Source organism: Arachis stenosperma, chromosome 7, assembly GCF_014773155.1.
Source record: "Arachis stenosperma cultivar V10309 chromosome 7, arast.V10309.gnm1.PFL2, whole genome shotgun sequence".
In the NCBI taxonomy this organism is placed as follows: domain Eukaryota; kingdom Viridiplantae; phylum Streptophyta; class Magnoliopsida; order Fabales; family Fabaceae; genus Arachis; species Arachis stenosperma.
This window is the reverse complement of record NC_080383.1, coordinates 11,142,271-11,214,359: the sequence shown is the minus strand read 5'-3', so window position 1 is coordinate 11,214,359 and position 72,089 is coordinate 11,142,271. Positions and strand designations below refer to the sequence as shown.

The following is a 72,089-nucleotide window of genomic DNA, read 5'->3' as shown; positions in this document are numbered from 1 at the left end:
CAAAAAAAAAAAAAAAGAGTTCAAAGCCCACAAGCCGGGCTATTTACACAAATACTTAAAGGAAATCAACCAAGATCAGGAGCCTTCCCGGCAGCATCAGTACAGGGAGAAGGAGGGCAAGTCTGAATAGGCATAGCATCTACAGTTCCATCATCCCGGTTCAGAATTTGGCAATCTGGATCAGACGTAACGGGAGGAACTGAGGAGGTCGACACTTTAAGAGAAGGCACTGGGGGAGGGTCAGCCTCATCATCATCCTGGTCATCAGGGACAATCTTACCCTCCCTCACAACATTGTCCAGGCTGATGAGAGTCAAGTCGGCATCAGGAGCGACAATCCGGAATTGCTCCATCAGGTTCTCGGAGGCGGCAGTTACGCTGCCCACAAGGTGACCCTGAAGCTCACCATAATTGATCCGAGCAGTTTCCAAATCATCCCGGAGACGCATCAATTCCCTATAAGCTGAGACATAGCTATCCTTATGCTTCAGTGCCATATCCTCAGCCAACTTCAAAGAAGCAGCCAAGGCAATAGAGCTGGCCTTCTCACCCTCCAACTCCTTCTCCACCTTTGCCAACTTCACCTCCAACTCATCCTTCAGACCCTTGATCCGATCAAATTCTGACTTGGCCTCCTCCATGAAGGATTTTATAGCATGAATCGGGATCCCCTGAACTGTTCAGAAAATAGCCGCACCCATATGAGCCATCTTCACACTGCTTTTGGTAATAAAATCCAGATGCTGAAGAAGAGACACGTGGTCCATAGAGAGCCCAACATAGCGGGCAATTTGTTGGTCAACAAACTCGATAGCATCAAAGTCCGGGGCATCCAGGTTAAAGGGCTCAGATGTCTTTTGCTTTTTTAAGGGAGGGACACCAGAAGCAACGACAGAAGTCTGAGGAGGATCGACCTGATAAAACCGAGGAGTAGGAATTACTTTCTTCGGCCCGAGAGAACTCGGCACAGGAGGCTTCACTGAGACCTGAGAAGATCCCTCGTCGGTCACTTTGGCCGAGATGTTCAGAGCAGCAGTTGCCTTCTTTGCCCTTTTAAAGGCCTTCATGGAGTCGTTGTTCTTAGACATCTCTGCAAATATAGAAATAGCCACAGCAAAGAGTTATGGTCACAACAAAGGAAAGAAAAAATTAAGAAACAAGTATAAGAGACAAGTCAGACAAGTACCCAAAACAGTCCGAACCAATGATGGGTTATTTAAAAACCTTTTTGTATCAAGATGGGGTGGTTTCCCCCACAGATCCTCAAGGACAACAACGAAAGCACGCTCAACATCATCAAGCATCTCCCAGGTATAGCGAGACACTCTCACATCCCTCTGCCACTCTAGAGGGAAAGAAGGCTCATCATTTTCATCAAGAAAAAAGGGGCGGGCCCCCTCAACAGCACGAACCTTAAAGAAGTAATTCTTGAAATCCTTGAAGGATTCATCATACATAGCAAAAACTTTGTGGCCCTGGGCGGACCTGAAGGAAACCCAAGAAGCTTTCTTTTTTGAAGAACCGCCAGGCTTGGCGGAAACAAACAAATAAAGGAAAAGAGTCTGGGAAGGTGTTACATCTAATTCACGGCAGAGAAGTTGAAAAATTTTAATAAAACCCCAGGAATTGGGGTGAAGCTGGGATGGAGCAATATTACACGACCACAACAGGTTGGTCTCAAAAGCAGTAAAAGGAAAGGTAACATTCAACTGGATGAAGAAGTATTCATAGGCATAGAAAAAGGGACGCTCCCTCTCAATGGAAGTCGGAAAACAAACTCTCTCATCAGAATCAGGAGCAATATGCTCGTAATCCTCTTCACGGGCATTGATACCACAAATCCTATGGCGCTTCCTCAGCTCTGTGCAAAACTCAGCATCCACAACAGAAATACACAACAAAATAAGGGAGTCCAGCCAATCAGACATCCGCTCGAGAACTCTGGAAGACATCTCTACAATGTTATTGTGAGAAGACATGAGGCCAACTAATCCTACAAGTAAGAAAAGAAGATGGGGTTACTAAAAACATCTTGGACAAGGAAAAAAACAACTCAATACGATACAGGCAAAAAAAAATAGAAAAGAAAAACCCCAAGACTCAAACCAAAAGCCTTGGGGCATCCTTTGGAGGCAATAATCAAGCAAGGTTTCTAGGAAAATCTACAGCTCCCACCCCAGGATTTCTCAAACAAGAAAAAGACTTCAAACAAGCAAGCATTTTCAGAAGCATAAGTCATCACAGTTTACCAAGCAAAAAGCATTCCCAAAATGTCAAAACACGCCAAGTAGAAATCGCTAAAGGTACGAACTTTCTCAAAATCAGAAACAAAAAGCAATCAAGCAAAGCGAGGAACAGATGCAGATTCTCTATCTGAAGAAACAACAAAACCCTAGAAAGCCTCGACGGAAATGCCAAAAGAGCACACAAAAAAGCCAAGGAAAACACATTTACAGCGACAAACAAACGCAAGATCACGAAAAGGTTCAAACTTTCAAACATGCAAAATCAAAGCTTCACAAAAAAACTAAAAGTGAAGCCGCGAAAGAAGCAAGAAAGTTAGTACCAACCTGAAAAAAGCAGCAGGCTTCAAAGAAGTTGAAGAGGGAAGGCGAAATCTGGAATTGCTCTCTCAAAAGTAAAAGAGAAGACACGAGCAAAAGCAACGTCGCTGGGCTGAAACGCGGAACTTGTTTAACTCCAGGCAGAGGCTTCAGAAAAATCAAACAACGCCGCAACGCAAAGAAAAGTTGAAAGCGAGAGAATGAAGGAAGAAATGCGAAGAAGTTACGAAAAGGGCGAAGGAGAGAAACCATTTCTGGGTTTTCAAAATCAAAATAAAAGAGCCAAAGGGAAACGGGGCAATTAATGTTAAAATTAATGTAGGCATTAAACCCTCGCACGTTTCCAAAGCGCCGATATAAAAGCGAGCGCTTTTAGAGGAAAAACGTTCTACATTCAAAAGCTTCTACAAAAGAATCGACAAAATGCTTGAGTTCGGCTTCACTAAAGAAGGACCGAAGTCAAAGAACACGGCCTCAAAAAGAAGAACGAGCTCAAGCAGGGGCACTGTTCATACCCTGGGTCGAGGTGTCCGACCCGGGATGTTCGACAGACAAAGCGACCGACCTCTTCAGGTCAGGACAACCCGACCTCTTCCCAAAGAGCTCGGTCAAGTCCCCAGGAAAGCCTAGAGAAGGGCCCAAATAGAGGAACATGCCCCAAATCCTAAGCCGGCCCAAGCCTACAGAGAGAAGGGCGGTTCCCTTGAAGATAAGATGACCTCACTTAAAGATAAGATAAGATAAGATAACTAACTTATCTTATCCACAGAAGGCCACATCTCACCATTATAAATACGCTGGAGCACCCAGGTATAACTCATACTCTGATTCTACTCAATACCTGTTTAATACCCTTGCTAACTTAAACATCGGAGTCCCTTGCAGGTACCCCCCACCCTTCGGGGATAAAGGATCAACTGCACTCTCAGTTCCACAAGTCGGACACACCAGCTCCGGCCGCTATACACCCGTCGGACACGTCGGCTCCGACCAGTACAGAAGATCTCGACCGAGATCGACCTACAATTTCAGGTAACCCTCGGAACAAATGCAATTTTTAAAAATTTATAAATTAATCATGTTTTTTTATTATTCTATTAATAATTTTCATCAACAATTAATAATATAGAATATTAGCTGACAGTATATATAACACTTAATATATTTAATTGAACATTAATCTAATATGTTTACGAAAAATTTATCTAGTCACTATATTATATTGGGATTAGAATTTATGTAAATAAAAAAGATATTAAATTAATAGATTTTCATAAACACATCTAAGTAACATCTAATTAAATATATAAGATATTATGTATACTATCAATTAACGTTCTATAATATTAATCATTAATAAAAACCGAACAAACATGATTAATTTGTAATGTTTGAAAGACCAATTTAATTAATAAAAATTTTTAAAAATAAATTTAAAAAATAATTTATTTTTTATGACTAATTTAACTATTAACTCCAATTAAACTAAACACAAGCAACATCAATTTTTAAAAAAATTAAATTAATTAATTAATTAATTAATATCAGTATAGTATTTATTATTAGTTAACTTGTATATGGTTAACGTAAATTCAATTAGTTTAAAACTATATTTTTATGTGAATAATTTCTTTTTTATAAGATCATAGTTAAAATATTAATATTTTTAAATAACTTAATTACATAATGAAATTATTTAATAATTTTTACATATTAGTTTTAGAGTAAATCTCATAAATAATTTCTTTGGTCTCAGTTTTGTTTTATTCTTCATCTTAGGAGGCCATTGAGCACGTTTTAGGGGGCTGGCCATTCGGCTATGCCTGAACCTTTCACTTATGTATTTTCAACGGTGGAGTTTCTGCACACCATAGATTAAGGGTGTGGAGCTCTGCTGTACCTCAAGTTTCAATACAATTACCATTACCTTATATTCAATTCTCTTTTATTCTTATTCCAAGATATACGTTGCACCTCAAATTGATGAATGTGATGATCCGTGACACTCATCATCATTCTCACCTATGAACGCGCGTGACTGACAACCACTTCCGTTCTACTTTAGGCCGAGCGCATATCTTTTAGATTCCCCAACAGAATCTTCGTGGTATAAGCTAGATAGATGGCAGCATTCATGGGGATCCGGAAAGTCTAACCTTGTCTGTGGTATTCCGAGTAGGATTCCGGGAATTCGGAAAGTCTAACCTTGTCTGTGGTATTCCGAGTAGGATTCCGGTATTGAATGACTGTGACGAGCTTCAAACTCCTGAAGGCTGGGCGTTAGTGACAGATGCAAAAGAATCAAGGGATTCTACTCCAGCCTGATTGAGAACCAATAGATGATTAGCCGTGCTGTGACAGAGCATTTGGACCGTTTTCACTGAGAGGATGGGATGTAGCCATCGGCAAGGGTGATGCCTCCAGACGATTAGCCATGCAGTGACAGCGCATAGGACCATTTTCCCGAGAGGATGAAAAGTAGCCATTGACGACGGTGATGCCTTACATACAGCTTGCCATGGAAAGGAGTAAGAAGGATTGGATGAATGTAATAAGAAAGTAGAAATACAAGAGGAGCACAGCATCTCCATACGCCTATCTGAAATTCCCACTATTGATTTACATAAGTATTTCTATTCTATTTTATTTTCTGCTTATTACTAATTTTTGAACTCATCATAAACCATTTAATCTGCCTAACTGAGATTTACAAGGTGACCATAGCTTGCTTCATACCAACAATCTCTGTGGGATCGACCCTTACTCACGTAAGGTATTACTTGGATGACCCAGTACACTTGCTGGTTAAGTTGAACGGAGTTATGATCACACCAGGGATTATTAAGATCCCAATTCATCACACCATGATCTCTTTGGGGTATTTTTGATTTCATACAAATACAAAGAGACCAACTTTGAGGATCACAATTTCGTCCACCAAGTTTTTGGCGCCGTTGCTGGGGATTGTTCGAGTATGGACAACTGACGGTTCATCTTGTTGCTCAGATTAGTTAATTTTCTTTTCAAAAATCTTTTTCAAAATTTTTCTTTTATTTTTCATTTTTCCAAAGTTTATTTTCGAAAAAATTAATAAAAATACAAAAAAAATTCATAAAATCATAAAAATAAAAAATATTTTGTGTTTCTTGTTTGAGTTTTGAGTCAATTTTTAAGTTTGGTGTCAATTGCATGCTTTAAAATTTTTTCTTGCATTTTTCGAAAATTCCATGCATTCATAGTGTTCTTCATGATCTTCAAGTTGTTCTTGACAAGTCTTCTTGTTTGATCTTGATGTTTTCTTATTTTGTGTTGTTTGTTGTTTTTCATATGCATTTTTTGTTTGTTAGAGTCCATGCATTAAAGATTTCTAAGTTTGGTGTCTTGCATGTTTTCTTTGCATCAAAAATTTTTGAAAATTATGTTCTTGATGTTCATCATGATCTTCAAAGTGTTCTTGGTGTTCATCTTGACATTCATAGTGTTCTTGCATGCATCTTATGTTTTGATCCAAAATTTTCATGTTTAGGGTCATTTTTATGTTTTTCTCTCTCATCATTAAAAATTTAAAAATAAAAAAATATCTTTTCCTTATTTCCCTCCAAATTTTCGAAACTTTGGGTTGACTTGGTCAAAAATTTTCAAAATTAGTTGTTTCTTACAAGTCAAGTCAAATTTTCAAAAATTTAAAAATCTTATCTTTTCAAAATCTTTTTCAAAAATCATATCTTTTCCAATTTTTCCTCTTTTTCGAAAATTTCAAAAAAATCTTTTTCAAAATCTTTTTTTTATCTTTATATCATATTTTCGAAAATTCACTAATAATTAATGTGATTGATTCAAAAATTTGAAGTTTGTTACTTTCTTGTTAAGAAAGGTTCAATCTTTAAGTTCTAGAATCTTATCTTGTGGTTTCTTGTTAGTGAAGTAAGTAATTTCAAATTTTTAAATTAAATCTTTTTATCTCTTATCTTATCTTTTTCAAAAATTTGATCTTTTTCAAAATTTGATTTCAAAATATCTTATCTAGCTTCTTATCTTCTTATCTTTTCAAATTTGATTTTAACATCTTTTTCAACTAACTATTTGACTCTTTGTTTGTTTCTTATCTTTTTCAAAACCACCTAACTACTTTTCCCTCTCTAATTTTCGAAAATATCTCACCTCTTTTTCAAAAATTCTTTTTGTTCTAAATTTTAATTTTAATTATATCTTATATTTAATTTTCGAAAATTACTAACCCCTTTTTCAAAATTATTTTCGAAATTCTCCTTCTGTTTTCTTATTCTATTTAATTATTTATTTACTAACACTTCTCTTCACCTCTCGTCATCTAAAAATCCGAACCATTCTTCTTCACTCTTCCCCCCTTTCTTTTTCTACTAACATAAAGGAATCTCTGTACTGTGACATAGAGGATTCCTCTTTCTTTTCTTGTTTTCTTCCCTTTCATATGAGCAGGAACAAGGAAAAAGGCACTCTTGTTGAAATTGATCCTGAACCTGAAAGGACTTTGAAGAGAAAACTAAGAGAAGCTAAATTACAACAATCCAGAAGTAACCTTTCAGAAATTTTTGAACAAGAGAAGGAGATGGCAGCCGAACTCAATAATGATAATGCAAGGAGAATGCTTGGTGACTTCACAAAACCAACGTCCAAATTTGATGGAAGAAGCATCTCCATTCCTGCCATTGGAGCCAATAATTTTGAGCTTAAGCCTCAACTAGTTGCTTTAATGCAACAGAACTGCAAGTTTTATGGACTTCCATCTGAAGATCCTTACCAGTTTTTAACTGAGTTCTTGCAGATTTGTGAGACTGTTAAGACGAATGGAGTTGATCCTGAAGTCTACAGACTCATGCTTTTCCCTTTTGCTATAAGAGACAGAGCTAGAATATGGTTGGATTCACAACCTAAGGATAGTCTGGACTCTTGGAATAAGCTGGTCACTGCCTTCTTGGATAAATTCTTTCCTCCTCAAAAGCTGAGCAAGCTTAGAGTGGATGTTCAGACCTTCAAACAAAAAGATGGTGAATCCCTCTATGAAGCTTGGGAAAGATACAAGCAGCTGACCAAAAGGTGTCCATCTGACATGTTTTCAGAATGGACCATATTAGATATATTCTATTATGGTCTATCTGAATTTTCGAAAATGTCATTGGACCATTCTGCAGGTGGATCCATTCACCTAAAGAAAACACCTGCAGAAGCTCAAGAACTCATTGACATGGTTGCAAATAACCAATTCATGTACACCTCTGAGAGGAATACCGTGAATAATGGGACGCCTCAGAGGAAGGGAGTTCTTGAAATTGATGCTCTGAATGCCATATTGGCTCAAAACAAAGTGTTGACTCAGCAAGTCAACATGATCTCTCAAAGTCTGAATGGATGGCAAAATGCATCCAACAGTACTAAAGAGGCAGCTTCTGAAGAAGCTTATGATCCTGAGAACCCTGCAATGGCAGAGGTTAATTACATGGGTGAACCCTATGGAAACACCTATAATTCATCATGGAGAAATCATCCAAATTTCTTATGGAAGGATCAACAAAAACAAGGCTTTAACAATGGTGGACGCAATAGGCTGAGCAATAGCAAGCCTTTTCCATCATCTTCTCAGCAACAGACAGAGAATTCTGAACAAAACACTTCTAATTTATCCAACTTAGTCTCTGATCTGTCAAAGGCCACTTTCAGTTTCATGAGTGAAACAAGAACCTCCATCAGAAATCTGGAGGCCCAAGTAGGCCAGCTGAGTAAGAAAGTCATTGAAACTCCTCCCAGTATTCTTCCAAGCAATACAGAAGAGAATCCTAGTGAGGAAGACCTCCTGGGACGTCCCTCAAGCAAGAAGGAGTTTTCTAGTAAGGATCCAAAGGAATCTAAGGCTCATATAGAGACCATAGAGATTCTCTTAAATCTCCTTCTGCCATTCATGAGCTCTGAAGACTATTCTTCCTCTGAAGAGGATGAAGATGTGACTGGAGAGCAAGTTGCTCAATATTTAGGAGCTATCATGAAGCTAAATGCCAAGTTGTTTGGTAATGAGACTTGGGAAAGTGAACCTCCCTTGCTCATTAATGAACTAGATACCTGGATTCAGTAAATTTTACCTCAAAAGAGACAAGATCCTAGCAAGTTCTTAATACCTTGTACCATAGGTACCATGACCTTTGAAAAAGCTCTATGTGATCTGGGGTCAGGGATAAATCTTATGCCACTCTCTGTAATGGAGAAGATGGGGATCATTGAGGTACAACCTGCCTTGTTCTCATTACAATTGGCAGACAAGTCATTAAGACAAGCTTATGGAATAGTAGAGGACGTGTTAGTAAAGGTTGAAGGCCTTTACATCCCTGCTGATTTCATAATCTTAGACACTAGGAAGGAAGAGGATGAATGCATCATCCTTGGAAGACCTTTCCTAGCCACAGCAGGAGCTGTGATAGATGTCAACAGAGGTGAATTAGTCCTTCAATTGAATGGGGACTACCTTGTGTTTAAGGCACATGGCCATCCCTCTGTGACAAAAGAGAGTAAGCATGAAGAGCTTATCTCAGTTCAGAGTCAAGAAGAGCCCCCACAGTCAAACTCTAAGTTTGGTGTTGGGAGGCCACAACCAAACTCTAAGTGTGGTGTTAAGACCCCATATCCAAACTCTAAGTTTGGTGTTGGGACTATACAACATTGACCTGATCACCTTGTGGCTCCATGAGAGCCCACTGTCAAGCTATTGACATTAAAGAAGTGCTTGTTGGGAGGCAACCCAATTTTATTTATCTAATTTTTATTTTATTCTATTGTTATTTTGTGTTTCATTAGGCACATGATCATGTGGAGTCACGAAAAAAATATAAAAATAAAAAACAGCAGAAGAAAAATCACACCCTGGAGGAAGGACAGACTGGCGTTCAACGCCAGTAAGGAGCATCTGGCTGGCGTTGAACGCCAGAACAGAGCATGAATCTGGCGCTGAACGCCAGAAACAAGAAACATTCTGGCGTTTGAATGCCAGGAATGTGCCTTGAGAAAAGCTGGCGCTGAACGCCAGTAACAAGCATGGAACTGGCATTCAACGCCAGAAACATGCAACATATGGGCGTTGAACGCCCAGAACATGCTTACATGGGCGTTGAACGCCCAGAACATGCTTTACATGGGCGTTGAACGCCCAGAACGTGCATCACCTCGGCGTTTAAATGCCAGAATGGTATGCAAAGGCATTTTACATGCCTATTTGGTGCAGGGATGGAATTCCTTGACACCTCAGGATTTGTGGACCCCACAGGATCACCTCAGGATCTGTGGACCCCACAGGATCCCCATCACCTATTCACCACTCACATCCATCCACTCTTCCCCATAAACCCCACCCACCTTCAAAATTCAAAAACACTTTCCCACCCAAACCCACCCTAAAATGGCCGAACCTACCCTCTCCCCTTTCCCTATATAAACCCCTCCATTCCACTTCATTTTCACACAACACAACCCCCTCTTCTTTACCTTGGCCAAAACCCACACTCCTATTCTCCTCAATATTTTCTTCTTCTTCTTCTTCTTCTCTTCTTTCTTCTCTTGCTCGAGGGCGAGCAATATTTTAAGTTTGGTGTGGTAAAAGCATAAGCTTTTTGTTTTTCCATTACCATCAATGGCACCTAAGGCCGGAGAATCCTCTAGAAAAGGAAAAGGGAAGACAAAAGCTTCCACCTCCGAGTCATGGGAGATGGAAAGATTCATCTCCAAAAGCCACCAAGACCACTTCTATGATGTTGTGGCAAAGAAGAAGGTGATCCCTGAGGTCCCTTTCAAGCTCAAGAAAAATGAGTATCCAGAGATCCGACATGAGATCCAAAGAAGAGGTTGGGAAGTCCTAACCAACCCCATGTAACAAGTCAGAATCTTAATGGTTCAAGAGTTCTATGCCAATGCATGGATCACTAGGAACCATGATCAAAGTATGAACCCGAGTCCAAAGAATTATCTCACAATGGTTCGGGGGAAATACTTAGATTTTAGTCCAGAAAATGTGAGGTTGGCATTCCACTTGCCCATGATGCAAGAAGATGTACGCCTCTACACTAGAAGGGTCAACTTCAATCAAAGGTTGGACCAAGTCCTTATGGACATATGTGTGGAAGGGGCTCAATGGAAGAGAGACTCCAAAGGCAAGCCAGTCCAACTAAGAAGACTGGACCTCAAGCCTGTGGCTAGAGGATGGTTGGAGTTCATTCAACGCTCCATCATTCCCACTAGCAACCGATCTGAAGTTACTGTGGATCGGGCCATCATGATTCATAGCATCATGATTGGAGAGGAAGTAGAAGTTCATGAAGTCATCTCCAATGAATTCTACAAAATAGCCGAAAATCCCTCCACCATGGCAAGGCTAGCTTTTCCTCACCTTATTTGCCATCTATGTTACTCAGCTGGAGTTATCATAGAAGGAGACATCTCCATTGAAGAGGATAAGCCCATCACCAAGAAGAGGATGGAGCAAGCAAGAGAGACCCTCCACGATTTTCAAGAGATGCATGAGGAAGCTCATCATCAAGAAATCCCTGAGATGCCTCAAGGGATGCACTTTCCTCCCAACAACTATTGGAAACAACTCAACACTTCCTTAGAAGATTTGAGCCACAATGTGGAACAATTAAGGGTGGAACATCATGAGCACTCCATCATCCTCCATGAAATAAGAGAAGACCAAAGAGCAATGAGGGAGGAGCAACAAAGGCAAGGAAGGGACATAGAAGAGCTTAAGGACATTGTTGGTCCTTCAAGAAGAAGACGCCACTAAGGTGGATTCATTCCTTGTTCTTATTTCTTTCTGCTTTTCGGTTTTTATGTTGTGTTCATTTATGTTTTGTGTCTCTACTTCATGATCATTAGTGTTTAGTAACTATATCTTAAAGCTATGAATAAAATCCATTAATCCTTCACCTCTATTAAAAGAAAAATGTTTTTAATTCAAAAGAATAAGAAGTACATGAATTTCAAATTTATCCTTGAATTTAGTTTAATTATATTGATGTGGTGACAATACTTTTTGTTTTCTGAATGAATGCTTGAACAGTGCATAATTTTGATCTTGCTGTTTATGAATGTTAAAACTGTTGGCTCTTGAAAGAATGATGAACAAAGAGAAATGTTATTGATAATCTGAAAAATCATGAAATTGATTCTTGAAGCAAGAAAAAGCAGTGAAAAACAAAAGCTTGCGAAAAAAAATAGAAAAAAAATAGCGAAAAAAAAATTAGAAAGAAAAAGAAAAAGCAAGCAGAAAAAGCCAATAGCCCTTAAAACCAAAAGGCAAGGGTAAAAAGGATCCAAGGCTTTGAGCATCAATGGATAGGAGGGCCCAAGGAAATAAAATCCAGGCCTAAGCGGCTAAATCAAGCTGTCCCTAACCATGTGCTTGTGTCATGAAGGTCCAAGTGAAAAGCTTGAGACTGAGTGGTTAAAGTCGTGATCCAAAGCAAAAAGAGTGTGCTTAAGAGCTCTGGACACCTCTAACTGAGGACTTTAGCAAAGCTAAGTCACAATCTGAAAAGGTTCACCCAGTTATGTGTCTGTGGCATTTATGTATCTGGTGGTAATACTGGAAAACAAAATGCTTAGGGCCACAGCCAAGACTCATAAGTAGATGTGTTCAAGAATCAACATGCTTAACTAGGAAAGTCAGTAACACTATCCAAAATTCTAAGTTCCTAGAGAAGCCAATCATTCTGAACTTCAAAGGAAAAAGTGAGATGCCAAAACTGTTCAGAAGCAAAAAGCTACAAGTCCCGCTCATCTAATTAGAATTAATATTCATTGATATTTTGGAATTTACAGTATATTCTCTTCTTTTTATCCTAATTGATTTTCAGTTGCTTGGGGACAAGCAACAATTTAAGTTTGGTGTTGTGATGAGCGGATAATTTATACGCTTTTTGGCATTGTTTTTAGGTAGTTTTTAGTAAGTTCAAGCTACTTTTAGGGATGTTTTCATTAGTTTTTATGTTAAATTCACATTTCTGGACTTTACTATGAGTTTGTGTGTTTTTCTGTGATTTCAAGTAAATTATGGCTGAAATTGAGGGACTTGAGCAAAACTCTGAAAAAGGCTGACAAAAGGACTGCTGATGCTGTTGGATTCTGACCTCCCTGCACTCAAAATAGATTTTCTGGAGCTACAGAACTCCAACATCTTAGTCTAGTCTAGTATATATAGGACATTTGGAGTTCTGTAGCTCCAGAAAATTTATTTCGAGTGCAGGGAGGTCAGAATCCAACAGCATCAGCAGTCCTTTTGTCAGCCTTTTTCAGAGTTTTGCTCAAGTCCCTCAATTTCAGCCAGAAATTACCTGAAATTACAGAAAAACACACAAACTCATAGTAAAGTCCAGAAATGTGAATTTAACATAAAAACTAATGAAAATATCCCTAAAAGTAGCTTGAACTTACTAAAAACTACCTAAAAATAATGCCAAAAAGCGTATAAATTTTCCGCTCATCACAACACCAAACTTAAATTGTTGCTTGTCCCCAAGCAACTAAAAATCAAATAGGATAAAAAGAAGAGAATATACTATAAATTCCAAAATATCAATGAATATTAATTCTAATTAGATGAGCGGGACTTGTAGCTTTTTGCTTCTGAACAGTTTTGGCATCTTACTTTTTCCTTTGAAGTTTAGAATGATTGGCCTCTCTAGGAACTTAGAATTTTAGATAGTGTTATTGACTTTCCTAGTTAAGCATGTTGATTCTTGAACACAGCTACTTATGAGTCTTGGCCGTGGCCCTAAGCACTTTGTTTTCCAGTATTACCACCAGATACATAAATGCCACAGACACATAACTGGGTGAACCTTTTCAGATTGTGACTTAGCTTTGCTAAAGTCCCAAGTTAGAGGTGTCCAGAGCTCTTAAGCACACTCTTTTTGCTTTGGATCACGACTTTAACCACTCAGTCTCAAGCTTTTCACTTGGACCTTCATGACACAAGCACATGGTTAGGGACAGCTTGATTTAGCCGCTTAGGCCTGGATTTTATTTCCTTGGGCCCTCCTATCCATTGATGCTCAAAGCCTTGGATCCTTTTTACCCTTGCCTTTTGGCTTTAAGGGCTATTGGCTTTTTCTGCTTGCTTTTTCTTTCTTTCTTTCTATTTTTTTTCGCCAATTATTTTTTTCTTTTTTTTTCGCAAGCTTTTGTTTTTCACTGCTTTTTCTTGCTTCAAGAATCAATTCCATGATTTTTCAGATTATCAATAACATTTCTCTTTGTTCATCATTCTTCCAAGAGCCAACAATTTTAACATTCATAAACAACAAGATAAAAAATATGCACTGTTCAAGCATTCATTCAGAAAACAAAAAGTATTGTCACCACATCAATATAATTAAATTAAATTCAAGGATAAATTCGAAATTCATGTACTTCTTGTTCTTTTGAATTAAAACATTTTTCATTTAAGAGAGGTGAAGGATTCATGGAATTTATTCATAACTTTAAGACATAGTTACTACATACTAATGATCATGAAGTAGAGACAAAAAATATAGATAAACATAACATAGAAACCGAAAAACAGAAAGAAATAAGAACAAGGAATGAATCCACCTTAGTGGCGTCTTCTTCTTGAAGGACCAACAATGTCCTCTTCTATGTCCCTTCCTTGCCTTTGTTGCTCCTCCCTCATTGCTCTTTGATCTTCTCTTATTTCATGGAGAATGATGGAGTGCTCATGATGTTCCACCCTTAGTTGTTCCACATTGTGGCTCAAATCTTCTAAGGAAGTGTTGAGTTGTTCCCAATAGTTGTTGGGGGGAAAGTGCATCCCTTGAGGCATCTCAGGGATTTCTTGATGATGAGCTTCCTCATGCATCTCTTGAGATCCGTGGAGGGTTTCTCTTGCTTGCTCCATCCTCTTCTTGGTGATGGGCTTATCCTCTTCAATGGAGATGTCTCCTTCTATGATAACTCCAGCTGAGTAACATAGATGGCAAATAAGGTGAGGAAAAGCTAGCCTTGCCATGGTGGAGGGCTTTTCGGCTATTTTGTAGAATTCATTGGAGATGACTTCATGAACTTCTACTTCCTCTCCAATCATGATGCTATGAATCATGATGGCCCGATCCACAGTAACTTCAGATCGGTTGCTAGTGGGAATGATGGAGCGTTGAATGAACTCCAACCATCCTCTAGCCACAGGCTTGAGGTCCAGTCTTCTTAGTTGGACTGGCTTGCCTTTGGAGTCTCTTTTCCATTGAGCTCCTTCCACACATATGTCCATGAGGACTTGGTCCAACCTTTGATTAAAGTTGACCCTTTTAGTGTAGGGGCGTACATCTCCTTGCATCATGGGCAAGTGGAACGCCAACCTCACATTATCCGGACTAAAATCTAAGTATTTCCCCCGAACCATTGTGAGATAATTCTTTGGACTCGGGTTCATACTTTGATCATGGTTCCTAGTGATCCATGCATTGGTATAGAACTCTTGAACCATTAAGATTCCGACTTGTTGCATGGGGTTGGTTAAGACTTCCCAACCTCTTCTTCAGATCTCATGTCGGATCTCCGGATACTCATTTTTCTTGCGCTTGAAAGGGACCTCAGGGATCACCTTCTTCTTTGCCACAACATCATAGAAGTGGTCTTGATGGCTTTTGGAGATGAATCTTTTCATCTCCCATGACTCGGAGGTGGAAGCTTTTGTCTTCCCTTTTCCTTTTCTAGAGGATTCTCTGGCCTTAGGTGCCATTGATGGTAATGGAAAAATAAAAAGCTTATGCTTTTACCACACCAAACTTAGAATATTGCTCGTCCTCGAGCAAGAGAAGAAAGAAGAGAAGAAGAAGAAGAAGAAAATATTGAGGAGAAGGGGGAGTGTGGGTTTCGGCCAAGGTATAGAAGAGGGGGTTGTGTTGTGTGAAAATGAAGTGGAATGGAGGGGTTTATATAAGAAAAGGGGAGAGGGTAGGTTCGGCCATTTTAGGGTGGGTTTGGGTGGGAAAATGTTTTGAATTTTGAAGGTAGGTGGGGTTTATGGGGGAGAGTGGTTGGATGTGAGTGGTGAAGAGGTGATGGGAAAGAAAGGTTGAGGTGATTGGTGAAGGGTTTTAGGAAAGAGTGTTTATTGGGAGGAGAGATTCAGAGATTGAAGTTGTTGGGAAGTGTGACATGGGGAAGAGTGTTATAGGATTAGGAGGTAAGGTGGGAATATGTTAGGTGGGGATCCTGTGGGGTCCACAGATCCTGAGGTGATCCTGTGGGGTCCACAGATCCTGAGGTGTCAAGGAATTACATCCCTGCACCAAATAGGCATGTAAAATGCCTTTGCAAACCATTTTGGCGTTTAAACGCTGAGGTGATGCACGTTCTGGGCGTTCAACGCCCATGTGAAGCATGTTCTGGGCGTTCAACGCCCATGTGTAGCATGTTTCTGGCGTTGAACGCCAGTTCCATGCTTGTTACTGGCGTTCAGCGCCAGCTTTTCTCAAGGCACATTCCTGGCGTTCAAACGCCAGAATGTTGCCCGTTTCTGGCGTTTAGCGCCAGATTCATGCTCTGTTCTGGCGTTGAACGCCAGCCAGATGCTCCTTACTGGCGTTGAACGCCAGTCTGTCCTTCCTCCAAGGTGTGATTTTTCTTCTGCTGTTTTTTATTCTGTTTTTAATTTTTATATTTTTTCGTGACTCCACATGATCATGTACCTAATAAAACACAAAATAACAATAAAATAAAATAAAATAAAAATTAGATAAATAAAATTGGGTTGTCTCCCAACAAGCGCTCTTTTAATGTCATTAGCTTGACAGTGGGCTCTCATGGAGCCTCACAGGTGATCAGGTCAATGTTGTATAGTCCCAACACCAAACTTAGAGTTTGGATATGGGGTCTTAACACCAAACTTAGAGTTTGGTTGTGGCCTCCCAACACTAAACTTAGAGTTTGACTGTGGGGGCTCTTCTTGACTCTGAACTGAGAGAAGCTCTTCATGCTTACTCTCTTTTGTCACAGAGGGATGGCCATGTGCCTTAAACACAAGGTAGTCCCCATTCAATTGAAGGACTAATTCACCTCTGTTGACGTCTATCACAGCTCCTGCTGTAGCTAGGAAAGGTCTTCCAAGGATGATGCATTCATCATCTTCTTTCCTAGTGTCTAAGATTATGAAATCAGCAGGGATGTAAAGGCCTTCAACCTTTACTAACACGTCCTCTACTATTCCATAAGCTTGTCTCAATGACTTATCTGCCAATTGTAATGAGAACAAGGCAGGTTGTACCTCAATGATCCCCAGCTTCTCTATTACAGAGAGTGGCATAAGATTTATCCCTGACCCTAGATCACATAGAGCTTTTTCAAAGGTCATGGTGCCTATGGTACAAGGTATTAAGAACTTGCCAGGATCTTGTCACTTTTGAGGTAAAATTTGCTGAATCCAGGTATCTAGTTCATTAATGAGCAAGGGAGGTTCACTTTCCCAAGTCTCATTACCAAACAACTTGGCATTCAGCTTCATGATAGCTCCTAAATATTGAGCAACTTGCTCTCCAGTCACATCTTCATCCTCTTCAGAGGAAGAATAGTCTTTAGAGCTCATGAATGGCAGAAGAAGATTTAATGGAATCTCTATGGTCTCTATATGAGCCTCAGATTCCTTTGGATCCTTAATAGGAAACTCCCTCTTGCTTGAGAGACGTCCCAGGAGGTCTTCCTCACTAGGATTTCCGTCCTCCTCCTTCCTTGTGCATTTGGCCATATTGATTACATCAATGGCCTTGCATTCTCCTTTCGGATTCGCTTCTGTATTGCTTGGGAGAATACTGGGAGGAGTTTCAATGACTTTCTTACTCAGCTGGCCCACTTGTGCCTCCAGATTTCTGATGGAGGATCTTGTTTCACTCATGAAACTGAAAGTGGCTTTTGACAGATCAGAGACTAGATTGGCTGAATTGGAAGTACTTTGTTCAGAATTCTCTGTCTGTTGCTGAGAAGATGATGGAAAAGGCTTGCTATTGCTCAGCCTATTGTGTCCATCATTGTTAAAGCCTTGTTGAGGCTTTTGTTGATCCTTCCATGAGAAATTTGGATGATTTCTCCATGATGAATTTTAGGTGTTTCCATAAGGTTTACCCATGTAATTTACCTCTGCTATTGCAGGGTTCTCAGGATCATAAGCTTCTTCAGAAGCTGTCTCTTTAGTACTGTTGGATGCGTTTTGCCATCCATTCAGACTTTGAGAGATCATGTTGACTTGCTGAGTCAACACTTTGTTCTGAGCCAATATGACATTCAGAGCATCAATTTCAAGGACTCCCTTCCTCTGAGGTGTCCCATTATTCACGGAATTCCTCTCAGAAGTGTACATGAATTGGTTATTTGCAACCATGTCAATGAGTTCTTGAGCTTCTGCAGGTGTTTTCTTTAAGTGGATGGATCCACCTGCAGAATGGTCCAATGACATTTTCGAAAACTCAGATAGACCATAATAGAATATATCTAATATGGTCCATTCTGAAAACATGTCAGATGGACACCTTTTGGTTAATTGCTTGTATCTTTCCCAAGCTTCATAGAGGGATTCACCATCTTTCTGTTTGAAGGTCTGAACATCCACTCTAAGCTTGCTCAGCTTTTGAGGAGGAAAGAATTTATCCAAGAAAGACGTGACCAGCTTATCCCAGGAGTCCAGGCTATCTTTAGGTTGTGAGACCAACCATATTCTAGCTCTGTCTCTTACAGCAAAAGGGAAAAGTATGAGCCTGTAGACTTCAGGATCTACTCCATTTGTCTTAACAGTCTCACAGATCTGCAAGAACTCAGTTAAAAACTGATAAGGATCTTCAGATGGAAGTCCATAGAACTTGCAGTTTTTTTGCATTAAGGCAACTAGCTGAGGTTTCAGCTCAAAATTGTTTGCTCCAATGGCAGGAATGGAGATGCTTCTTCCATCAAATTTGGACGTGGGTTTGGTAAAATCACCAAGCATCCTTCTTGCATTATCATTATTGGGTTCGGCTGCCATCTCCTTCTCTTGTTCGAAAATTTCTGAAAGGTTACTTCTGGATTGTTGTAATTTAGCTTCTCTTAGTTTCCTCTTCAAAGTCCTTTCAGGTTCAGGATCAGCTTCAACAAGAGTGCTTTTGTCCTTGTTCCTGCTCATATGAAAGAGAAGAAAACAAGAAAAGAAGAGGAATCATCTATGTCACAGTATATAGATTCCTTTATGTTAGTAGTAGAAGAAAAGGGGGGAAGAGTGAAAAAGAATGGGTTCGGATTTTTAGATGAAGAGAGGTGAAGAGAAGTGTTAGTAAATAAATAATTAAATAGAATAAGAGAGAAGAGATAGAAAATTCGAAAATAATTTTAAAAAGGGGTTAGTAATTTTCGAAAATTAGAGATAAGATAAGATTAAAATTAAAATTTAAGACAGAAAAAAGAATTTTTGAAAAAGAGATGAGATATTTTCGAAAATTAGAGAGGGAAAAGTAGTTAGGTGGTTTTGAAAAAGATAAGAAACAAACCAAAGTTAATTAGTTAGTTGAAAAAGATATTAAAATCAAATTTGAAAAGATTAGAAGATAAGAAGTTAGATAAGATATTTTGAAATCAAATTTTGAAAAAGATAAAATTTTGAAAAAGATAAGATATAAAGATAAGATAAATTTTTAAGAAAAAGATATTTTGAAAAAGATTTAATTAATTAATTAACTAACAAGAAACTAAAAGATAAGATTCTAGATTTTAAAGATTGAACCTTTCTTAACAAGAAAGTAACAATCTTCAAATTTTTGAATCAATCACATAAATTGTTAGCCAATTTTCGAAAATTAGATATAAAGATAAGAAAAATATTTTGAAAATATTTTGAAATTTTCGAAAAAAAATAAAAAAGATATGATTTTTGAAAAAGATTTTAGAAAGATAAGATTTTTTTTAAAAAAATTGAAATTTTGACTTGACTTGTTAGAAACAACTAATTTTAAAAATTTTTGACCAAGTCAACCCAAAATTTCGAAAATTTGGAAAGATATAAGGAAAAGATATTTTTTGATTTTTGAATTTTTGATGGTGAGAGAGAAAAACACAAATATGACCCAAAACATGAAAATTTTGGATCAAGACACTTAATGCATGCAAGAACACTATGAATGTCAAGATGAACACCAAGAACACTTTGAAGATCATGATGAACATCAAGAACATATTTTTGAAAAATTTTTGATGCAAAGAAAACATGCAAGACACCAAACTTAGAAATTTTTAATGCTTGGAAAATATGAATGCAAAGATGCACATGAAAAACAACAAAAGACACAAAACAAGAAATCATCAAGATCAAACAAGAAGACTTACCAAGAACAACTTGAAGATCATGAAGAACACCATGAATGCATGAATTTCGAAAAATGCAACAAAAAAAATTTTAAAAGCATGCAATTGACACCAAACTTAAAAATTGACTCAAGACTCAAATCAGAAACACAAAATATTTTTTTGATTTTTATGATTTTATGAATTTTTTTTTTGGATTTTTATTAATTTTTTTCGAAAATATTTTTGGAAAAACGAAAAAAAATATTTTGAAAAAGTTTTTGAAAAGAAAATTACCTAATCTGAGCAACAAGATGAACCGTCAGTTGTCCATACTCAAACAATCCCCGGCAACGGCGCCAAAAACTTGGTGGACGAAATTGTGACCCTCTTTGTATTTGCATGAGATTTATTTAATGGCTATTGGCTATGTGTGGACACAACTCCGTTCAACTTAACCAGCAAGTGTAGTGGGTCATCCAAGTAATACCTTACGTGAGTAAGGGTCGATCCCACAGAGATTGTTGGTATGAAGCAAGCTATGGTTATCTTGTAAATCCCAGTTAAGTGGACTCATAAAGTCAAATGTGATTAGATTGGATAAATAAAGATAAATAAAATAAAAAGGGATAGAAATACTTATGTAAATCAATAGTGGAAATTTCAGATAGGCGTATGGAGATGTTGTGCTCCTCTTGTATTTCTACTTTCTTATTACATTCATCCAATCCTTCTTACTCCTTTCCATGGCAAGCTGTATGTAGGGCATCACCGTCGTCAATGGCTACTCTTTATCCTCTCGGGAAAATGGTCCTATGCGCTGTCACTGCATGGCTAATCGTCTGGAGGCATCACCCTTGTCGATGGCTACATCCCATCCTCTCAGTGAAAATGGTCCAAATGCTCTGTCACACCACGGCTAATCATCTGTCAGTTCTCAATCAGGTTGGAACAGAATCCCTTGATTCTTTTGCGTCTGTCACTAACGCCCAGCCTTCAGGAGTTTGAAGCTCGTCACAGTCATTCAATACCGGAATCCTACTCGGAATACCACAGACAAGTTAGACTTTCCGGATTCCCGGAATCCTACTCGGAATACCACAGACAAGGTTAGACTTTCTGAATTCCCATGAATGCCGCCATCTATCTAGCTTATACCACGAAGATTCTGTTGGGGAATCTCAGAGATATGCGCCCGGCCTAAGATAGAACGGAAGTGGTTGTCAGTCACACGCGTTCTTAGGTGAGAATGATGATGAGTGTCACGGATCATCACATTCATCAAGTTGAAGTGCAACGTATATTTTGGACTAAGAATAAAAGAGAATTGAATAGAAAATAATAGTAATTGTATTGAAACTTGAGGTACAGCAGAGTTCCACACCCTTAATCTATGGTGTGTAGATCCTCCACCGTTGAAAATACATAAGTGAAAGGTCCAGGCATGGCCGAGAGGCCAGCCCCCATGATCTGAGAACTAATCGTCCCAAGATGTCTAATACACTAGTAAAAAGTTCTATTTATAATAAACTAGCTACTAGCGTTTACAGAAGTAAGTAATTGATGCATAAATCCACTTCCGGGGCCCACTTGGTGTATGTTTGGGCTGAGCTTGGTCTATCCACGAGCTGAGGCTTTTCTTGGAGTTGAACGCCGAGTTATAGCGTGTTTCTGGCGTTCAACTCCGGGTTATGATGTGTTTCTGGCGTTTAACTCCAGACAGCAGCATGTACGTGGCGTTGAGCGCCACTTTACGTCATCAATTCTCGAATAAAGTATAGACTATTATATATTTCTGGAAAGCTCTGGATGTCTACTTTTCAACGCCGTTGAGAGCGCGCCATTTGGAGTTCTGTAGCTCCAGAAAATCCATTTCGAGTGCAGGGAAGTCAGAATCCAACAGCATCAGCAGTCCTTTTGTCAGCCTTTTCAGAGTTTTGCTCAAGTCCCTCAATTTCAGCCAGAAATTACCTGAAATTATAGAAAAACACACAAACTCATAGTAAAGTCCAGAAATGTGAATTTAACATAAAAACTAATGAAAATATCCCTAAAAGTAGCTTGAACTTACTAAAAACTACCTAAAAACAATGCCAAAAAGCGTATAAATTATCTGCTCATCAGTACGCTCAATTGCAATCTCAACTCTTTATCACAACTTCGCACAACTAACTAGCAAGTGCACTGGGTCGTCCAATTAATAAACCTTACGCGAGTAAGGGTTGATCCCACGGAGATTGTTGGTATGAAGCAAGCTATGGTCATCTTGTAAATCTCAGTCAGGCGGATTCAAATGGTTACAGAGGATTGATAATTCAAAGATGAATAAAACATAAAATAAAGATAGAGATACTTATGTAGTTCATTGGTGAGAATTTCAGATAAGCGTATGGAGATGCTTTGTCCCTTCCGTCTCTCTGCTTTCCTACTGTCTTCATCCAATCCTTCTTACTCCTTTCCATGGCAAGCTGTATGTTGGGCATCACCGTTGTCAATGGCTACAGTCCCGTCCTCTCAGTGAAAATATTCAACGCGCTCTGTCACAGCACGGCTATTCAGCTGTCGGTTCTCGATCATATCGGAATAGAATCCAGTGATTCTTTTGCGTCTGTCACTAACGCCCCACAATCGCGAGTTTGAAGCTCGTCACAGTCATTCAATCCTTGAATCCTACTCAGAATACCACAGACAAGGTTTAGACCTTCTGGATTCTCTTGAATGCCGCCATCAATTCTAGCTTATACCACGAAGATTCTGATTAAAGAATCCAAGAGATAAACATTCAAGCCTTGTTTGCTTGTAGAAGGGAAGTGGTTGTCAGGCACACGTTCATAAGTGAGAATAATGATGAGCATCACATAATCATCACATTCATCATGTTCTTGGGTGCAAATGAATATCTTAGAACAAGAATGAGCTGAATTGAATAGAAGAACAATAGTAATTGCATTAATAGTCGAGGTATAGTAGAGCTCCACACCTTAATCTATGGTGTGTAGAAACTCCACCGTTGAAAATACATAAGAACAAGGTCTAGGCATGGCCGAATGGCCAGCCTCCCAAAGAGGGTTCAATCATAAAAACATGATCAAAAGCTCTTCTAATACAATAGCAAAAGGTCCTATTTGTAGAGAACTAGTAACTTAGAGTTTACAAAGATGAGTAAATGACATAAAAATCCACTTCCGGGCCCACTTGGTATGTGCTTGGGCTGAGCATTGAAGTTTTCATATGTAGAGACTTTTCTTGGAGTTAAACGCCAGCTTTTATGCCAGTTTGGGCATTTAACTCCCATTCTTGTGCCATTTCCAGCGTTAAACGCCAGAATTCTTGAGCTGACTTGGAACGCCTGTTTGGGCCATCAAATCTCGGGCAAAGTATGGACTATTATACATTGCTGGAAAGCCCAGGATGTCTACTTTCCAACGCAATTGAGAGCGCGCCAAAATACAAGGCAAAAACAGCATCTGTAGTCCTTTTCAGCCTCTGAATCAGATTTTTGCTCAGGTCCCTCAATTTCAGCCAGAAAATACCTGAAATCACATAAAAACACACAAACTCATAGTAAAGTCCAGAAAAGTGAATTTTAACTAAAAACTAATAAAAATATAATAAAAACTAACTAAAACATACTAAAAACATACTAAAAACAATGCCAAAAAGCGCATAAATTATCCGCTCATCAATTATATTATGAAAATCCTTTTAAATTTGTATGACTTGAAGGCAATTTACTTCTTATTTAGGTTAGGGGAGAGATCTTTGCGGGCTTTTGACTCTTTAGTGTTTTGTCACAAGGTAGCTCTTAACGGACTTTCAATCGATAATCCCAAGCCAGTTGGCCCAAGTTACCGAGTGATAAAGTACCCCTCGGATCTAATTATCCAAGTCTCTCTTTGACATAGTCACACCACAAGCACATAACTAGGGTTTTGACTTGGACATCGATGCTCAAAGCCTCTTTGGACTTCTTAATGTTTTGTTTCAAGGTGACTCTTTAAGTAGACTTTCAATTGATAATCCCAATCCAGTTGGCCCAAGTTATTGGCTGATAAAGCACTCCTCCAATTTACTAGCCCAAGTCTATCCTTAAAACAGAAATATCACATGCACATAACTGGCCCTAATCATTTGATTTTTCCTTCTTTTTTTTCGAATTTGAAACTGCATCAAGTAATTGATGGTCGAATCTTCATAATACTTCTTTAATTTTTTGTTTTTTTTAAGATTCTTTTTTCACTTCCACAAGATTCAAGCATTTCACATTTTTCAAATGTAACCACATATACTTAAGCACCTCCACTATTTGTTTTTGAATTATTTAATTCAATCCTTTCATCAAGATATCCTGCATAAAAATAGTTACTAGAGGAACAAGTATTCAAATTTTAAGTTTAAGATAAGAAAAGAAAGATAGAATATGCTATGTATGCAGGGAAGGAAAAGTAAATAAAAGAGAAAAACAAGAAAAACTAAAACAGAAAAGATGAAAGTAAAGGAGAAAGAAAATAACTAACCACCAATAGTAAGGATTTATCTTATTCTAATCTTTCCCAAGTCTACTCAGTCATCTCTACTACTTCTTGTGCCGGTCCTTTATGATCTATGGCGTTACCAACACCAAATTGAATGTTTATGATTTAACGTTTAGGGTTTAGGGGTTAGGGTGTAGGATACAAGGTTTATACTAAATTGAATATTTAGAGTTTATGGTTTAGGGTTCAAGGTTTAGGGTTTAGGGTTAAGTGTCTAGGGTTGAGGGTTTAGGGTTTAAAGTTTAGTGTTTAGGGTTTAGGGTGTAGGATACGAGGTTTATACTAAATTGAACGTTTGGAGTTTATGGTTTAGGGTTCAGGGTTTACAGTTAAGAGTTTAGGGTTTAGAGTTTAGGGTATAAAGTTAAGGGTTTAGGGTTTAGGGTGTATTATACAAGGTTTATACTAAATTGAATATTTAGGGTTTAAGGTGTAGGATACACAGTTTATACTAAATTGAATGTTTGGGGTTCATAGTTTAGGATTTAAGGGTTATGGTTTAGTATTCAGGGTTTAGTGTTTAGGATTTAGGGTACAAGGTTTATACTAATTGAATGTTTGGGATTTATGGTTTAGAGTTTAGGGTTTACGATTAAAGGTTTAGGGTTTAGAGTTTAGAGTTTAGGGATTAGGATTTAGGGTTTAGGGTGTATGGTACAAGGTTTATACTAAATTAAATTTTTATGGTTTAGGATTTAGGGTGTAATCTACAAGGTTTATACTAAATTGAATGTTTGGGGTGTATGGTTTGGGATTTAGAATTTAGGGGTTAGGGTTTAGAATTTAGGGTTCAGAGTTTAGGGTTTAAGGTGTAGGATCCAAGGTTTATACTAAATTGAATGCTTGGGGTTTAGGGTTTAGGGTTTGCAATTAAGGGTTTAGGGTTTAAGGTGTATGATACAAGGTTTATACTAAATTGAATATTTGGGGGTTTAGGGTTTAGGGTATAGGTTTTAGGGTTTAGGGTTTATGGTGTAGGATTTAGCATTTATAGCTTTAGGATTTATAGTTTAGGATACATAGTTTGTACTAGATTGATAGTTTGGTGGTATAGGATCTATGGTTTAGGGTTTAGGGTAAAATTTTAAAAATCACTCTCAATAATATCAAACGCAAAAATACAAAAAATGAAAAAATTTAAAATTAGAGAAACGGTTCTAATTTCTTTGTTTCCAACTATAACCAGTAATGCGCAAGGTCGCAAGTCACTCACTTGACGGTCCCTGTAATTGGGTTCGTTTCCACTTGACGCGTATAACAATAGTTTTCGCTACCATCGACACTTATAATCATGTAGAAAATTTGCTAGTACTTAGGTTAACATCATCCTATGCATACATGTTAGCGGTATTCTGTACATATCTTATTAAATAGTGGAAAATAATATATTCTATAATTTTCTTATTTTGCGCACGATGCCAAAATTTATAACGCATTGGCTAAAAGCATGGAGACAATTATATGAATAGATATTGTATATTTTATAGGACAATACATTATATATATATATATATATATGCTTAAACGATAACCTAAGCAATTGACAAACCGTTTAATATGTACGATGGGAAGAAAACTGGATTGCTAAAAGCATCGAACTTACAAGCTCTTTTGACTTTGTCCCAACTCCCAACGGATGCCTTTTAACAAGGTAAGTTCATTACACCTATGGCATATGTAGCTCGCATTCCCATACCACTACGAGCTAACTGACATGGGATAAATGTCGGCTTAGAAATTTTCAAAGGATTTTCAACTCAATGTCGTAAGTATAGCCTAAACTGACAAGTGATCCACAATCAAAGTTTAGAAGAATGTCACAACAATCAAATCAATTATCGATAGTAGAATTCTGGGTCGTTTTTTCTAGGAATTGCAATAGGACGTACATCATTGGTTCGGAATTTTGGGTGGTTTTTGAATTGATTGCGAAAAAAGTAAAGTGACAAGAATCTAAAAGCAATGAACAACTAACAACTAAATTGAAACAACTAGAACTATCAATCAAACAATTGATTAACTAACAAGCATGTAATAAAAGGATAGCAATAATTATTGACATATAACTAAATATATGAAAAGCTAAGAGAGCTAAGAGATCAAAGTCAATAAGGGAAATGACACTCACTCAATATAAGAAACCTTGGCTAGGGGTGAGAATTGGAATTTCTATCCTTATTGTCTTCCTCAAGTGTGATGGTAAATGCCTATTTCTCTCACTTAGTTATCCTCTAACAATTGAAGGAAAATCAAGTGAGCACAATTAACTCTAGTCCACAAGTCCTAGTCAATTCCTAGTGAAAGACTAGATGTAATGGTGTTCAAGCTAACTAGAAACCTTCAATTACTAATCAACACTAGATTATTACAATTCAAGAGTCTCTAATTACTCAACCCCAAAGCCAAGAATAGAAATCTACTCTATAATCATAAATGACATTTTCTCAAACACTTACTAATAAAAGACATCATAAAATTGAGAAAGCAATCCAAATTAAAGCTACCCACTATCAACAATCAACAATAGTAAATCAATTAACACAAATAAAACAAGAAAAACCTCAATGCATTAACTAGAAATTAAATTCAACAAGATCCAAAATCATAACCCAAATTAACTAGAGTTGTAGGAGTGCTAAGTAAAATTAATGAAGAGAAAATACAAGTATAGAAATAAAATTGAAATTAACAAAGGTGTAATCCATAGATTGAAGTAAGAGTGAACAAAGAACACGAAAACCTAGAGAGAAGGAGGAGTTTCTCTCTCTAGAAGTCAAAACTATGTAAAATCTAACTAATGGAATGTTGTGTCCAAGCTTCATTCACCCCTCAGCCTCTAATCTTCAAATTGGGCTTGAAACTGGGCCAAAAAGAGTTCAGAAATCTCCCTCAGCGTCTTTCTATTAATGAGGCCCGTGCAAGCATTCCCGTGTACGCGGCAATGTGGTCCGCGTACATGGACGAGGAACAAAACGAAAGATGCGTACACGGCATCAAGGATCCGTACGCATGTCTGTAGAAATCTCAAATCTCATTTCTTCATTAATTTCCACTATTCCTTGCTTCCTTTTTCATTTCTTCCAATCTATCCTCGATTCCTAAAACCTGAAATCACTTAACAGACATACCAAGGTATTGAATGGAATTAAAAAAAATTAAAATTAACATTTTTGGAGCCTAAAAAGCATGTTTTTACAATTAAGTGCAATTTGGAAGAAAATCACAAAGGTATGATATTTAAGTTAATAAATGTGAGTTTATGTGATGAAATCTATTCAATTTAAGCCAAAATTTATCATCAAATATGGATTCATCAGTAACCTATTAAAATAAAGCACATATGTATTATTGTGGGACGAAGGCATGGTCAGAGTTTGTGCCATAATGGAAGCCTGTTGATAGGATTGTATGGGTTTGACCGTAATCGTCTCTGAGTAAGTGATTGCAAAAGGAAATTTCTTAGTATTAGAGTGCTCAGAACTTTCATATTTGGAAACGGAACAAATTCTTGAATGATCCTGCAGACGAAGGTACCATACAGGCAAAAGTTTCGACGCATAGTAGACGACTAGAACGAATCCCCATTACTCCACCCATGTTATTCGACCATCAACATATCATACACCCAAAACGGACCACAAATCCGTCAACATTAATAGGAAGCGTTGGATTTAAATAAGCCAACCCATCCTTCTAACCTACCATTACTCGAAACACAAAAAACAATGGGCGACAAAGCTCCACAATCAACTTTTAAATGTGATGCACAAAACAGGTTAGATAAGTTGCATTTATCACATTTAGAATACAAAAAAATGCATTACGTTACATATGCACGTTAGACAAATATTCACCGTAACAACCACGTGTGGGGTTCATGCAGGAACGTAAACGACGAGGTCCCCGATGAAGAAATCGGTGACCTATCACAACTCCCGTAATTTTTTGAGGTAAACTTTTTTCTAGTGTAGTAAATACACTCTCCATCAGAAATATAATTTTTCAACAAATAACTTATTGTTGGCATCATTTTGTCATGGTATTTAGCTTCCCGGTGGAGCCAAAGATGCCACTGAAACCACGGACAGATCTCCACAGTCGAAAGAAGTAAACGTTGTCAAAGATATTCAGTTCCAAGCCGAGGATGAGTGGTCATTTCCAAAGATCGGTCTCATCAGCAAGGACTTGATGAGGGGCCTTGTTGAAAAAGTCCAGGTTTAGGTTAACCACTTGGTCTGGTATTTCACGTGTCTTGCATGTGTCACGTATCTTAAACAGTTTAACGTGTGACCTTTGACAGAGAGACCTTGAAAAGGAAACTAACAACCTAGTTAGTGCAAGCCATGAAAATACCATCGTCATACTTGACTCTGACGGGGAGACAGATGAATAGTCAATCCCACAGTCCATGAAAGTTGGGACAAGCATCGCAAGTGGAATGTCGTTTTCCCCGAATTCGGCTAGGAAAAATACTCCACCCGTAAGAGACACCGACAACATCATGCAAAAGTTATTCTGCACACCACCGTCAGCCACTAGGAACACGAAACGGCCACGACTCGGTGAAGGAATGGAGAGATCTGTGTGGACGGGCTCTAGCAGCGGGAAGTCTACTCAATCAACGAGCAAGAAGGTAAACATGCTACTAAATGGTATACCGGTTGAAATGAAAATAAAAGGTTAGTTAGTTTAACCCTAAATGTGACAACGGACTAACCCTAAACATAAACTTGTGTCGTAGATGAAGTTTAGGATCACTCCTACAATGGACTTCAACAACCGTAAGTCAGCCTTATTCGCCTATATCTTCGATGGAAGTCTTGACCCTTGGTAATACTTCACGCCTCGGTATTTAAACTAGCCTAGTGCGAATATATTAACGTGTTTACACTTTTTGCCTCATATAGCAAGTAACTTTGTTTCAGAGACAAGTCGACAGCTAGAATTGATATACACAGCTTATTACCGGAAAATGATATGGATGAGAAGGTATGGCACCTATTTAACCTTGCTCGACGAGGAAAAAACATAAATATCTTATGAAGGTGTTAACCTCAAATGCCGTTATGTTGTTGTTGGTAACTAGATCATCTATATGGTTGCCCTGAAAATGATTGGTGCTGAGATACTATCCACGTCTCCCTCGTATTGGTGCCTGCCTCTGTCAGTCACAGTAAGTTAACTCTGTCTGATATTGGTCCTCAAAATGAATCAGTTACGCCAATAACGTTTGTTCTCAGTCATCTCTACTTGAAAATGACAACTGATTTTATTCGTCAATATTGTCATTGTAGGAGGATATTTTGAACGGAAAGTCGACAGAACTAAGTACATGGAACAATGGATGAGGCCTTCCAGATTCCTCGAACTTGTCTGTTAATGGAGGAACATATTTAATTGCATACTAACCACGCACAAGTGTCTCACCTGACTAAAAAATAAGTGTTCATTTTTTACAGATATATGTCCTCATGTTGTACATGTTGGGCCACTGGTTTCTGATGGTCGTGTTGTTTAAAGATTGGGTAATTTACAATCTTGATTCATCGCCTGATCAGTTCGACATGCCACACCGGGAAGACCGTATCCGTAAAATAGTAATCCCATAACTTTTAGCCTCGTCAACACTTTGGCATAACATACAACACGACATACATATCTGCGGACTGACTTATTTTGTGTCCTCTGTGTAAGCAAAGGTCTTATCCCACATGACGCCGGCTGTCTACGATAAGGAGTTAATGAATCCACCAAGCAACTTCAGAGAATTCCCAATACAGAGTCCCGTTGGGATATCAAATTATGGACAGAGGTACGCAACCCAATAGAATATGCATGCATGCCATTTAAACCTTTCATGAGTTCTCCTTAGTAATCATAGTAATAATCTATTTGTCAGATCAGCATGCAACACAAACTCTGAGATCTGGGTCATAGGGCGGCTCAACATGAGAGACAATTTTGACCCAATCATGGATGGGAGTGTAAGTGTGCGTAAATAAAAAAATGACATTACCACTGTTATAGTATCCTGACATATTGAATGCAATTGTCATTCGTTTTACAATTACGGGAGAACGAGATTAGGACAATAACTGCAGTGAATCTAACTAGTACACCGTTCAACAAACTTAAAGAGTGTGTGTTGAGCAAGGCAGAGGCATGGAGCAAGAAATCAAAGAAGCATACATAAGTCCAGATGATGATAATGGATGCATGGATCAAGGAACTTTGTCGCTACTGGCTTCCAAGTTATTATAATGCTTCCTTTTGTTATTCTTAATTTACATCGTGTGAATGGTTGGAGACTGGTGCACGAAATTGTGATCTCTACTTTTCACAACTCAAACAATCCCCGGTAATGGCTCCAAAAACTTGGTGCTCAATACCATGGTCTAAACATAATTTCACAACTTCGCACAACTAACCAGCAAGTGCACTGGGTCGTCCAAGTAATAAACCTTACGCGAGTAAGGGTCGATCCCACGGAGATTGTTGGTATGAAGCAAGCTATGGTCACCTTGTAAATCTCAGTCAGGCAGATTCAAATGGTTATGGATGATATATGAATAAAACATAAAATGAGGATAGAGATACTTATGTAGTTCATTGGTGAGAATTTCAGATAAGCGTATGGAGATGCTTTGTCCCTTCCGTCTCTCTGCTTTCCTACTGTCTTCATCCAATCCTTCTTACTCCTTTCCATGGCAAGCTGTATGTTGGGCATCACCGTTGTCAGTGGCTACAGTCCCGTCCTCTCAGTGAAAATGTTCAACGCGCTCTGTCACAGCACGGCTAATCATCTGTCGGTTCTCAATCAGGTTGGAATAGAATCCAGTGATTCTTTTGCGTCTGTCACTAACGCCCAGCCTTCAGGAGTTTGAAGCTCGTCACAGTCATTCAATCCTTGAATCCTACTCAGAATACCACAGACAAGGTTTAGACCTTCCAGATTCTCTTGAATGCCGCCATCAATTCTAGCTTATACCACGAAGATTCCGATTAAGGGATCCAAGAGATATCCACTCAATCTAAGGTAGAACGAAGGTGGTTGTCAGGCACACGTTCATAGGTGAGAATGATGATAAGTGTCACAGATCATCACATTCATCAAGTTGAGGAACAAGTGATATCTTAGAACAAGAATAAGCCGAATTGAATAGAAGAACAATAGTAATTGCATTGATACTCGAGGTACAGCAGAGCTCCACACCTTAATCTATGGTGTGTAGAAACTCCACCGTTGAAAATACATAAGAACAAGGTCTAGGCATGACCGAATGGCCAGCCTCCCAAAGAGGGTTCAATCATAAAAACATGATCAAAAGATTCTAAGATTGAAAGATGAAAATACAATAGCAAAAGGTCCTATTTGTAGAGAACTAGTAGCTTAGGGTTTACAGAAATGAGTAAATGACATAAAAATCCACTTCCGGGCCCACTTGGTGTGTGCTTGGGCTGAGCATTGAAGCTTTCATGTGTAGAGACTTTTCTTGGAGTTAAACGCCATCTTTTGTGCCAGTTTGGGCATTTAACTCCCATTCTTGTGCCAGTTCCGGCGTTTAACGCCGGGCAGTTTTGAGCTGATTTGGAACGCCGGTTTGGGCCATCAAATCTCGGACAAAGTATGAACTATTATATATTGCTCGAAAGCCCAGGATGTCTACTTTCCAACGCAGTTGAGAGCGCGCCAATTTGGCTTCTCTAGCTCCATAAAATCCACTTCGAGTGCAGGGAGGTCAGAATCCAATAGCATCTGCAGTCCTTTTCAGCCTCTGAATCAGATTTTTGCTCAGATCCCTCAATTTCAGCCAGAAAATATCTGAAATCACAGAAAAATACACAAACTCATAGTAAAGTCCAGAAAAGTGAATTTTAACTAAAAACTAATAAAAATATAATAAAAACTAACTAAAACAAACTAAAAAACATACTAAAAACAATGCCAAAAAGCGTATAAATTATCCGCTCATCAGAGACTGATCTTATTCGCAAATTAATATTACATGTGGTTATGGTCTTTATCTTTGTGTCATGTACTCATGTCGCACTTTCCAACAATGATTATATATATATATAATTACTAATTAAAAAATTTTAAAATTTTATTTTTTAACTATCAAGTAAATATGCACTAACCAATAAATATAAATTTAAAAAAATTCTTAATTAATAAGGTTATTTATCTTCACAGGTTAATTATAATATATATATATAATATATATATATATATATATTATTTTATATTTTATATTTCTGTGGCAAAAGTATAGTTGCCTTTTTTCTCTTTCGTATAAAACTCTGTAACAAATGTATCTACTTTTTTCCCCTCTCTTTCTAAATCTTAATAAACACTAAAATTAGCAAGAAATGTAGTTTCCCTTATTTAGGGTTTCTTCTTGACTTTTCAGTTTTTCTTTTTCTGTGATCGAAAACGATTAATAAATATATATTTCAAAAAAAATTGAAAAAAAAAATCCAGGAAGTCAATTCTCCCAGGGAGGTATTGATTTGCTCCCAATAGTTTTGTGGAGAAAAGTGCATCCCTTGAGGTATCTCAGGGATTTCATGATGAGTGGGATCTCTTGTTTGCTCCATCCTTTTCTTAGTGATGGGCTTGTCCTCATCAATGAGGATGTCTCCCTCTATGTCAAGTCCTACCGAATAACAGAGGTGACAAATGAGATGAGGAAAGGCTAACCTTGCCAAGGTAGAGGACTTGTCTGCCACCTTATAAAGTTCTTGGGCTATAACCTCATGAACTTCTACTTCCTCTCCAATCATGATGCTATGAATCATGATGGCCCGGTCTATAGTAAATTCGGACCGGTTGCTAGTGAGAATGATTGAGTGTTGGATAAACTCCAACCATCCCCTAGCCACGGGCTTGAGGTCATGCCTTCTCAGTTGAACCGGCTTCCCTCTTGAATCTCTCTTCCATTGAGCGCCCTCTTCACAAATGTCTATGAGGACTTGGTCCAACCTTTGATCAAAGTTGACCCTTCTAGTGTAAGGGTGTTCATCTCCTTGCATCATGGGCAAGTTGAATGCCAACCTTACATTTTCCGGAATAAAATCTAAGCATTTCCCCCGAACCATTGTAAGCCAATTCTTTGGGTTCGGGTTCACACTTTGATCATGGTTCTTGGTGATCCATGCATTGGCATAGAACTCTTGAACCATTAAGATTCCGACTTGTTGAATGGGATTGGTAAGAACTTCCCAACCTCTTCTTTGAATCTCATGTCGGATCTCCGGATATTCACTCTTTTTGAGTTTGAAAGGGACCTCGGGGATCACCTTCTTCATGGCCACAACTTCATAGAAGTGGTTTTGATGCATCCTTGAGATGAATCTCTCCATCTCCCATGACTCGGAGGTGGAAGCTTTTGCCTTCCCTTTCCTCTTTCTAGAGGTTTCTCTGGCCTTAGGTGCCATAAATGGTTATGGAAAAACAAAAAGCAATGCTTTTACCACACCAAACTTAGAAGGTTTGCTCGTCCTCGAGCAAATGAAGAAAGAAGAGAGTAGAAGAAGAAGAAATAGAGGAGATGGAGGGGGCTTTGTGGTTCGGCCAAGTGGGAGAAGTAGTGTTTAGGTTGTGTGAAAATGAAGGAGTGAAGATGGGTTTATATAGGAGTGGAGAGAGGGGTAGGGTTCGGTTATGTATGGGTGGGTTTGGGAGGAAAAGTGGTTTGAATTTGAATGGTAAGGTAGGTGGGGTTTATGAAGGATGGATGTGAGTAGTGAAGAGAATGGTGGGATTTGATAGGTGAGAAGTTTTTGGGGAAGAGGTGTTGAGGTGATTGGTGAATGGGTGAAGAAGAGAGATAGTGGTGGGGTAGGTGGGGATCCTGTGGGGTCCACAGATCCTGAGGTGTCAAGGATAATTCATCCCTGCACCAAGTGGCGAGCAAAAATGCTCTTTATGCCAATTCTGGCGTTAAACGCCGGGCTGATGCCCAATTCTGGTGTTTAACGCCAGCTTCTTGCCCTTTCCTGGCGTTTAACGCCAGTCTGGTGCCCCTTTCTGGCGTTAAACGTCCAGAATGGTGCCAGACTGGGCGTTAAACGCCCATTTGCTGCCCTTGCTAGCGTATAAATGCCAGCAAGGTTTTCCTCCAGGGTGTGCTATTTTTCTTTCTGTTTTTCATTCTATTTTTGCTTTTTCAATTAATTTTGTGACTTCACATGATCATCAACCTACAGAAAACATAAAATAACAACGGAAAATAGATAAATATAACATTGGGTTGCCTCCCAACAAGCGCTTCTTTAATGTCAGTAGCTTGACAGTGGGCTCTCATGGAGCCTTACAGATACTCAGAGCAATGTTGGAACCTCCCAACACCAAACTTTGAGTTTGAATGTGGGGGTTCAACACCAAACTTAGAATTTGGTTGTGGCCTCCCAACACCAAACTTAGAGTTTGACTGTGGGGGCTCTGTTTGACTCTGTTTTGAGAGAAGCTCTTCATGCTTCTTCTCCATGGTAACAGAGGGATATCCTTGAGCCTTAAACACAAAGGATTCTTCATTCACTTGAATGATCAATTCTCCTCTGTCAACATCAATCACAGCCTTTGCTGTGGCTAGGAAGGGTCTGCCAAGGATGATGGATTCATCCATGCACTTCCCAATCTCTAGGACTATAAAATCAGCAGGGATGTAATGGTCTTCAACCTTTACCAGAACATCATCTACAAGTCCATAGGCTTGTTTTCTTGAATTGTCTGCCATCTCTAGTGAGATTCTTGCAGCTTGTACCTCAAATATCCTTAGCTTCTCCATTACAGAGAGAGGCATGAGGTTTATGCTTGACCCTAGGTCACACAGGGCCTTCTCAAAGGTCATGGTGCCTATGGTACAAGGTATTGAGAACTTCCCAGGGTCCTGTCTCTTTTGATGTAATCTCTGCCTAGTCAAGTCATCCAGTTCTTTGGCGAGCAAAGGGGGTTCATCCTCCCAAGTCTCATTACCAAATAACTTGTCATTTAGCTTCATGATTGCTCCAAGGTATTTAGCAACTTGCTCTTCAGTGACATCTTCATCCTCTTCAGAGGAAGAATACTCATCAGAGCTCATGAATGGCAGAAGTAAATCCAATGGAATCTTTGTGGTCTCAGTGTGAGCCTCAGATTCCCATGGTTCCTCATTAGGGAACTCAATGGAGGCCAGTGGACGTCCATTGAGGTCTTCCTCAGTGGCGATCACTGCCTCTTCCTCCTCTCCAAGTTCGGCCATGTGGGTCATGTTAATGGCCTTGCATTCTCCTTTTGGATTCTCTTCTGTATTGCTTGGAAGAGTACTAGGAGGGAGTTCAGTAACTTTCTTACTCAGCTGTCCCACTTGTGCCTCCAAATTCCTAATGGAGGACCTTGTTTCAGTCATAAAACTTTGAGTGGTTTTGATTAGATCAGAGACCATGGTTGCTAAGTCAGAGTGGATCTGCTTAGAATTCTCTGTCTGTTGCTGAGAAGATGATGGAAAAGGCTTGCCATTGCTAAACCTGTTTCTTCCACCATTATTGTTGTTGAAACCTTGTTGAGGTCTCTGTTGATCCTTCCATGAGAGATTTGGATGATTTCTCCATGAAGGATTATAGGTGTTTCCATAGGGTTCTCCCATGTAATTTACCTCTTCCATTGAAAGGTTCTCAGGATCATAAGCTTCTTCTTCAGATGAAGCGTCCTTGGTACTGCTTGGTGTAGCTTGCATTCCAGACAGACTTTGAGAAATCATATTGACTTGCTAAGTCAATATTTTGTTCTGAGCTAATATGGCATTCAGAGTTTCAATCTCAAGAACTCCTTTCTTCTGATTTGTCCCATTGTTCACAGGATTCCTTTCAGAAGTGTACATGAATTGGTTATTTGCAACCATTTCAATGAGTTCTTGAGCTTCTGCAGGCGTCTTCTTCAGATGAAGAGATCCTCCAGCAGAGCTGTCCAATGACATCTTGGACAGTTCAGACAGACCATCATAGAAGATACCTATGATGCTCCATTCAGAAAGCATGTCAGAGGGATACTTTCTGATCAATTGTTTGTATCTTTCCCAAGCTTCATAGAGGGATTCACCTTCCTTCTGTCTGAAGGTTTGGACTTCCACTCTAAGCTTACTCAATTTTTGAGGTGGAAAGAACTTTGCTAAGAAGGCATTGACTAGCTTTTCCCAAGAGTTCAGGCTTTCTTTAGGTTGTGAGTCCAACTATATCCTAGCTCTGTCTCTTACAGCAAAAGGGAATAGCATAAGTCTGTAGACCTCAAGGTCAACCCCATTAGTCTTGACAGTGTCACAGATTTGCAAGAATTCAGCTAAAAACTGATGAGGATCTTTCAATGGAAGTCCATGGAACTTGCAATTCTGTTGCATTAGAGAAACTAATTGAGGCTTAAGCTCAAAGTTGTTTGCTCCAATGGCAGGGATAGAGATGCTTCTCCCATAAAAGTCGGGAGTAGGTACAGTAAAGTCACCCAGCACCTTCCTTGCATTGTTGGCATTGTTGTTGTTTTCGGCTGCCATGTCTTCTTCTTGTTTGAAGATTTCTGTTAGGTCCTCTACAGAGAGTTGTGCTTTAGCTTCTCTTAGCTTTCGCTTCAAGGTCCTTTCAGGTTCAGGGTCAGCCTCAACAAGAATGCTTTTCTCTTTGCTCCTGCTCATATGAAAGAGAAGAGAACAAGAAAATATGGAATCCTCTATATCACAATGTAGATTCCTTGAGGTGTCAGAGGAAAAGAAAAATAGAAGGAAGAGGTAGAAGAATTCGAACTTATCAAGAAAGATAGAGTTCGAATTGTGCATTGAGGAGGAGTGTTAGTCCATAAATAGAAGGATGTGAAAAGAGGAGAAGAAATTTTCAAAAATAAATTAAAAACATTTTAAAAACATTTTGAAAAAATGGAGAATGATTTTCGAAAAATATGATTGGGAAAAAAATAAAGTGATTTTTGAAAAAGACTTTGAAATTAGAAATCAAAAAGATATGATTGAAAACTATTTAAAAAAATTGTGATAAAAAGATATGATTGAAAAGATATATTTTTTAAAAAGATATGATTGAGAAGATATGATTTGAAAAACAATTTAAAAAGATTTGATTTTGAAAATTAATGACTTGGCTAACAAGAAATTTAAAAGATATGATTCAGACATTAAACCTTTCTCAACAGAAAAGGCAACATACTTGAAATGTTGAATCAAATTATTAATTGTTAGCAAGTATTTTTGAAAATGGAAAGAAATTGATTTTGAAAATATATGATTGAAAAGATATGATTTGAAAAAGATTTGATTTTGAAAAATTTTGAAAACTTGAAAAAAAATTTGAATTAAAAACAAAATCTTCCCTCTTGTGCCATCCTGGCGTTAAACGCCCAGAAATGTATACATTCTAGCGTTTAACGCCCAAAACTCACCCCTTTTGGGCGTTAAACGCCCAGCCAGGCACCCTGGCTAGCGTTTAAATGCCAGTTTTTCTTCTTCACTGGGCGTTTTGAACGCCCAGCTTTTTCTGTGTAATTCCTCTGTTGTATGTTCTGAATCTTCAATTCTCTGTATTATTGACTTGAAAAGACACAAAGAAATTTTTTTTTGAATTTTTAATGATGAGGAATAATCAAAATGCAACTAAAATTAAATAAACAATGCATGCAAGACACCAAACTTAGAAGTTTGTATACTATTGACACTAACAAATTGAAAATGCATATGAGAAACAACAAAACACTTAAGATAAGAGAATTTAAAGATCAGATCAAGGAAATCATCAAGAACAATTTGAAGATCAATGAAGACACATGAATGAATTCGAAAAATGCAAGAAGAATAGAAACATGCAATTGACACCAAACTTAAAATTAGACACTAGACTCAAACAAGAAACACAAAAATATTTTTGATTTTAAGATTTTATAATTTTTTTGGATTTTTTTCGAAAATTGAGTGAAAAAGAAAATAAGGATATCAAAATTCTTAATGAAAATTCCAGGAATCATGCAATGTTAGTCTAAAGCTTTAGTCTAAAGAAATTAGACATGGCTAGCCAAGCTTCAGCAGGACATTACATTTAAGAGCTAAATTGATGAGAATCAATCAGCTTTGGTGATGATAAGAACATCACCTTGAAACACTAGAATTCATTCTTAAGAACTCTGAAGAAAAATACCTAAGCTAAGCAACAAGATGAACCGTCAGTTGTCCAAACTCAAACAATCCCCGGCAACGGCGCCAAAAACTTGGTGCATGAAATTGTGATCTCTACTTTTCACAACTCAAACAATCCCCGGTAATGGCTCCAAAAAACTTGGTGCTCAATACCATGGTCTAAACATAATTTCACAACTTCGCACAACTAACCAGCAAGTGCACTGGGTCGTCCAAGTAATAAACCTTACGCGAGTAAGGGTCGATCCCACGGAGATTGTTGGTATGAAGCAAGCTATGGTCACCTTGTAAATCTCAGTCAGGTAGACTCAAATGGTTATGGATGATATATGAATAAAACATAAAATGAGGATAGAGATACTTATGTAGTTCATTGGTGAGAATTTCAGATAAGCGTATGGAGATGCTTTGTCCCTTCCATCTCTCTGCTTTCCTACTGTCTTCATCCAATCCTTCTTACTCCTTTCCATGGCAAGCTGTATGTTGGGCATCACCGTTGTCAGTGGCTACAGTCCCGTCCTCTCAGTGAAAATGTTCAACGCGCTCTGTCACAGCACGGCTAATCATCTGTCGGTTCTCAATCAGGTTGGAATAGAATTCAGTGATTCTTTTGCGTCTGTCACTAACGCCCAACCTTCAGGAGTTTGAAGCTCGTCACAGTCATTCAATCCTTGAATCCTACTCAGAATACCACAGACAAGGTTTAGACCTTCTGGATTCTCTTGAATGCCGCCATCAATTCTAGCTTATACCACGAAGATTCCGATTAAGGGATCCAAGAGATATCCAATCAATCTAAGGTAGAACGGAGGTGGTTGTCAGGCACACGTTCATAGGTGAGAATGATGATGAGTGTCACGGATCATCACATTCATCAAGTTGAGGAATAAGTGATATCTTAGAACAAGAATAAGCCGAATTGAATAGAAGAACAATAGTAATTGCATTGATACTCGAGGTACAGCAGAGCTCCACACCTTAATCTATGGTGTGTAGAAACTCCACCGTTGAAAATACATAAGAACAAGGTCTAGGCATGGCCGAATGACCAGCTTCCAAAGAGGGTTTAATCATAAAAACATGATCAAAAGATTCTAAGATTGAAAGATGAAAATACAATAGTAAAAGGTCCTATTTGCAGAGAACTAGTAGCTTAGGGTTTACAGAAATGAGTAAATGACATAAAAATCCACTTCCGGGCCCACTTGGTGTGTGCTTGGGCTGAGCATTGAAGCTTTCATGTGTAGAGACTTTTCTTGGAGTTAAATGCCAGCTTTTGTGCCAGTTTGGGCGTTTAACTCCCATTCTTGTGCCAGTTCCGGCGTTTAACGCCGGGCAGTTTTGAGCTGATTTGGAACGCCAGTTTGGGCCATCAAATCTCGGACAAAGTATGGACTATTATACATTGCTGGAAAGTCCAGGATGTCTACTTTCCAACGCAGTTAAGAGCGCGCCAATTTGGCTTCTATAGCTCCATAAAATTCACTTCGAGTGCAGGGAGGTCAGAATCCAACAGCATCTGCAGTCCTTTTCAGCCTCTGAATCAGATTTTTGCTCAGATCCCTCAATTTCAGCCAGAAAATACCTGAAATCACAGAAAAACACACAAACTCATAGTAAAGTCCAGAAAAGTGAATTTTAACTAAAAACTAATAAAAATATAATAAAAACTAACTAAAACAAACTAAAAAACATACTAAAAACAATGCCAAAAAGCGTATAAATTATCCGCTCATCAGAGACTGATCTTATTCGCAAATTAATATTACATGTGGTTATGTTCTTTATCTTTGTGTCATGTACTCATGTCGCACTTTCCAACACTGATCATATATATATATGATTACTAATTAAAAAATTTTAAAATTTTATTTTTTAACTATCAAGTAAATATGCACTAACCAATAAATATAAATTTAAAAAAAAATTTAATTAATAAGGTTATTTATCTTCACAGGTTAATTATAATATATATATATATATATATATATATATATATATATATATATATATATATATATGGTGGACGAAATTGTGATCCATATTCTTTAAGTTGTACTCCTTGTACTTTTTATGGATTTTGAAATTGGCACGAGTGAACACAACTCCGTTCAACTAACCAGCAAGTGTACTGGGTCGTCCAAGTAATAAACCTTACGCGAGTAAGGGTCGATCCCACAGAGATTGTTGGTATGAAGCAAGCTATGGTCACCTTGTAAATCTCAGTTAGGCAGATTAAATTTGTTTATGGGTTTCGAAAATAGAAATAATAAAAGGGATAGAATACTTATGCAGATTCATTGGTGGGAATTTCAGATAAGCATATGGAGATACTGTATGGCTCAAGGACGCCTACTTTCCTACTGCTTCAACTCAATCCTTCTTACTCCTTTCCATGGCAAGCTGTGTATAGGGGTTCACCGTTCGACGATGGCTACTTTTAATCCTCTCGGAAAAATGGTCCTCTGCGGCTGTCACTCGCATGGCTAATCGTCTGGAGGCATCACACTGGCCGAAGGCTACATCCCATCCTCGCAGTGAAAACTACGCTCACGCGTTCTGTCACAGCACGGCTAATCACTGGTTGGTTCCCGCTCCTACTGGAATAGAATCCCTTGATTCTTTTGCGTCTGTCACTAACGCCCCACACTTGCGAGTCTGAAGCACGTCACAGTCATTCATTACCGGAATCCTACTCGGAATACCACAGACAAGGTTAGACTTTCCGGATTCCCAGGATCTTACTCGGAATACCACAGACAAGGTGAGACTTTCCGGATCCTCATGAATGCCGCCATCTATCTAGCTTATACCACGAAGATTCTGTTGGAGAATCTAAGAGATACACATTCAAGCTCGGTTGCATGTAGAACGGAAGTGGTTGTCAATCACGCGCGTTCATAGGTGAGAATGATGATGAGCGTCACATAATCATCACATTCATCATGTTCTTGGGTGCGAATGAATATCTTGGAATAAGAATAAGAGAGATTTGAATAAAAGAAAATAGAATTGCATTAATACTTGAGGTACAGCAGAGCTCCACACCCTTAATCTATGGTGTGCAGAAACTCCACCGTTGAAAATACATAAGTAAAAGGTTCAAGCATGGCCGAGAGGCCAGCCCCCTGAGTGTGATCACTAGATTCAAAATACAATCCAGGATGATAATATGATAGTAAAAAGTTCTATTTATAATAAACTAGCTCCTAGGGTTTACATGAGTAAGTAATTGATGTCTAAATCCACTTCCGGGGCCCACTTGGTGTATGTTTGGGCTGAGCTTGATCAATCCACGAGCTAAGGCTTCTCTTGGAGTTGAACTCCGAGTTATGACGTGTTTTGGGCGTTCAACTCCGGATCATGACGTTTTTCTGGCGTTTAACTCCAGACAGCAGCATGAACTTGGCGTTCAATGCCAAGTTACATCGTCAATTTCCGAACAAAGTATTGACTATTATATATTGCTGGAAAGCCCTGGATGTCTACTTTCCAACGCCGTTGAGAGCGCGCCATTTGGAGTTCGGTAGCTCCAGAAAATCCATTTCGAGTGCAGGGAGGTCAGATTCCAACAGCATCAGCAGTCCTTTTGTCAGCCTTTTTTCAGAGTTTTGCTCAAGTCCCTCAATTTCAGTCAGAATTTACCTGAAATCACAGAAAAACACACAAACTCATAGTAAAGTTCAGAAATGTGAATTTAACATAAAAACTAATAAAAACATCCCTAAAAGTAGCTTAAACTTACTAAAAACTACCTAAAAATAATGCCAAAAAGCGTATAAATTATCCGCTCATCAATATATATTATTTTATATTTTATATTTCTGTGGCAAAAGTATAGTTGCCTTTTTTCTCTTTCGTATAAAACTCTGTAACAAATGTATCTACTTTTTTCCCCTCTCTTTCTTAATCTTAATAAACACTAAAATTACCAAGAAATGTAGTTTCCTTATTTAGGGTTTCTTCTTGACTTTTCAGTTTTTCTTTTTCTATGATCGAAAACGATTAATAAATATATATTTCGAAAAAAATGAAAAAAAATCCAAAAGGATAAGATGCGACGATTTAGGCTGAGGGAACAAGATTCGAAAAGGGCGCAGTGGAGTTATAAATATAGTAGCACACTTATTTGACACTCCATATCCAGAGCAGTATATACATATCCCCTTCCAAGTTGTCGTCTAATAGAAAGTGATAATGGAGCGTTTTTCAAATACCCTCTACCTTCCCCATGACATTTGGTTGCCATAACCGTTAAAGTCACGTCAAACTCCATTAAGGACCTGTGCAGTCTCAGAATGACATGTAACGCTGCGCGTGAGGTGGGAGATGAGGATATTGTGCACACCAGTGTTTCTATACCCGCTCTGCATGCCATGAGATGGTGGTGGTACCACGACCCGGATGCAATAAGATTCTTCAACCGGTGCATGGAGAGTGGCCACCCGGAGCTTCTGTTTCGGGAGACACTACGTGAGCTCTACATGCAACGTAACCACGTCGTTGGGTTGGAAATACTACAGAATGCCGCAAGCAAGGGCCATGAAGCTGTCAAGTATGCACTATCAATGATGTTGCTCCTTCGTAGGGACGACAAGGAGACAAAAAAGAATGGAATCAAACTATTTCACGCGCTTGATGCAGCTGGTTTACTCACCGTGTGTGAAGTAAGGTGCTTTGGGATTCTGTCAATTTCATGGCCATCTGAAGTTCAAATGTCTAAAATAGAAGAACAACATTAGGTGTGTGACTTGACGAATTTCTCGACCTGGGGCCATATGGGTCTTCTGTATGACTATCGCTGAAGGACAGCAGAGTAGAACTCCATCCACAGTTTGGAGTTGCTGCTCATATCCCCTGCATCCACTGTCGTGCCGACTACGAGTTGATACTATTTGTCAACCTCCCTTGCATTGGATTCGCATATCAGTTTAATGTTTTGTTATTTAAAGTTTAGGGTTTAGGATTTAAACAAATTGATATAAATAGTGATTTTCTGTAGCAAAAGTACACTTGCCGTTTTTCTCTTTTGTGTAGGAGAAATATTTTGTGGTTTATTATCTAATGAATGCAATGTTTTTAATGGTATTCTCTTGTTTTTGGTTTGTCATATAATTTCTTCAGGTCTAAAATAGTTAACAACGATTTATATCATCTAACGTATTTCATATATATAAATCTGAAAATAACTAAGTCCCAACAATAAAAACAAAAAACAACCAAACTACGTTTTGTTTAAATTTATAATAGTTAAAAAGACAAAGAAAAAACATAATAGTAAAAAAGAAAAAAATTTAAATCAAAAATCACAATTTTTTTTACATTTGGTCTAAATAATCAAATGTCTTTTTTTGTAAATTAATGATTCAATTTTTTTTATTTAATTACAGAATTGATATTCTATAAAATTTATGGTAGAAATTTTTTCAACGAAAATAATCATTGTATGTTAGTCTAAACATAAAATAAATAAAATAATAAAATTCAATAAATGATATATATATCAATTTTAGGAAAACTATTAAACACTAATAAAATACTTTATATTTGAGAAGTTAAACTTAGCTTTACTTAATTAATTGATTTGCTAGAGTGGCAATTATTATTATTATTATTATTATTATTATTATTATTATTATTATTATTATTATTATTATTATTATTATTATTATTATTATTATTTGTTTGTTTGTGTTTATTATGAGTAAATTTGATTTTGTGAATACTAATAAATTAAATTTATATAATACAATAATTTTTATTGGTATGTTAATATTTAATGATATAAAATTTTTTAACGCATAAATAATTTTTTTTAAGTATAGGAGCAAATACGTACACATCACAACAAAGATATATATATATATATATATATATTATATATATATATATATATATATATATAATATATATATAATACTTTTTTTTTTCTAAAAACTCAAAGGGGGGCAAATGAATAGGTAAGTCCGTGCCTATTCATACCTATACTAATTAGATATAACAATACAAAAAATAACTAAAACCAGAAAACTAAAACGAACAAATGAAAAAAAAAAGACCCTAATAGGCTAAATCACAAATTCGAAATAAATAAAAAGAGAAAAACTTTTATTGAGTAAGAATTGGGTACCATTTTCCCATAATTTTTTTTACAACAGCTTAGGTATCGTTGTCTAACTTGCGTTTTGTAATAAATTTTAATTTTTTAAATATTATTTAATTATATATTTTGTTTATTAATATTTATTTATAATCTTTTTTGGTAAGTAGACATCACCTTTTACATTGTTCATTTTTACATATACATACATGATATTAAATTAGAGTTATTCTTCACATACAAGCGTTTTTCCATACAAGTCATACAAGCCATTTATATTCACGCGTTTTTCACGTTTTTCTCCGTGCCTCCTCTTTTTCTTCTTCTTCTTCTTCTTTCTCCGTGCCTCCTATTTTTCTTCTCCTTCTTCTTCTTTCTTTGTGCCTCTCTTCTTCTTCTTCTTCTTCATGCCTCTTCTTCTTTTTCGTAATTTTTGTCTCTCGTTATTGTCGTCATCAACACCACCTCTTTCTCCTCCTTTTTTCATTGAAATTTCTTCTCCTCTTTTCATTTTCCCTTTCTCCTTCATCTTCAGTTATCTCGTTGTTGAAGATAATAAATAATTCAGGTTCAGATTGTCAACTGAAGCAGAACGAAATTGATTATTATTTTGAATCCAAGGCTAAGGTGTGGTTCAATTTAGAAGAAAAAATATAGCATTAGAGGAAACATTTTTCTGCAGCAAATTTGGGTGTAGTACGAGGATATTTGGGTGTAACACGAAGATATTTGGGTATAGTTTAAGAATTTTTAGGTGCATTTTTATTCTGATAAGTTTTGCATAATTCAAAACTCTTCCTCTTCTTCCTTCTCATCTTCTACTTTTTCTTCTTTTTTTTATCATCATCATCACCATCTTCTTCTTTTTTTATTCATCTTTTTTTTTTTTTATTTTACCTTCTCAAGTTTCTTCTTATTTTACTCTTTTAACAAGAATAAAAACAAAAAAATTAAACAAAGAAGAAGAAGAAACACATAAAGCTGTAAAATTACTTGAAAGAGGATGAACTTACATTCATTTAACTAAAAGAAAGAAAAAAATAAGAAAAAAAAGAAGAAGAAAAAAACTTAAAGAAAATATTTTTCTGTATTTGCAGCAAATTTGGGTGTAACACGAAGATATTTGGGTGTAATACGAAGATATTTGGGTGTATTTTAAGAAATTTTTAGTGTATTTTTATTCTGATAAGTTCTGCATAATTCAAAACTTTTCCTCTTCCTCATTCTCATCTTCTACTGTTTCTTCTTCTTTTTTTCATCTTCATCACAATCTTTTTCTTCTTCTTTTTTTCTTATTCATCTTTTCTTTTTTACTTTACCTTCTCAAGTTTCTTCTTGTTTTACTCTCTTAACAAGAATAAAAACAAAAAAATCAAACAAAGAAGAAGAAGAAACACATAATGCTATAAAATTACTTGAAAGAGGATGAACTTACATTCATTTAACTAAAAGAAAGAAAGAAATAAGGAAAAAAAGAAGAAGAAAAAAACATAGAGAAAATATTTTTCTGTATTTGTAGCAAATTTGGGTGTAACACGAAGATATTTGGGTGTAATACGAAGATATTTGGGTGTATTTTAAGAATTTTTGGGTGTATTTTTATTCTGATAAGTTCTGCATAATTCAAAACTCTTCCTCTTCCTCATTCTCATCTTCTACTGTATTGTTCGTTACCTAGGGACCTCGGGCTCTCGGCCGGTCGGGTGATTGTGAGAAGGGGAACGTGCGAGACCCTGAGCTGACGTGGAGTGAGGACAAACACGTGTTGATGACGCCGGAGGTAGTGTGGAGCGTGGGGGTGGCCACCTGCAAAGACACTCTAACGAGCAAGTTAGTGTCCATACAAGTTGGTAGCCAAATTAGGTAAGGTGATGTGTACCTTGGGGGGTGTGCTGTCCTCTTCCCTTATATACTGTGCTGGGTGGGCCTAGAGGTGACCTGACCCACTGGCCAGAATGCTTGCGATATCCCCACACACGTGGGGAGGAGTTGGTCGTTCTAAACGTCGGGTCGGGGTTTCGGGTCCTGCTCTGGTGAGTCCGACCCGACCGTTCTTGCTAGTCGTGGGGTTTGGGCCGTGGTGTTACGGCCGCACGTTGGCCGGGTGACAAACCCCAAATTGACGGTTTATCTTGTATTGAATTTAGGGGATTTTATCACCTTTTACCCACATTTATTCAATGAAATAGCATGGTTTTGTATATTCTCCTTTAATTGTGCTTAAGAGTGAAAACATGCTTTTTAGGTCTTAAAATAGCTAAATTTAATTTTTCTTGATTCCATTAGATGCCTTGATATGTTTGCTAAGTGATTTCAGATTTAGAAGGCAAAGATTGGATCAAGGGAATGAAGAAAGAAGCATGAAAAGTTGGAGAACTCATGAAGAAATGAAAGAACCGGAAAGCTGTCAAGCCGACCTCTTCGCACTTAAACGACCATAACTTGAGCTACAGAGGTCCAAATGATGCGGTTCCAGTTGGGTTAGAAAGCTAACATCCGGGGCTTCGAAACGATATAAGATTTGCCATAGTTGCTACACGTATGGTGGCGCGCACGCGCAAAGTATGCGCACGCGCCGTTGCTGCCACCTAGTTCACTTAAAGCAACATGTGGCCAGCGATTTGAGAAGCCTTGTGGGCCCAATCCAACTCATTTCTGATGCTATTTAAGCCAAGGATTGAAGGGGAATCAACATACTCTCATACTTTACATGTTAGTTACCAATTAGTTTAGTTTAGCTTTGTAGTTAGTTTCTAGAGAGAGAAGCTCTCACTTCTCTCTAGAATTAGGATTAGGATTAGGTTTAGTTCTTAGATCTAGATTTTAAATCTTTGCTTTCTTCTACTTCTACATTTCAATTCTTTGTTGTTAGATTCATCTTCTTCTACTCTTTTGTTGTAATTTCCTTTATGTTGTTCTTACATTTTGTTGTAGATCTAGTATTGTTCCTTCTACATTCTTCCAATTCAATAAGAGATAATTCATAATAATTGTTCCTCTTTACTTTTCCATTGTTAATCTCTTGCCTTTGTAGTTAGATCTCTCTTTAATTCTTGCAATTTATGTTGTTTACTTTTATTGCACTCTATGTGTTTGTTAAAATGTCTCTTCTAGATATAGTGTAGATTTTGTTCCTCTTGGCCTAGGTAGAGTAATTAGTGACACTTGAGTTATCTAATTCCTTTGTTGATTGATAATTGGAGAGATTGCTAATTGGTTTGGAGTGCACTAAAGCTAGTCTTTCCTTGGGAGTTGGCTAGGACTTGTGGCTCAAGTCAATTCATCCACTTGACTTTCCTTTCTTTAGTAAGGGTTAACTAAGTGGTAGCAATGAACAATTCTCATCACAATTGAGAAGGATAACTAGGATAGGACTTCTAATTCTCATATCTCGCCAAGAGCTTTGTTAGTTGTTAGTTTATTTTCTTTGCCATTTATATTTCTTGTCCAAAAATCTTAAAAACCCCAATTATAACTCACAACCAATAACAAGACACTTCATTACAATTCCTAGGAAGAACGACCCGAGGTTTGAATACTTCGGTTATTAATTTTAGGGGTTTGTTACTTGTGACAAACAATCTTTTGTATGAAAGGATTATTGTTGGTTTAGAAACTATACTTGCAACGAGAATTCATTTGTGAATTCTAAACCGTCAAAAATCCAAATCGTCACCGGGTCGGGTGTTCAAGGACCAACCCTGTTGAGTTTTCTTGGATAGATTGGGCCTGGGTCAAAGATGGTGCCCCGATCCGGTGACCAGTTGGACTGGGCTTGTAGCGGTCCTGTAACAGTGCCCCCAATGCGCTAGCCTTGAGGTTTTGGGGATCGTGGCTAGGCGCGTTTGTCTTACTCACCGAGAGGGGATATGTTCTTCTTCTCGGGAGTCCGTTGATGGTGCTTCGTGTTTCGCACGCGTGGTTGCCTCGTCTCTGATGCTGCCTCCTTGGCTTCCGTGTGAGGCATTAAATGCCCCATCATTTCAAAGTTCGTGAAATGATAGGTATGCCCCTATCTTTTGGCACTCTTCCTCGACGGTTACATGTTTCTCCCTATTTTTACTTTGTAACCCCCTCACAGTTCCATTTTCTTTCTTCTGCTCTCCTGCGCCGCTGATGTTTCCTACTTCCTTCTTCTGCTGCTTTGATTTGCTTTCTGCTTCTGGTGCCCCTTCTCTCGCTTGGATCCTCTTTTGCTGCTCATCATTTTTCGGATTTTATATTTCTAGTATGTCGTTTTTGTGGTTTTTCCCCTTTTTGGTTGTTTCCTTGATTTTTGCATGTTCTTTATGCATTTTTTGCATGCATGCCTGGGTTTTGTTTGTTCTTGCTTTCTTTTTCCTTTTAGAGGGGGCGCCACTGGGTTTTTTTGGGGATTTGCTTCTAGGTTTTGGGTTAGTGTTGGGCTAATCGTAGGGGATGATTTGAGGAGTTTTTTAGTTTGCTTTTGCTTCTTTGTGGGTTTCCGACCTCCCGTTCTGACTGATTGGTGCCCCGTTGTAGGTATGGCCGAGCGCCCCATTCTCCCGTATCAGGCTCAGTGACTGCTAGCCGATTTCGTTGACCATTATGCTTGGGTGTCTTCCAACGTGAGGGACACCCCTTCTCAGGTCACGAAGGAGGGTCTTCAAAATTTGCGCCAGGCGGGGCTCTTATGTGGTGGTGGTCCCAAGGAGGTGCTTCATCAGGCTTATGTTCCTGCTGCTCGGAAGCGCGTTTGCCAGAAGAATTTGGCGGCTCCCCGTGTTGCCGATTGGATGTGGGTTTGTGAGCCCATGTTCACGATTCTGGGAGTTCGTTTACCCTTCTCCCCATTCGTCATGGGTTTGTTGAACCGCTGTGACATTGCTCCATCATAATTGCATCCAAACAGCTGGGCTACCATTCGATGCTTCGAAATGGTATATGAATATCTGGAGCTCCCAACTTATGTGAGCGTTTTCCTTTACCTCTTTCTTCTCACAAACCCTTCTCGCTAAGGGAAGGCGAAAAAGGGATATATGTCCTTTAGGGCCCAACAAGGTCGTAGGATCTTTGGCCTTTTTGAGGATTCCTACCATGGCTTCAAATCTACTTTTTTCAAGGTTAGGCCCATTGAAGGTCATCAGCCTTTCTGGTTAACTGCCGAGGGGGAGAGACAGATCCCAACTTATTGGAGTTTTAGAGCGGGGTCCGATTATCTGATAAAAATTTCTTATGATTGGTTAAATCCAGAGGATCGTAATATTGTTGATATCTTGTTGGCAATTTTTGGGGAGACAAATCTTAACCCTCGTATAGTTGTGGGGGATCGGGAGGCCGGTCGGTCTTATATTGGTGAGTTCTTTACTTTTTACTTCTTGTGCTTTCACCCTTCCATTGCTCATACTTTCCCTTTTTTGCTTTCAGTTTCTATGGCTGGCGGGAAGAAAACTTTGGCCGATTTGATGAGCCTTATCCAAGGAAATGATGAGGGTGGTGAGGACTCATCGGCGACCCCTTCGGCAAGCTAGATCCATGAGGTTGCCGGGGAGGGCAGTGGTCCGGCCGACGGGGTTGACCAAGGTCAGCCGGACTAGGTTGAGGCCCCTGTTGGGAATCCCTCGGGGAACCCAAGCGTGGAGGCGGAGGTGGTTCTTGATGATGATCTAGGGTTTGATCATGACATGAAGTTCATCAGCAACCCTAAGAAAAGAAAACATGACTCCGGGAAGACACTCTCGATAATGGAGAAAAACTTTGATGCTGGGGGTTTTATTGAGTCCCAATTGTCCCCTGGCACCGACGAGTTTTTCCGTGATGTCGATCTTTCCAGGCAGGCGAGGTGGATCTATCGCAACCTTCTTCGAGCGGCGACTATTGCGAAGAAGGTAGAGCCTGTTTTGGGAAATTATCATAACATGGAGGTGAACCTTCGGAACTCCCAAAAAGACTTGACGGGTTCAAGGTCTCGGGAGGAGTCTTTGAAGACAAAGCTATCCGAGTTGGAGGAGAAGTCCAAGGAGTATGCCGAGGAAGCAAATAGGTTGGTGGAGCGGAATGTTGCTTTGATGAAGGACTTAAACACTTCTCGTGGTGAAGCTGCCGCAGCTAAGAAGAAGGTTGGGGAGTTGGAGGAAAAGCTTAAGTTGGCAGAAAGCTCGGCAGAGGCTGCCCGTAAGGATAAAGAAGAACAGGGAACTTGCACAGGGGGATTGGGAGGCCGTAAAGTTGACCAAAGAAGGGATCAAGCTTCAGGTGGCTGTGCTGGCTCCCGATCTCGATCTTTCCCAAGTTGGTGCTCTCAAGACTATCGAGAATGGGAAGATCGTTGATATCTTGAAGTCCTGAGGTGGTGGTCTCTCCTAGTTTTCTGTTTTTCCTATCTTTCGCTTTGTAGTTGATGCCTTTTGTTTCTGGGCCTGTTTAGGCGCCTTTGTTTGTTATGAACACTTTTCCTTTTCATGAGTTTATGTTAATGTTTGTTTGCTTGCTCGGGCCGTCGCGGCCTTGCTTTATTTATTGATTTTGATTTTCTGGATCATCGTGGCCTTTTTGGTTATTCGCCTGTTCGGGCCGTCACGGCTTCGCTTTTATTTTATTACTTTCATTTATCCGGGCCGTCGTGTCTTTTTATTTATTTGCCTGTTCGGGCCATCGCGGCTTTGCTTTTATTTTATTGCTTTCGTTTATCCGGGCCGTCGTGGCTTTTTGTTTTACCGTTTTTATGGTATTTTACCGCCCTTTGTCGCTTGTTTTAAACTTAGGTCTCTTTGGTTCTCGGGGTGATCAGTCCTAAGCTTCCATTAGGTCGATCGTTTGCTATTAGTGCCATTATGTTTCTCTGTCGAAAATCTTGCAAAGAACAAAGTTCATTATATATATGCATACGTGAAACTTTAAGACAGAAGGGTAATGTAATATGTATATATACATAAATAAATGAGTAAAATTAAAGGGACTAAGGTGGATGTGGCCGTGTTGTCGGGCCGTCATGTCACTTCCCTTATGAGTAGAACCTTTTTAGGTTTGCCATGTTCCATATTCTCGGAACCTTTCTTCCATCTAGTTTTTCCAGCTTGTACGCGCGTTTGCCGAGGACTTCTTTTACCCTGTAGGGTCCTTTCCAATTCGCAGCCAACTTGCCTTCTCCTGGGGTTGGTAGTCCTATGTCGTTATGTCGCAAGACCAGGTCGCCTTCCCCGAGGTTTCTTTTCAGCACTTTACCGTTGTATCTTAGGGCTTTTTTTAATCGCTGTCTCTGTCAAATGCGCCATTTGCCTTGTTTCGTCAACTAGGTCTTTCTCAACTGCCTCGCTTCTTCCTTTGAGGAGTAGCCTTGGGCTCGGCTCCCCTATTTCGACCGGGATGACTGCGTCGACCCTGTATGTGAGTCGGAAGGGGGTTTCACCGGTAGATGATTGGGAGGAGGTTCTGTAAGATCATAAGACTGAGGCTAGCTCATCTGCCCATGAGCCTTTCTTCCCTTTAAGTCATTTTTTTAGCCTGATGGAGTACAGAAGCTGGTGAATTAAAAATTTATTAAAATGTTTACGTTGCAAGTATAGTTCTTAACTCACCGAAAATCTGCCTATCAATTTAGAAATATGTCACTGAAAGTTTAAATTAAAATTACTTGGAGTTTTAAGTCCCAGGTCGTCTCCCAACGAGTTGCAGAAAAATGTGCTGTTTTATTAATCAGATATTCCAAAAAGAGTTGAGCTAAGTAAATTGGGAATTAAATTGAGGAATTTTAAATAATAAAAATAAAAGGCCTTGACTGGGAATTGATTGGTTAGAATCTCTATCATTGATGGTGTGATTGTAAGATTAATTTATAATTAATAGTTGTTCCGTTTGGTTATCCCTTACTAGGTAAGAGAAAGTCAAACAAGTGGAAATGCCAGATCTGTTCACAAGTTGCAATCCACTTAGTTCAAAGGGATTGGCGTCGGTGACAGGATAGCAATCCAACATTCAACCCAATTACAAATTTTTCTTCCAATCCTTCCAACTCAAGAGTTCCTTTTAATCAACTTCCCATCAAGTAATGAAACTACTCACTCATTGTAAATAAAAAATTCATGGCATATGAAAGGGAATTAAAAGAAGACATGATTATTGGAATGGAAATTAAATTAAAAAGAAATAATCCTTGCATTAATTAATCATAAAAATATCAGAATGACAAAATTGAACATAACAAAGAACATGGAAGAATAAAACCAAGTTAAGAGAACAAACTAGAATGATGAAGTCTTGATAAGGAAATGACTCTTCTTGATGTTCCAATGCTAAGATCAATTGAAAATTAAAATCCTAAAAACTAGAGAGAAAAACCTAAGAGAGTGAAAAAAAACTAGATCTAAAACTACTCAATGAATTGTCTCTTGTTTCTGCATATTCTCTGACTCTAGTCTGCTGTTCCGGGCCGAAAACTGGGCCGAAAATTGGGCCAAAGTCGCTGGTTTCTGATTCTGCAGCTTATGCAGATCGCGCATGTCACGCGATCGCGTCGTCCATGCGGACGCGTCGCTGGCGTTTTTCCTCTTCACGCGTTCGCGTCGTCCACGCTATCGCGTTGCTTGTGCTTTTCAATCCGCGCGGCCGCGCAAACCATGCGGCCGCGTCACTGCGATTTTCGCTCCTTCGCGCGGTCGCGTGAGCCATGCGATCGCGTCACTTTTCGCTGGTTATCTCCTCAAATTCTTGTGTTCTTTCCATTTTTGCTAGCTTCCTCTCCAATCTCCGTCTCATTCATGCCCTATGAAGCCTGAAACACTCGACACACAGATTACGGCATCAAATGGAATAAAGGAGAATTGAAATTAAATAATTAAAGTCTCTAGGAAGCAATTTCAAACATGTAATAAATTCAGGAAGGAAATCTAAATGCATGCTAAATTGATGAATAAGTGGGTAAGGATCACGACAAAACCACACAATTAAACACAATATAAACTATAAATTAGTGGTTTATCATAGCCCTTTCAAGATGATTTTGTTGGCTGCTTCCACCTATCCGTTGCTTTGAGGGTGCTTCACGGAGGAGAACCTTTACTTAATTCCTAGTCCCGAAAGGAACTCTTTAAACTTTTTGTCGGTGAACTGTGTTCTGTTATCCGATATGACGAACTCTGTGATCCCGAACCTAGTGATGACTTGCCTCCAGAAAAATTTTTGACAGTTTGCTGCGGATATGCTGGCTAGTGATTCCGCTTCCACCCACTTGGTGTAGTAGTCTACGGCCACTATCATATATTTTACTTGTCCTGGCCCGGTAGGGAATGGCCCCAAGAGGTCGACTCTCCATTGGGCGAAAGGTCGGGGTGCCATCATCGAGCTGAGTTCCTCGGGTGGGGCTTTGTGGAAGTTGGCATTTTCTTGGCATTTCCTGCACTTCCTAACGAACTCCTGAGTGTCCAACATCAAAGTGGGCCAGTAATATCCTGCTCAGATGATCTTTCTTGCCAACGACCTTCCTCCAATGTGGTGACTGCAACACCCCTCATGGACTTCGCTCAAGATGTAGTCCGTTTGGTCGGGTCGAAGGCATTTGAGCAAAGGTTGATGGAGTCCTCGCTTGTACAACTACCCTTGTATAGTCACGTATTTGGGAGCCTCTCTTTTGATGGCTTGTGCTTTCTATTCGTTTGGTGGTGTTTCGCCTTTCTCCATATATCGGAAGATGAGGTCCATCAAGGAGGGGGATCCTGGTGCTTGGTTACGCATAAAATGATTGCTGGCTTGGTTGCCAGTCCTTGGATCAGCGACCTGTTTCCTGTTCCGGGCTTAGTGCTAGCTAACCTGGAGAGGAGGTCTGCTCGAGCGTTTCTCTCTCTGGGAACATGCTGGAGTATGACTTCATCGAAGTTTTTGCAAAGTTCTTTTACCTTATCTAGGTATTTCTGTAGTAGTGTATCCTTGGCCTGGTAGCTGTCGTTTATCTGGGAAGTGACGATCTGGGAATCACTACTTACCTCAATCCTTGACGCTCTGACTTCTTTGGCTAGAATTAGCCCTCCTATCAATGCTTCGTATTCTGCCTGGTTATTGGAGACTGGGAAGTCGAACCTGATTGACTGTTCGTAAGCTATTCCCGTCGGATTTTCCAGGATGATCCCGGCCCCTCCGAACGCTTGGTTGGAAGCTCCGTCTATGTGGAGTTTTCTCCGTGTGTTCGGTATGTCGGGTGCTTCTCCTGTGACTTCTACTAGAAAATCCACCATTGCCTGGGCCTTGATTGCCTGCCTGGGCTCGTACTGTAAGTCATATTAGGATAGTTCTGCTGCCCATGCCATCATTCTCCTCGCGAGGTCGGGTTTCTGGGGGACCTGGTGAATCGCCTGGTCGGTTCTTAGGATGATCCTATGCCTTTGGAAGTATTGTTTAAGCCTTCTTGACGAGGTTAGCAAGGCATAGGCTAACTTTTCCAGCTTGGTGTATTTTAGCTCCGCTCCTTGGAGCACTTTGCTAATGAAGTGTATTGGGTGCTGAGTCCTTTCTTCTTCCCGGACGAGGACTGCCACCACGGCTTGTGTGGTTATCGCCAGGTAGAGGTAGAGGGGTTCTCCTTCTTTGGGCTTGCTGAGTATGGGTGGTTCTGAGAGTATATTCTTGAAATGGCTAAACGCTTCTTCACATGTCGGGGTCCATTCGAAGGCGATTCCTTTCTTCATTAGATTAAAAAATGGGAGCGCTTTCTCAGCCGAGGCTCCGAGAAAATGGGATAGGGCCGTGAGCTTCCCAGTTAGTCACTATACATCTTTGATGCACCTTGGGCTTGTCATTTTGAGAATGGCTTCGCACTTGTTCGGGTTAGCCTCTACCCCCCTTTGTGTTATCATAAAGCCCAGGAATTTCCCAGCCTCCATAGCGAACGCACATTTGAGTGGGTTGAGTCTCATATTGAGTTTTCTCAGTGCTTTGAAGACAGTTTGAAGGTCGTCTATAAGGCTGTTTAGTTCCGCTGTTTTTACTAGGACGTCCTCGACGTAGACCTCTACCGTCTTGCCAATGAGATCATGAAAAACTTTGCTCATCAGTCTTTGGTAGGTGGCCTCCGTGTTTTTTAATTCAAATGGCATTACTTTGTAACAATACGTGCCTCCTAGTGTTATGAATGTTGTCTTTTCCTGGTCAGGTCAGTGCATCGGAATCTGATTATACCCGGAGTATGCATCCATGAAGCTGAGGAAACGGTACCTTGCCGCCGAATCTACAAAGGTGTTGATGTTTGGGAGGGGGAAAGAGTCTTTTGAACATGCCTTGTTCAGGTCCGAATAGTCGACACACATTCTCCATTTGCCGCTAGCATTTTTCACCAGCACGACGTTAGATAACCTTGTCGAGTACTCAAGCTCTTTGATCAACCCAGCTTTAAGGAGCCCAACTGTTTGCTTAGCGACCTTATTGGTCCTTTCTTGGGACATCTTTCTTCGCCGCTGTGCTACTGGCTTTACTTCTGGTTTGACGGCTAGTCGGTGACACATGACTTCGGGGTCCAAGCCCGGCATATCTGACGGCGTCCATGCGAAAAGGTCGCCATTTGCCCTTATCACTTCCACAAGGGGGCCTTTGAGTTCATGGGGTAAATTTTTGTTTACGAAGGTAAACTGTTCTGCTGACTTCCTTATTTGAAATTTCTCCATGTCCCCCTCTGGCTCTAGCCTTGGCTTGTCTTCCATTCTTACATCTAGGTCGGCTAAGAACACGTCGGCCATTTTCTTGGACTCTTTTCTTATGGAGAGACTGGCGTTGTCGTATGCAACCGCCACTTCTAAGTCTCCCCTAATGGAGCCAACCATTCCTTTGCTTGTCACAAACTTCATTGTTAGGAATTTGGTGTATATCACAGCTGAGAATTCATTGATGGTTTTTCTTCCTAAAATGATGTTGTAGGTCGTGAAATTTCTGAGGACTACGAAGTTCGCATTACCGACCTTCTAGCGTCACCAGCTCCTAAGCAGATTGGGAGCGAGATCATCCCGTCGAGTTTGATGTAGTTATCACCTAGCCCCATGACACCGAGTTGGTGAGTCTTGAGGTCGGACTCCCTAAGTCCCATAGCGTCAAACACATTTCTGAACAGGATATTGGAATCAGCTCCAGTGTCGATGAGGATTCGTCTGACCAACTCGGTCCCAATCATTGCCGTGATCACCATGGGAGGGTTCTCAGGGAGGTCGTGGAACCATTGGTCTTCTGGGCCAAAGGATATCATGGGAGGTCCTCCGTTTGAGGTGGTAGGACCTCCTATCGAAATGGAGAGGATCCGTGTATCTTTCTTTGCTGCTGACTTGGACGTGGGGGGATGTCACGTCCTACCATGACGTTAACTACAAAAGTTGGGGGTTGTCAGTGGCCCCTGTGCGTTCCTGTCTTGCCTTGACTGTCCTACTTCGATCTTCTTCTGAGTGCTCCCGTTCTCGTATTCTCGGTTCCCGGATAAGTCGGGAGAACTCGCTCAACTTGCCTTCCCGGATGGCCTATTCTAAGGCATCTTTGAGGTCGAAATAGTCTTGGGTCTTGTGCCAAAAGCCCTTGTGATAATTGCAGTAGAGGCTTTTGTTGCCTCTCGTTCTCTCCTTCAAAGGTCTGGGTCTGGACAGGATTCCCTTATTCGCAATTTGTTGGTAAACTTCCACTATGGGTGCTGTGAGAGGCGTATAGTTTGTGAACCTTCCGATCTGCGGAGGTTGTTTGTGTTGCTTGGCTGGGGCTTCATCCTTGGGGGCCTCCTTGTATCTGTCGACCTGGGAGACCTGTCTGGCTGAAGGGTTAGGGAGCTGTCGCTTATTGGCTACTATAACCTGACTTACTTCCTCATCATTGATGTATTCCTTGGCCACGCTTTGAATCTCCTACATAGTCCACACAGGCTTAGTTGTGAGGTGCTTCCTAAAATCCTCATTTAGCAAGCCGTTTGTTAGGCAGAGACTAGCGACTGAGTCTGTAAGGCCGTCAATTTCCAAGAATTCATCGTTGAACCTGTCCAGAAACTTCCTGGTCGGTTCCCTGGGTTTCTGGGTGACCCCTAACAAGTTAATCGAATGTTTTGCCTTGGCTATGTGTGTTGTGAACTGAGCCAGAAAGCTCTGGGAGATGTCTGCGAAGGTCGTAATAGACCTTTATGGGAGGGCGTTGAACCATCGGATCGCTGGGTGACGTGGGCGAAAATTGGCAGATTAAGAATTAATTGGAGAAATGGCGTTGCGAGTACAGTTCTTAACCGGCGAAAATCTACTTGTCAATTTAGAAAAGGGTTGTCACAAATTTTAGAAATAAAATGCTGGGAGTATGAGTCCCAGGTCGTCTCCCAACGAGTTGCAGGAAGATGTGCTATTTTATCAATCAGAGGTTTTCAAAATGGGTTTTGAGTTTGATGAACAGAAAATTAAATTAGAGAATTTATATGATTTAAATAAAATCTTGACCGGGAGAAGATTAATTGGAAGTTCTATCCTTGTTGGAATTTTATCAAGATCAATTAATAATTAGTCATTGTTTTCATTTAGTTAACCCTCAACGAATGAGGGAAAGTCAAATTAAAAGTCAACTTCTATTCACAAGTCCTAATCCTCTCCCTTGGGAAGGATTAGAGTTAGTGACTAACAAGCCAACCAACAATGAACCAATTACAATTGAACTCTTGAGTATTCCAACTCAAGGTTCTCCTTTTAATCAACTCCCAATCAAGTTGGGGAACTACTCCATCATTATAAATGTAAATTTCACAAAATCAATAGGGGAAATAAGAAGAGACATAATAAATAATGATGAAAGAGATTAATTAAAAGTAAAAATAGTTTTGCATTAATAAACTATGAAAATAATCCAATATCAACTCTGGACAGATTGAGAATATGGAAGAGTAAATGAAAAGTAAATAACAAACTATATTGACCAGTACCGAAGGTAGATTCTTCTCAAAAGCTAAAGCCAAAAATCTTCAAATCCTAATTTATGAATGTCAAAATAGAGAAACCTAGTGGAGGAGTAAAATCAGATCTAAAAACTTGAAAAAAATGCAGAATGAATTGTTGCCATTGTCTCTGCATGTTCCCTTGCTCTAATCTGTGTTTCTGGGCCGAAATGCGGCCCGGAAACTATGCCAGCGACTTCTGTAATTCTGTAGATCACGCACGTCACGCGGCCGCGTCATCCACACGTTCGTGTCACTCAGCATTTCTAGTACCACGCGTGCGCATCGTCCATGCACTCGCGTCGTTCGTGCAGCTTCCAATCCGCGCGGTCGCGTCAGGCATGCGAGCGCGTCACTGTGATTTCTTCCATTTTGCGCGGTCGCGTGAGCCATGCTCCCGCGTGACTTCTCGCTGGTCATCTCCTCAATTCCTTGTGTTCCTTCCGCTTTTGCACGCTTCCTCTTTATTCCTTACGCCATTCCTGCCCTATGAAGCTTGAAACACTTAACACACAGATCACAGCATCGAATGGTATGAAGGAAAATAAAAATATACAACTAAAAGGTCTTTAGGAAGCAAGTTTTCAATCATAGAATATTTTTAGGAAGGAATTGTAAATACATGCAAATCATATGAATAAGTGGGTGAAGACTTGATAAAACCACACAATTAAACACAATACAAATCATAAAATAGCGGTTTATCAACCTCCCCACACTTAAATATTAGCATGTCCTCATGCTAAGTTGAAGGAGATAAATATGAAAATAGGGACATGTAAGACTCATGCAATGCAATGCAACCTATATACATATGAATACAACTATATGAGTTTGTTTATATGATTAAAAATAGATAAGTTCTCTAAGACAAAACATGAGACAGATTTCACTAATTCAAATCATATTGTAAAAGCAGATAAATTTGTAAGAAGATAGCTCATAAAAGCAGGGAATACAGGACCGAGCATTGAACCCTTACTGTTGGTGCGTGTGCACTCTAATCATCTCTAGTATATGGGGTAATCACTCTATCCTTTTCTAATCATGCTTTCAAAAATTTTGTTTTTCACCTAACCAATCAACAATTTTAAAATGCCAATGAAAACATCATGAGGTCTTTTCATGGTTGTAATGGGGCTAAGGTAAGGTGAGGGTACACATATGGCTAAGTGAGCTTATACATTGAATCTTTAATTAACCTAAGCTCCCACCTAACATACATATACTCTATATAATTTCAACATTCATCTTAGCTACCCAAAATCTCCTTTTCACATTCCATACTCATGCATCAACCTTTATTTTAATTTTATCACATGTGCATTGATTATCAAACTCTGACTTATCATTGGGGTGATTTTTGTCCCCTTATTCACTAAAATAAAGGAAATTTTTTTGTATCTTATCAATGCACATAGATTTGTAATCTTTCTTTTATGGTTCCATATGAATAGGTACCCAAATTCCCTTTATTTTATCATGACATATTTTTCTATCACCCTTTATTCCCACAATTTTCCCATACTCAGTTAACACACAAATTCTATCTTAAGTAACCAAAGATTCAATTGGAATTTTCCATTGTTTTTCTGCTTAAGGCTAGTAATGTGGTAAAATATAGAACAAATGGGATTAAAATGGCTCAAAGTGGTTAACAAAGGTAATTAAAAGGGTTGGCTTATTTGGGATACGTGAGCTAAACAAACATTGGCCTCAATCATATGCATGCACATAACACATTAACATTGGACATATAGGATAAAACAAAATTCAGATTACAGTCATAGAGAAGAAAATACACGAGAAATAAATATGTTTATGGTTAAATAGTGTAACCATGTATTTAGACTCAAAGTCTCACGGGTTGTGTGTTCTTTTAGCTCAAAAATCCTGTTCCAATTTCAACTTCAAACAAATTTAACATGAATGTTTTGATTTAAATTAGTGAAATTTTCAAAAAAAATATATATGGTCTTAAAAGAAACTTATTATCTTTTCAATCAGATAGAACATGCATGCAATTAACCTACTAATATGTAATCTATCCTATTCTAAAGAAAAAGAAATTGGTGTTAGGGGGAAAGAATTACCTCCGGAAGTCAGGTACTGACCGACCTCCCCACACTTAAGGCTTTGCACCGTCCTCGGTGCCATCTGTCAGGAACAAGGGTGGGCTGGTGGCAGTGTCTCCACAGTCGGGACCGTCATGGCTCCCTGTGCTGGTAAAGAAAGTGGAGTCCGGAGTGCCTGGGTCCTCGTCAGGTCTGTGGTTGCCTGTGAGTAGCTCCTTGAGGTATTTGAATCGGCGGTGGTTACAGCGCTCTCGTAGCTTCGCTTTCTAGTCTTGTCGGTCCAACCTCTCCAGTATTTGATGCAGCAGCTGACTAGTAGAAGGTGGAGTGTCTGCAGCATGTTCTGCTGACTGGCTGGTAGTGGCTAGTAGTGGCTTGAGATATCTCCCGTTAGGGACGTATTGATCATCACGTGGAAGTATGGCTTTGGTGTCCCCAGCTCTGTAGAAGACTCCGACTGCTGAGACTAGATCAGAGACCAAGGTGGGGAAAGGTAGGTTGCCCGTGATTTGCACGTGTCCCATAGCATTACGGATATGTCTTGGTAGATTTAGAGGCTGGTCTGTGAGGATGCACCATAGTAGAACGGCCATGTCTGCAGTGAAGGAAGACTCATGAGTGCTCAGAAAGACGTAATGGGACATAACCTGTGCCCATACGTGAGCCTCTAAGGTGAGTACTGTGACAGGTTGTGCGATAACTTTGAGAACAGCGTCCCAGTCAAATTTGTACGCCTGGCGCTTGAGTGCGGCTTCTTGAAATGCGTCCAGTCCTTCTGGAGCAAGGAGAAGATCTAAGGCTCGCTGAATGGCTTCTTCTGTAACGGAAATTTGCTTCTGATGGACATAAACCGACTGCAGGATCGGTAGGTGGAAATTGGAGTAGAACTCAACTACCCAAGAAAGATTAACCTGTCGTGGCTGTCTCTGTAGGAATCCCCAATGTCTTTGTGCAATTTGCGGCTCAACAAATTCGGCAATACGAGGTAGAAGGATAAGAAGGTGTCCGTTGTTGTAATTCTGAGCTGCCAGAATGGGGAACATCTGCTCACAGTAACGATTGGGAAATCGTGCAGTGTCCTTTGCTGGGAAGGCTTTCTCCTTTTCATCGACCTTTATAACCCTTTTAATTCTTTTTGTTGAGGGCTTAACTATAGTTGAAGATGGCTCTGCCACTAATGCTCTTTTAGTTCCTTTCCTTGCTGTGGATTTGGGGGTAGCTTTCTCCTTGCCTTTCTTGGTGGCCATCCTGAAAGGAAACAAGTAAAGGCATGAATATTTCAAGGGTTACAGCAAGGAAAAGAGTGGGAAAGGTGGTAATCAATGCACAGGAAGGGATAATGATGTGAACACATGGTCATGACTACATGTGACAAATCAACAACGGAAATATAGCAAGTGCATGTGATGACAGTTAAATGCAAGGTATTTATTGGCATGCCGGCAAGGGCATGAGTAGCATAGATCAAGCATTCAATGTCCAAGTTAGATTACCAAGTCTTCCAAACTAACAATATGTTTGTAATAACAATTATATTTAATTAATAAAATATAAAAAAGGGTTTTGTGAAAAGCAAGCATTTAGAGTAGTAGATTGAAAGAAATCTAAAAATAGTGCAAAATGCCATATGGGCGTTTTCACAAACACATAGCATGCATGTTAAATAAGGTATGGAAAATATTAATTTTGAACATGCAAGTAACCCTATAAAAATAATATATAACTGTTAAACAAGTCCTAAACAATTCACAAACAACATATAAAAATAATGACCTAAATAAATCTCCAACACCAATAGGAGGAAGAGGAAAGAAAAAGAAAACATGGATAGAGAAAGTAGAAGAGAAAGAAAAAGAAAACATGAAAATAAGAAGAATAATAAAAAAGTAGGGAGAGGAGAAGAAAAGAAAAACCTTGATAATGGTGGTGGGAAAGAGGGAGTAGAAGGGAGGAGGAAGGGGGAGAGAAGGGAGAAAGAAGGAAGGGGGGAAAGAAATAAGATTGGGGTGAGAAAAGATAAGAAAATCTGGTAGATTTGAATGAGTTGGGCGGCGCAAGCGACGCGAACGCATGGTGCACGCGGTCGCCCGGAGAACCCTTGAAGGAAATGATGCGGACGCGTCGGTCACTGATGAGCGGATAATTTATACGCTTTTTGACATTGTTTTTAGATAGTTTCTAGTAGGATCCAGCTACTTTTAGGAATGTTTTCATTAGTTTTTATGCTAAATTCACATTTCTGGACTTTACTATGAGTTTGTGTGTTTTTCTGTGATTTCAGGTATTTTATGGCTGAAATTGAGGGACCTGAGCAAAACTCTTATAAGAAGGCTGACAAAGGACTGCTGATGCTATTGGAATCTGACCTCCCTGCACTCGAAATGGATTTACTAGAGCTACACAACTCCAAATGGTGCGCTCTCAACGGCGTTGGAAGGTAGACATCCAGAGCTTTCCATCAATATATAATAGTCTATACTTTATTCGAGATTAGATGACACAAACATGCGCTCAATGCCAATTCCAAGCTGCATTCTGGAGTCAAACGCCAGAAACACGTCACGAACCAGAGTTGAACGCCAAAAACACGTTACAACTTGGCGTTCAACTTCAAAAGAAGCCTTTGCACGTGTAAAGCTCAAGCTCAGCCCAAGCACACACCAAATGGGCCCCGAAAGTGAATTTCTGCATCAATTACGTATTTTTGTAAACCCTAGTAGCTAGTCTAGTATAAATAGGACATTTTACTATTGTATTAGACATCTTTGGATTATTTTCGGATTACCTGATGATCCTTTGATCACGTTCATGGGGGCTGGCTATTCGGCCATGCCTGGACCATCACTTATGTATTTTTAACGGTGGAGTTTCTACACACCATAGATTAAGGGTGTGGAGCTCTGTTGTACCTCAAGTTTTAATGCAATTACTACTATTTTCTATTCAATTCAGTTTATTCCTGTTCTAAGATATTCGTTGTACTTCACCATGATGAATGTGATGATCCATGACACTCATCAGCATTCTCACCTATGAACGCATGACTGACAACCACTTCCATTCTACCTCAGACCGAACGCATATCTCTTGGATTCCTTAATCAGAATCTTCGTGGTATAAGCTAGAATTAATGGCGGCATTCATGAGAATCCGGAAAGTCTAAACCTTGTCTATGGTATTCCGAGTAGGATTCAGGGATTGAATGATTGTGACGAGCTTCAAACTCGCGATTGTTGGGCATGATGACAAATGCAAAAGAATCAATGGATTCTATTCCAACATGATCGAGAACCGACAGATGATTAGCCGTGCTGTGACAAGAGCATTTGGACCTTTTTCACTGAGAGGATGGGATGTAGCCATTGACAACGGTGATGTCCTACATACATCTTGCCATGGAAAGGAGTAAGAAGGATTGAAGGAAGGCAGTAGGAAAGCAGAAATCCAACTGGGACAAAGCATCTCCATACACTTATATTAAATTCTCACCAATGATTTACATAAGTATTTCTATCTTTATTTTCTATTTATTTATTATTATTATTCGAAAACTCCAGAACCATTTATTATCCGCCTAACTGAGATTAAAAGATGACCATAGCTTGCTTCATACCAATAATCTCCCGTGGGATCGACCCTTACTCACGTAAGGTTTATTACTTGGATGACCCAGTGCACTTGCTGGTTAGTTGTGCGAAGTTGTGAAGAAAGTGCTGAGTTATAAATGCGCATACCAAGTTGAATGTCATTATTAGAGATCACAATTTCGTGCACCAGTCACGCGGACGCGTGACATGATTTGCGCTAAGGGTGCGAGGGCAGCTTCGCGCTCGCACAACTCTCTGTGTGAAACATGTTTTTGCCAAATTTCATAGTGACGCAGTCGCGTAGTTGACGCAATCGCGTGGATGGCCAGATTGAGAAAACGGTTCGCGTGGCAGGGCTTGTGCGACTAGCACAAGTGCAACTCAGCTCCAGCACAACTTACTGCCATACACTCTTTTACGTCGAATTGCAGAGCCACGCGTTCGCGTGGATGATGCGGACTGATGGAACACAGAAAGTGGTGAATTAAAAATTATTAAATTAATTACGTTGCCAGTATAGTTCTTAACTCACCAAAAATCTGCCTATCAATTTAGAAATATGTCATAGAGAATTTAAATTAAAAATTATTAGGAGTTTGAGTCCCAGGTCGTCTCCTAACGAGTTGTAGGAAAGTGTGCTATTTTATTAATTGGATGTTTCTAAAAAGTTGAGTTAAGTAGATGGAAAATTAAACTGAGAAAATTTGAAGAATATAAATAAAAGCCTTGACTGGGAGTTGATTAGTTGGAATCTCTATTATTGATGGAGTGATTTTAGGATTAATTTATAATTAATGGTTGTTCTGTTTAGTTATCCTTTACTAGGTAAAGGAAAGTCAAACAAGTTGGAATGATAGATCTGTTCACGAGTTGCAACCCACTTAGTTCAAAGGGATTGGTGTTAGTGACAAGATAGCAATCCAACAGTTAACCCAATTACAAATTCTCTTTCAATCCTTCCAACTCAAGAGTTTCTTTCAATCAACTCCCCATCAATTGAGGGGAACTACTCGCTCATTGTAAATAATAAATCCATAACATATGAAAGGGAATTAAAAGAAGACATGATTATTGGAAGGTAAAATGGATTAAAATGAAAGAAATAATTCTTGTATTAAATAATCATAAAAGTATTCAGATGATAAAATTGAACAAAGCAAAGAACATGGAAGAAATAAACCAAGTTAAGAGAACAAACTAGAATGACGAAGTCTTGATGAGGAAATAACTCTTCTCAATGTTCCAATGCTAAGACCAATTGAAAATTAAATTCTAAAACCTAAAGAGAAAAACCTAGAGGAGGAGTGAAAACTAGATCTAAAACTAAAAACTCTGTAGAATGAATGTTTCTGCATGTTCTCTGGCTCTAGTCTGCTGTTTCGGGCCGAAAACTGGGTCGAAATCAGGTCCAAAATCTCCCCAGCGAATTATGTAGATTATGCAGATCGCACATGTCACGCGATCGCATCACCCATGCGGATGCGTCACTCGTGCTTTTCCATGCCACGCGTCCGCGTCGTCCACGCTACCGCGTCGCTTGAGCTTTTCCAATCCCCGTGGCCGCGTGAACCATGCGGCCGCGTCACTGCGATTTGCTCCCCTTCGCGCGGTTGCGTGAACCATGCGACTGCATCACTTCTCGCTGGTTATCTCCTCAAATTCTTGTGGTCCTCCCATTTTTGCCAGCTTCTTTTCCAATCTCCCATTCATTCATGCCTTGTACAGCCTGAAACACTCAACACACAGATCACGGCATCGAATGGAATAAAGGAGAATTAAAAATACATAATTAAAGTCTCTAAGAAGCAGTTTTCAACCATGTAATAAATTCATGAAGGCAATCTAAATGCATGCTAATTTAATGAATAAGTGGGTAAGGATCATGATAAAACCACACAATTAAACACAATATAAACCATAAAATAGTGGTTTATCAACCTCCCCACACTTAAACATTAGCATGTCCTCATGCTTAATTGAAGGAGATAAAGTAGACAAATATGAACATGTAGAAACTCATGAAATGCAATGCAATCCTATATATGTAAATAAATGCAACTATATGATTCTTGCCCACTTGATCAAAAGTAAATAAGCTCTTCGAAACAATTACAAATCAAATTCCACTAATTCTACCCTTATACAGTAAAACATATAAAAATGCAAGAGGATAGCCTATGAAAGCAGGGAACATGAAAATTCAAGCATTGAACCCTCACTGATAATGTATGTACGCTCTAATCTCTAGTGTATAGGGTAATCACTCTATCCTTCTCTAATCATGCTTTCTAACTTTTATTTTTCTCCTAACCAATCAACAACAGTTAATATACCAATGCAAACATCATGAGGTCTTTTCAAGGTTGTAATGGGGCCAAGGTATAGGTAGGGGTATACATATGGTTAAGTGAGCTGATAAATTGAATCTTTAATTAACCCAAGCTTCAACCCAACCTATATATTTTTAATGTAATCTTAAAGTTCATACCTAGCTACCCAGAATTTCCTTTTTTCAATCCATACTCATGTATCACTTTGTATTTTGATTCTATCATACGTGCATTGATCTTTGAATTCTGAATTCAAAATTGGGGTAATTTTGTCCCCTTATTTATTTATTTATTTATTTATTTATTTATTTATTTTACACATTAAAATAAATATAGCTTATCAATGCACATAGATTTTTTTATTCTTATAGTTTCACATGAGTAGGTATCCAAATTCTCATTAAATTTTCATGACACATTCCCTTAACAACTTTTGTTCCCACAATTTCCCATACCTAACTAGCACACACAATTCTATCTTAAGCTAACCAAAGATTCAATTTGGGATATATAATTGTTTTTCAGCTTAAGGTTAGTAATGTGGTAAAATATAGAACAAATGGGATTTAAAGGCTCAAAGTGGTTAACAAAGGTAATTAAAAAGGGTAGGCTTAATTTGGATAAGTGAGTTTAAATAAATAATGGCCTCAATCATGTGCAAGCATGTAAATATAATAAATATTGGACATATAAGATAAAACAAAATATAGATTACAATCATAGAGAAGTAAACACACAAGAATGAAATAATTATGGTTAAATAACGTAACCAAACATAAAGGCTCAAATATTTCACAGGTTGTGTGTTCTTTAGCTCAAACATCATGTTCCAAATACAACTCAAGCAATTTTATCATAAAAATTTTGAAAAATTAGTGAAATTTTGTTCCAAAGATAGAGTCTTAGAAGAAATTTTATTGTCTTTTCAATCAAGTAGAACATGCATGCAACTATCCTAACCTATGCAAATTATTCTATTCTATAAAAGAAAGAAAATCTAACTAAAATATCCTAATTATTGGTGCTAGAGAAGAGAAATTACCTCCGGAAGTCAGGTACTGACCGACCTCCCCACACTTTAAGGCTTTGCACCGTCCTCGGTGCCATCTGTCAGGAACAGGGGTGGACTGGAAGCAGTATCTCCACAATCGGGACCATCATGGCTCCCTGTGCTGGTAAAAGAAGTGGATTCCTGGGTGTCTGAGTCTTTGCAATCTCCTCTAAGTAGCTCCCTGAGGTGTTTGAATCTTCGGTTGTTGCGGCGCTCTCTCAAATTAGCTTTGTGTTGTTGCCGATCCAACCTTTTGATTATCTGTTGGAGCAATTCATCAGTTTTAGGTGCTTGTGGGGTTGAAGAAGGATTATCTTCAACTGCAGCAGTAGGAAGACTTGTAGTGGCTATTGAAAGTCTGAGGTATTTCCCGTTAGGGACATACTGATCATCCCGTGGAAGCACGGCTTTGGTGTCCCCAGCTCTGTAGGAGACTCCGGCTGCTGAGACAAGATCTGAGACCAAGGTGGGAAAAGGTAAATTGCCCGCAATTTGTACGTGTCCCATAGCATTCCGGATATGGCTTGAGAGATTCAGAGGTTGGTCTGTAAGGATGCACCATAGTAGAACGGCCATGTCCGCAGTGAAGGAGGACTCGTGAGTGCTCGGAAAGACGTAATGGGACATGATCTGTGCCCATACGCGAGCCTCCAAAGTAAGTGCTGAAGCCAAGATTCCCTTAGGGCGGGTACGGTGGTATCCGTAGATCCAACGGCTGCCAGGTAATGCGATAACTCTGAGAACGGAGTCCCAGTCAAATTGGTACCTCTAGCGCTTAAGTGCGGCTTCTTGGAAGGCGTCCATTCCTTCTGGAATAGGGGGAAGACTCAGAGCTTGCTGAATGGCCTCTTCTGTAATGGAGACTTGCTTCTGCCGGACATAAACAGACTGCAGGGTTGGCATGAAGAAGTTAGAGTAGAACTCAACTACCCAAGAAAGATTGACCTGTCTCCGCTGTCTCCGTAGGAAACCCCGTTGTCTTTGTTCAATTTGTGGCTCAATAAAGGTAGCAATATTGAACGGGAGGATAAGAAGGTATTCATTGTTATAGTTCCTTTCTGCTAGGATAGGGAACATCTACTCACAGTAGCGATTGGGAAATCACACAGTGTCCTTTGCTGGAAAGGCTTTCTCTTTTTCATCAACCTTTATTATCCTCTTAACTCTCTTTGTTGAGGGCTTGACTGCGGTTGAAGGGGGCTCTGCCACTAATGCTCTTTTAGTTCCTCTTCTTGCTGGGGGTTTAGGAGTTGCTTTTTCCTTTCCTTTCTTGGTGGCCATCCTGAAAAAGGGAGGAGAAAGTAAATTAAGTTCAAATAGATATATAGCAAGGAAGACAACGAAAGAGTGGTGATGGATGCACATTAAGATGTAATTGACATTAACACATGCTCTCGAGTACATATGAAAAGCCATCAATGAAAAATAGTGAGTGCATCGAAACATAAGTGGATGCAAGGTGTTTATTAGCATGCCGGAAAAGGGCATGAGTAGCATAGACCAAGTATCAGTTGTAACAAGCCAAAATGTTTGTATTGACAATTAAATTCAATTAAAACAATAGTAAAGAGAATTTGTGAAAAGCAAGCATTGAATGGTAGAGTAAAGTAATGTAAAAAAGTGCATAATGCTATATGGGCTTTTTCACAAACACATGGCATGCATGGTAAATAAGATATAGAAAGTATAAAGGTGAACATGCAAGCAATCCCTTAAAAATAATAATAATAATTATCAAACAATTTGTAACAATCCACAAGCATATAATGAGGAATAATGACTCAAATAAATTTCTAACACCATGTAAAAAGGAAAAGAAGAAAAAAAAGAAAATAAGAATAATGAAAAGAAGAAGAAAAGAAAAAGAAAGTAACATATAAAATAACAATAATGATAGAAAAGAAAAGAAGGAGAAAGAAAATAGAACCTTGGTAATGGAGGTGGGAGAGAGAAAGTGATAGGTGAGATAGAAGGAAGAAGGGAGAAAGAAGAAATAAGGAAGGAAAAGAAAAATTAGGATTTGGAGGAGAGAAAGATAAGATATGTGGCAATTTTAGGTTGAGCTGTGCGACGCATGCGACTCGGCCGCGTGGGGTACGCGTTCGCGTGGATGCGCTTTAAGTATGGTCACGCGATCGCGTCGGTCACGCGGTCGCGTGACCCATGTTATGCTTCGGGCGCGAGTGCAGCCTCGCGCCAGCACAACTCTCTGTTCAAATTAATTTATTTGCCAAAATAGGGTGACGCGATCGTGTGGGTCACGCGATCGCGTGATGTGCTTCAGAAAATGGAGGACGCGGCCGCGTCGGCGACGCGGTCGCGTGATAAGGATTGTGCTTCCAGCACCACTCTCGCATAATATTTTATTGTGCACCCTTTTACGTCGAAAACTCAGGGCACGCGGCTGCGTGGGGCACGCGGTCGCGTGGGAGGTCATGATTCCCATGCGATGCGAACGCGTCAGGGACGCGGTCGCGTGGGTTGATTTGTGCTAGTGGCACGCCTCCAGCTACGCTTCAGCGTGACTCTCTGTTCACTTTTATTTTTCTTTACTGTCCGCGTCGCTGATGCGATCGCGTTGCGTAGCAAAATTTTTTTTTAAATGAAAAGTAAAAACATGTAAATGCAAATGCACGAAAGTACTAATAAAGTGAAGAGTTATTGAATAGGAAAAACTAAAAATAAAGAAAAGAACGATCATACCATGGTGGGTTGTCTCCCACCTAGCACTTTGCTTTAACGTCCGTTAGTTGGACGCACCACTAGCTCAATCTTCTGCTATGTGGGGATCTTCTAAGAGGAAGATCTCAAGCACCTTGTTTCTCTGTATCTTCTCACCATGGTATAGCTTCAGGCATTGTCCATTAACCTTAATAAGTTCAGAGCTTGAAGGATGGCTTAGGTGATAAACTCCGTAGGGTTCGGCCTTCTCTACTCTGTATGGACCTTCCCATCTTGATCTCAACTTACCTGGCATGAGCCTTAGTCGAGATTTGTAAAGGAGGACTAAATCCTCAGGATGGAACTCTTTCTTCTTGATGTTTTGATCATGTACAGCCTTCATCTTTTCCTTGTATATTCTTGAGTTCTCATAAGCTTCTAGGCGAAGGCTCTCCAGTTCTTGCAGTTGCAACTTCCTTTCAGCTCCGGCTTTCTCAATTCCCATGTTGCACTCCTTAACTGCCCAAAAGGCTCTGTGTTCTACTTCAACTGGGAGATGACAAGCTTTTCCATAAACCAAGCAGAAAGGACTCATCCCAATGGGTGTCTTGTAAGCTGTTCTATACGCCCAAAGTGCATCTTGTAGCCTGGTGCTCCAGTCTTTTCTATGTGGCTTTACTATCTTTTGTAAGATACGCTTAATTTCTCTGTTTGACACCTCGGCTTGCCCATTAGTTTTGGGATGGTAAGCTGTTGCAACTTTATGAATTATCCCATGCTTCTTCATTAATCCTGTTAGTCTCCTGTTACAAAAATGGGTTCCTTGATCACTCACGATTGCTCGTGGTGATCCAAAGCGACATATAATATAGTTTCTCACAAAGGAAACAACAGTGTTAGCATCATCAGTACGGGTAGAAATTGCTTCCACCCATTTGGAAACATAATCCACAGCTAACAATATATAAAAATATCCATTAGAATTTGGAAATGGACCCATGAAGTCAATGCCCCAAACATCAAAAATTTCACAGAAAAGCATAATTTGTTGAGGCATCTCATCCCTCCTGGATATATTACCAAATTTTTGGCATGGGAGACAGGATTTACAAAACTCAGCAGCGTCTCTGAAAAGAGTAGGCCACCAGAATCCACAGTCTAAGATTTTTCTAGCCGTTCTTTGAGTGCCAAAATGTCCTCCACTCTCGGATGAGTGACAGGCCTCTAAAATGGACTGGAATTCTAATTCAGGTACACAATGTCTAATTACTTGGTCAGCGCCACATCTCCATAAATATGGGTAATCCCATATATAATATTTAGACTCGCTTTTCAGCTTGTCTCTTTGATGCTTAGAAAAATTTGGAGAAAATGTACGGCTAACTAAATAATTAGCAACAGGTGCATACCAAGGGACTACCTCAGATACTTCTTGCAGGTTATCAAAAGGAAAATTATCATCTATAGGAGTAGAATCATCCTTAATATGCTCAAGGCGACTCAGGTGGTCTGCTACTAAATTCTGATTACCACTCCTATCCTTTATTTCTAAATCAAATTCTTGTAACAGCAGTATCCAACGTATAAGTCTTGGTTTGGACTCCTTTTTAGCTAATAGATACTTTAAAGCTGCATGGTCCGAATACACTACTACTCTAGTACCAAGTAAATAAGCCCGGAATTTATCTAGAGCAAAAACAATAGCAAGAAGCTCTTTCTCAGTAGTAGTATAATTGGACTGGGCAGTGTCTAAAGTCTTAGATGCACAAGCAATAACAAAAGGATCCTTACCTTCACGCTGAGCCAGCGCTGCTCCTACTGCATGG

At 39.2% G+C, this 72,089-nt stretch overlaps 1 protein-coding gene and 1 non-coding gene across 2 annotated transcripts; both read left to right on the top strand.

Moving 5' to 3' along the window:
- Positions 1 to 18,085: 18,085 nt before the first annotated feature.
- Positions 18,086 to 18,189, top strand: LOC130942858 (small nucleolar RNA R71). Its single transcript, XR_009071405.1, has one exon. It is a non-coding gene; the product is annotated as a small nucleolar RNA R71 (small nucleolar RNA).
- A 24,686-nt stretch (positions 18,190 to 42,875) lies between these two features.
- On the top strand, positions 42,876 to 49,536 carry LOC130939390 (uncharacterized). Its single transcript, XM_057867499.1, has 2 exons — positions 42,876 to 43,249; positions 49,272 to 49,536. The coding sequence occupies exons 1-2, from the start codon at positions 42,876 to 42,878 to the stop codon at positions 49,534 to 49,536; spliced, it is 639 nt and encodes a 212-aa protein (XP_057723482.1).
- The last annotated feature ends 22,553 nt before the right edge of the window (positions 49,537 to 72,089 follow it).

What these genes read in the sequence shown, in the direction of transcription:
- LOC130939390 (XM_057867499.1), top strand. Translation starts at nt 42,876, where the DNA reads ATGACATGTAACGCTGCGCGTGAGGTGGGAGATGAGGATATTGTGCAC. An exon ending in CTCACCGTGTGTGAAGTAAG is followed by an intron (nt 43,250 to 49,271) that starts GTGCTTTGGGAT and finishes TTCCAACGTGAG; the next exon opens with GGACACCCCTTCTCAGGTCA.